We start from the raw sequence: 62,105 nt of genomic DNA on the forward strand, positions 1-62,105 counted from the left end.
TCGTGACAATGTAAAGTTGTGTAGATCATGGCCATTGGATAGCACATGGGGGTGTGGGGAAGTCTGGTCAGCAACAGGAGGGATGTCCTTCCTTTTGGAAATCTTTGGTGCTGCCGCTCCCCAAGAAAGGGCTAGAAAAACAGAAGCATGGCTGGTAGCCGTCTTATGCAACTCCTCTCTGCCCACAATTCTTACACCATGGGAAGATGGATCCTTCAGCTCAACTTCCCCGAGATTTGTGTCAGAGAATTGGCTTCAGGGATGAACAGAAGTTACATCAGTTTGTTGGAATGGAAGGACTTTTAACCCAAAATCTACCTAATTTCAGAGTTGAGACCTCCTCTGGAACAATAGCCTTTCCACCAAGAAAACGTCACATCAGAAATACATACTGATATAACAGCTTTTCAAAGTAGTTTCTGTGTGACCAATTTGGATAAACAAGGTTGTTACCATTTGTGAGCAAATACCCTTGTGAATTATCACTTATAGTGAGACTCCACGTGCCCATGAGGTCTTCTCAGTAGAACCAAGTTTTTTTCTAAGTGTTTATAACTGCATAAGGCTTCATAGTCAAAATCACCATTAGCACAGTACAAATTTTAAAATGCCAGCTCCAGAGACCATTAGTGAAATTCCCATTGATTTTTATACAGTCTGGATTTGACCCAAGATAAATGAACAATTCCATAGTTCTCAGAAAAGCCCTTCAGTACTTCCAGAACAAAAAACTTATGCAGTGCTGCTCTATGAAGTACTATAGAGACCTTTAATACTAATCAAAACAACATGCTGGTGTGGATCTGAATACTCTTACGCACATGGCTAGCTGCCAGAGATCACCAATCAGAGTATGAAATGAATTGTGAAAGGAATAGAAAAGGAGCTCTGTTTTCAGCAGTGGCCAATAAGTAGTTTCCAGATTTCTATTCCCAAGCACTTATGATTGCAACTTGTCCTGCTCATGACCACTCTCATATTCAAACTTCTCCAGAACACAAACATCCATGAAGTGAAGTGATCCAGGAACCTCCAAAAGAGGAAAAGACAAACCACCTGCTCTCCACAAACTCAAATGTCACTCTTTGATTCCAAATATCCAAATCCTAAACATCCAGCACCTTACAGGTATTTTTTTCTGGAGTCTTCAAATACCTAACTAATGAAGAAGACATTGATTATTTTTTTTAAATATAGGTTCAGATCTTTCTTTCAATAAAAGTTGCTTATCATGCATTTTACCCCTTAGTGAATGCAGCAACTAACTTGTAGTGAGGCAAACATTTCATCAGATTGATGCATATGGATCCCCACGTGTACGCTCATAAATTTTCTTACAAATTTGTTCAGTCTGTGCCTAGAAAGGTCTGTATTGACAATTTTACAATAATCTATATTTTTGGCACTCAGACCTGAGATTGCTGAGACAATTCAGAAAGCAGACTCAGTACGTAAATATACTGGTCTGGTTGGGGTGGGGTTGACTTTGTCCACAGCAGCCTCTATGGTGCTGACCTTTGCATTTGTGACCAAACCAGTGTTGACAGCACACCTGTGTTTTGGTTGTTGCTGGACGGTGCTCGCACAGAGTCAAGGCTCTCTCTCCTTCACACTCTGCCCCCCACCAAGAAGTAGGCCAGGGGTGGGCAGGAGGCTGGGAGGGGACCAGCCAGGACAGCCAACCCGAATTGGCCAAAGAGATACCCCATACCATATGACGTCAAGCTCAGTAATAAAAGCTGAGGGAAAATAAAAGGAAAGGGGACATTTGATATTGTTTGTCTTCTCAAGTAACTTGTTACGCTTGACAAAACCCTGCTCTCCAGGGAGCGGATAAACATCTGCCTTCTGTTGCGAAGTCGTGAGTGAATTCCTCTTTTGCTTTGCTTGCATGTGCAGCTTTTCCTGTCTCTATTAAGCTGTCTTTATCTCAACCCACAAGGCTCCTTGCCTTCCTTATACTTCCTCCCATGCTGCAGGAGAGGGGAGCGAGTGAGCAGCTCTGTAGGCATTCAGCTGTTAGCCAAGGCTGGCTTACCACGGTAAATGAGCAGGTGCTTATTGAGGTGGAATTCAACACAGGAAGCCAAACTAACTCTTTTTTTTTCATTTGCTCTTGTTCTCAGCTAACTGAAGAGAAGAGTAAAAAATTTGTTGGCGGCCCTGTCAACTAGCAGCTCAGAGGTGCTCCTAAGAAGCTGCTGCTGAAAAAAGTGTTCTGAGTGAAATGTCATTTGCTGGCAACATTTTTCATTTTCAGGCTTCTTTCTCTCTCAATCATTCTACACCAGTTTTCCAAGACTTCTGAGGAAATTCACAAGCTGAGCTTAATACATCAATGTGTAATCCTTTCTTTGGTGTGATTGATATATGGTTTGTGCAGTGTTGGGTTTTTTTTAATTCACATGACAGGGGGCCAGAGTACTGAATGAGCACATTAGCATTGACTTTTGAAAATTCAGTATTTGCCTACTTGTGGTATTGCAGCTGCAAGGTGTGCAGGCCAGGCTGGGAAGCACAGCCTTTTAAGCTTTCCCTAAAAGCAGACTCTAAATTAAAAGCAGAATTCCCAGCTCGGGTGTCTGCCCTTGATCCCAGCACCTCTCCTAAGCAGCTTGCTAGAAATGCAGATCATCTGGGTCGCAGCTCGCTGCACAGATCAGGAAGAGTTGGATCCCTGTGAGATAAAAGCTGGCCAGCCAGCTCCGGGGTATGAAGGCAAAGCACTTTCGAGCTACCCAGTCTGGAGCCCTGAGGTCGCTGGTGGTTTTTAAAGCCATTATCACCATGCAGTGTGAAGCCATCTTCCAAGCCAACTTTTTCACTTTGTTCTAGTGACACCTGGTGTTGTACGGGAGCTTTTTCAAGAGAGAAACGTGAGGACGTCAACACCAGAAAGCAGCACCAGAAAGGCTTGCATCTTTCCTCAGCCATTCGCCATAGGTCACTGGCAAGCAAATGTGCCAATTTTTGTACACAAGGGTTTTTTCAGCACTGTTTTCTTTGTTCCACATTTATTAAGTGAAAAAAAAGAGCTAACTTCCTTTTTTTTTTTTAGATTCTTAGTCTACACGAGGTCATACCTCTCATTTGCATGCACATTGTGCATAGAAGTCACATGGTGGGCAGCAATATCAAATGGATAAAGCATCAGGGTAGGATGTAAGATTTTTGGGTTCTGCTGCTTGTCTCTTGCTGATCTTGTAGCTCCTGTGACCTCATGCACCTACCCTAACTGATTTATGCAGTATACTCTGGAACAGCAACTGCCACACAGGTTTGGGGCCCTTATCTATAATGGAGTAGCAAAGCAGTCCTGTAAATAAAAATAATGCATAAAAGACCCCCAACCCTCAGTGAAAATAAGTCAAACATGAAGCCCAGTGGACTATCTTGATGTTAAATCAGTTAGGGAGGATATATTTAACCACCAATATAGTTTACTCAAGATCAGTAAATCAAGCTCCTTTGTAATACTACTTACTTTTAGGAAGGAGCAAAGCAGTCCCAGCTGCAGAATAACACAACTCAGTGCTGATGGTGTTAAAGCAGTACCTTTGTGCAGAACAGAGCTATGCTCAATAGTGTAACTAATGGTAAACATAGCTTTAATATGAAAAAAAAAGTCATGAAAAAGCTCATCAAATTACAGAGGTAAAGTGGTGATGACCGTATTTTTTCACTGGGAAGGTCTAGCTTCAGTTCCAGGAACAGGCTTCTTAATCTGAATTATTCTTTTTAGGCATTTCCATTTAGGGCCCAGGAGAATAAGTACATTACAGCATAGCTACTGTCCATTACGAAGTTTTATTTAAGTTGCTTTCATTTTCACCTAAAATTAAGAGAACTCAAACAGCAACAAGGTATTTCTTTCCTTGGAGCCTGCTTGCAAATCTCATTTAACATGCTAGGGGGCAATAAACACTAACTTGTCGGGCTAATTATGGTAAAGCTGTAGGTTTATTATTTGGGTTAATTTCTATGCATGTTACAGTGACAGCTGGAGACTGTGAAGATGAAGAGAGGCAGTTGCAGGCTGTGAGAATCTCTGTATTACCATACTCACAAGCTTGGTGCTCTGTTTATTTCGGTTAGAAGCTTCCCCCCCCCCCCCCCCCAAATGGCAGTTTGGACAGACCTGGCTTGGGCACCCTGCCTGACACCCCCAGATATTTGGCAGAGACCCTCCTCTCCATTTAAAGACTAGAGGCATATACATTACCTTTCCTTTTGAGCCACACGCTGTGTTCTCATTAATGGCAAGCAAAACATCTCTGCTCAGTGCGGGAACAAGGCACACTTAATTCCAGCCTCTAGAGTAGAGAGAGGTCTGGACTGCCACACGCTCGGAGTGGCAGGGGACAAGAATGCCCAACAGCATGCATTTCTGAAGTGCGCTGGGTGAGTGCTACAGTCTTTTTTTTTTGTCACAGCCAGTCAGCAGCTAATGTGATTTTTTGAAGTAACATAGACAGCCATCATCTTTGTTTGGTCTCCACAGACCTCAGAGAGAAGTTCAGCTATGAGGATGTGAAAGGAGCAACTAGTTGAATGTGGTGATCCAAAATGTAATTCTTTCTTCATACAGAAAGATCATAATGTCAGTACTACTTATACCCAAATGCAACCCAAGCTAATAGAAAAACTGGAAAGAGTAGAAAACTTTCTGCTGAAACACAGTAAAAACAATAGCTCTGAAGTTCCAGTCACTGCATAGTTTTGAGATAGCTTAACCCTTCATGTAACACTTTCCTAAAATAGGAAGATTTTGGCGTAACAGCATCAGTCTTGCTAGACATTTATGCCAAATTCCTTATGGTCTTTTCAGAGCATAGGATTACAGTTTTATAACATAAAGAATATATTATGTCTTTTCTCCAAATAATGCAGGTACAAGCTTGTTCCATTCTGGGAGGTTCCATCACTAACTTATTATAAGAAGACTGAGCCACTACTGAAGAGTTATTATCCTTTGAGCATGAGATATTAGCCATTCCCGGAGAAAGCCTTTTAACATCTTTGTCATATAAACAACAGTAAATTTGCCCTTGCTAAAAGAATAGATGTAGTCTGATTTCATGGGTTTTATTTTTCCTTGGAAATGGAAGGTTTGGGCTTATTCTGCATTTCTCTACTATAACAAAAAATATTGTAGGGCCCTTTTATCCCTTTCCCCAAGACCTGCAGCTTCATTTCATTTCACATACATATCGCTACTTCGAAGCAAGCAGGTTTTTTTATGGTTCTGGCATCAACTCTGTTGCTGCTACTGGGAATAACCCAGAGTAATCTATTGTTGCTGTCAGTCAGAGGCTCTATCAGCTGTCATTCAAGCTAGCAACTTCTACAGTTCCACAGTGCAGAACCACACTGTGGGACAAAGATAGAAAATAACCCTAAAAGGAACAAAATAGTCAGCAGACAGAGTAAGGTCTATGAGAAAAAAAAACAAAACTGTTACACATGTAGCTTGCAATTACTGATTTAATAAATGCTACAAGTTTCACTGCTGCTACATGTACTAATATGTAAACTATGGATACTCTTTTACAGATTCTTTTTACACATTATGTCCACTTGCTCACATAAGATTTAGGAAACGGCAAGCCAAGTGCAAGGAGCATAGCTGTGCCAAACTTGAGACTCAGAAATGCAAGCAATCCTAAAAAGAAAGGTTTCAAGTGAGTGCTGCCATTCAGGAACATGCATAATCCATGTATTTTTTGTTCAAACACATGGTCTTCTGTGTTGCAGTTTTAGGAAAAATATTAAAATATTTGGTATTGCTTTCAAATCACTTTTAGTTATGAGACTACACCAGACTTGGGTTTCTCAACCTATATCAAAGGCAAATGAAAGTATAGAGCTACACATAGCTGAAATTCAGGTCAAATCTTAATGTGCTGGATGACGTCTTCAGCCCCTGTTTTCACATCCTCAAATTAAAGCTTCTTATTGATGACTGAATTATGAGTTTTATCCCTATTATTACAAATAGTCATTTTCTCACTGACTTCAGTAGGAAAAAAGAGAACTCCTGTGTGATTTCAGCTTAACTATTTCAGAGGCTCCAACAGGAAAATTTGCTACCCAAAACACGCCAAGTATTTAATTTCTAGTCTGTTACAGGTGATTTGTCTGAGAACTAGACAGATCTACCTCACTTCAAATACTAGTGTATTTTCAACTGTTTTGAGATTTAGGAACCCTACTTTACACATTCACTGTATGCGAAGACAGCGTGTATGCAGAGCACATACTTTCTTTTTCACGTACAGTTTTGTCTTTTAACAGCTTTCAGATCAAAGGTAGGCAGAAGAATGAAGTGAAACAGCTGCTGACAGTGTGCATGACCAGCTCCCTAAACATCTGATTATTAAGAATGTCTCTTCATGCTACTTACAAACCTTTCCTTATTAACTCTGTAAGTCAGCCTGATGCTTCCTATAAGCAGAGGTAGTTTTGCATTTTCTACCAGCATCCATTTACTTGTGAGAACTCCTGAACAAAGAAAACACATATAATTGTAGGGGTAAAGGGTTACAAGGTGGCTCACATTTGATTACCTGCTATATTTTCCTCTATTTTCCTTGCTAATGCTATGATTTGCATCTCAGCATCCAAGTACATGCCCATTATAGGGAGAAAACAAGCCATCCTTTTCCTAATTAACCAGTAGACCTATAAAACTTCAGAGGCTGGTATTATTTTAGTACTTTAGAGGAATACAGATTAATCAGTAGCCAAGACAAGAAGAGAAGAGCCCAGCCCATGCAAAACTAGAAGTAAATCATTGGGCAATGCTTTTTGTATCGCCCGATACTTCAAAACATTTGATGATAGGATGTCTCAGAGATGCCTGCAAACTTTGACAGAGAAGATTGTTACAGAATTATGCTAGGAGGCAGCACTGTGTCAATACTGGACTCTCCTCATACTGCAACGAATGCAGATTGTCCTAAGAAATCCTTATATATGGGAACTTGGTTTTCCAGAAACCTGTACAAGTCCACAATGACAAGTTCTGACAGCTCAAGCCTATGATAAGCATTTCCCCTTGTGACGTGAGAATCATCTTGCATGCCTGCGAAGGGTCCATTATCTAATTAATTGCTATCAGTGTTGAGTCACACTAAATGAGAACTGGTAACACTCCTAAGGACAATCAGTTAACAGAAATACAACTGTGTCAGCAGCATCACTGCATCTCCTTTATTCTTCAGATGACTAATTATTAACATCTATCATTCCCTTCTTCAGTAATGTATTTGATAGGGACCCACAAGGTTCAGTTAAATTCCTGAAACCCCCGATCAGTCATCCTAGGCAGATCATTTAAACTGCATCTCAATATCCTGCAGGCATGGTGGTTATTATTAATTCCCCTCTTTTGAAGTTTGCAAACAGAAATTCATTATTCTTTGTGAAAGAAGACGTAGAAACCTTTCAAAATCTCAATTAAAAACACTAAATATGCAACTACTCTAAAGATTGTCCCAGAAATCTCTTTGATTACTTTTGATCTCCTTCCTTTTTATTTTCTCATCTATACATGATTTTACTGAAGATCAGGGTTTAAAGGGGTTCTGCCTCTGCATAATCCTCTGTTCAACAAGTTCTTCACAAACAACTCCCCTGAAATTCAGAACTATTACGTAAATTCTTAGAAAAATAATCTTACTGTAATTCCAAGTATGTTCTAACTTCAGTCAAAATTAAACAAGAAAACTGGAATTGTTCCTTTTATTCCTTAGAGGTATCTTCAGTAAAATACAAATGCCTTTCTCCTATAATAGCAAATGGGCCCAAACTCAAAGTCAGCAATTTTGCAAGCTGACTCACAACCACCATCATAGACAGTTTGACTTGCAGCAATCATTTCCAGCAGTGTATCTTTTAACTGCAGTTACAACCAAAGACGGAATGCTTGCCAGAATCAAAAGCTGTCGTCAGAGAAGCTGGAGTAACACCAGCCAGCCACCACTGCAGCTGTGCTCACTCACAGCAGTGTTTCATCAACTGTAGTATCAACTGCCCACCTAAACTCCAGAGCATTAGTTGTGCAACATGAAGATGCTAACTTCAGAGGACTTTCCCCAACGTTTGTGTTTTGTTGCTACACATTGCTCGTCTGTGTGGCACTGCTCTTCCCCTGTACTGACAGGTTGTGGCACTGCTCTTCCCCAGTACTGACAGGTTGTGTCACCACTTTGAGAAGAGAGCCCTTCTCCTTGTTTTCTCATAATACAGCTCCTGCCAGTTCCATGACACGTTTTCCTATCATTTCAGGATTTCCTCTCACCTATGGGCAAAGAGCTAGGCCATTACCTAATTTTTCCAAGCGGAAGAACATTTCCCATACGTATGACACTTTCAAAAGCCAAGTTTACTTTTTATGACACTCACAGCTTCCCCTTCAGAGAGACCCTTTCTGAAGCTAACTCCACATTACTAATTAACTCCCCTTTACCCGCCTGCCCAGTCATAAGCAGCGTGTGGGGGGGATATTTCTTGCTCACTCTGACTTTAGCAATGTCAACTGGCAGGACAACAGCAGATGTCACACTAAGTCAGACGTCACTGTGGTCCTGTTGGGAGGACTTATCTGTCAATGCAACATGACCTTCTGACCAATTTCCAGTCACTTCTAAACACACCAGACAACCTCCTTTTCTGCCACTAAGCACCTCTTGGTGCTTTGCGGTTTCACGGACTCTTCCAAGGCAAACCATTGCCCTTCTACAAATTTTAAACTTCCAAATTTCTTGGTTTTTATTAGTTGCAGTTAAGTGAAGGAACCAGTATGTTTAATCACACAACTAGTGGTTTAGCTTGTAAACAACATGTTTATAGAGTGGGTGGAGAAAGGAGATGGGTTGTTTGGGTCATCAGACCTAGTCCTTTATGACTGCAAACAACTATGTAATAAGAAACCTCAGAAGGAAACAGAATACTTAGTAAACTTTAGACTTTGTCTCAGTGAAAAGCCACGATGCATCATGGAAACAGAGAAGACCAGTAGCATGTTTTTCAATAGTTTACTGCTAGTGGTTATCACAAAACACTTAGCAAAAATCTACCTATGCAGAAGATCTACATGGGACAGAAAAATTAAAATAATCTTGGGGAGTCAAATTCTTCAACAGTAGAATTAAGACCTTATGTGTAGTGACAAGCACCTACACAGTTAAGAAAAAACAGTAGGAACTCACTGTTCCATGACTGATTACAAGAATTTTGCTGTTGCCTATTCTTGTCAATACTAAAGTTGTCCTTTAAATCAGAACAGTTTCTAGGCTATTGACTGCTGAATGTCTTAGCACTCCACATCTTGGTAACTACATGTTCTTTAAAGTTAACGTTAATTACAGCAGCCACAGGGTGGCTACCTCTACCCAAAGAATAAAGTTTCAGTATTTCCCCTACTGGGAGGCAGGGGGGGGATAATCCCAGAGCTGAAGTCCCTCACAACTCATTTGAAGAAGGTAGTTTGGGAATCAATTTTTTCTGTGCCCACTACTGCAAATCAGGCAGAACACCAGAGCAGATGTGTAGCTGTTACGCGGTTAGTAAAACGGCACTGTATATTGTCATAGGTTAAACTATTTAATAACTAGGAAGTACTTCTTCAGCTTTATCTACAGACGTAGCAGACAATACAGAAGAAATCAAAGCATCCTGAATCCCATAAGAGATAGTTACTGCAAATTCAGTTAAGTTCTTCCTAGAGCTTTATCTACATTGAAATAACGCTTAGAAAGAACTGAAAATCAGGAAGAGAGTAACTATATAAGCATCACTACACTACACAAGTGTTTTCATATCAGAGCAAACTACATTAGATCTGCAGTCAAAGCAAAGGAAAGTGTGAGACCTGTTATGACAAATCCTAAAAAGTCTTTGGTTTTTTTATTTTCAAAACACTGGTAGTAACAAGGTCACAAACTTGTAATACATACTTATATATGGTAAATAAACATTAACTGCTCATGAACTGTACTGGTGATGGCATTTAGGCCCTCTTTTTTTGCACAGAAAAGAAACAACAGGCATAAGGATAATGACCACTTGATATTTTGACCCCGTTTGGAAACTCATTGACAGAAGTCACAAGTTCTTCCTTCAGCAAACTATTACACCTGGTTTAGCTCTTCCTTTTTATGACGAGACTCTGTATTTATTCTAGACTTTCATGTAGTTTTCCAAGTGGCAATACCACAGTTGCGTAATATTGAATTTCGAACAATTACACAGAGGCTTTATTCCAGAGAAACAGGAAGTTGTTACATGCATACAAGAAATAACTATGCTTAAAGGTTCAATTTCCGAATCTTTTCACAAGAAATTCTGCTCTTAAAACAAACAAAAACCAATTTATTTATACAAAACCCCCAACAAGCATCATAATACACAGTGCCAACATCTATATGCAAAGACCTTAGATGTCAAATCAGGTTTTCAGAGCAGTTTAAGGCAAACATTGGTTTACCACTTCTGATTGCATATAGTCTCTCATATGAACTCAACCTTTTAGATCTCTGTCCTTTCAAAATTCATACTTTTAAATCGTTCTTCAAGCACATCAGAATCTTCATCACTGTTTGTACTACTGAAGTTTGTATCAAAATCCAGCTCATCCTCCAATCCACTGCTCTCTTGGACATTTTTAGTAGTTACACTCTCAGTTCTGTCTTGTCCTTTATCAATCCTGCAGAAAGCAAGAGGATGTTATCACCACCCACTTTTGGAATTTATTTTTGTTTTAACCAAGAATGGGATGGAGGGTAGAATATTCTACTGGGGATGGAAGGGGGCAGGAGGTGGGGAGGAGGAGGAAAGGGACAATAACCTGAAGTTACTTTCACGTTGAATAGGAAAGATAGAAAAGACAGTAAAGGAAAAAGAGACTGTGAAGAAAAAAAATATATATATGAACAGTTTGACCAACAGCAACTGCTGGCCAGTTGTCACAAACTAGTAAATTAATACAGGATGCTCAATAGAAAGACCACTCTAGTAAAAGAACAAAAAAACCAAAAGCCTGCTAACTGTATTGTGGTAACTGTGCTCAGTATCAGCTCTTGTTTAGTTTTTCTGTTCACTAGAAACTGAATCATCAAATGACAGACAAAATGCAAAGAGTAAATTGGCTTATGCATATTTTCTAGTGCTCTATACTGATATTAATTTTGAAGTGCTTTGTTCCTAAGGAATATATGCAATTTACCCTTTGGTATTAAAATAAAGTGTCTTATCCAAGTAAGACTTATTTTGGCCCAGCCCCACTAACATCAATAGGTATTTCACCCCTAGTTTCAGCAGACGAAAGTGAGGGTAATTACTCCTACTGATTCCTGTCAGGATTATCCAGGATATGGCATAAAGTATAACAGCTTCTTGGCAGTTGCAAACAAGCTTTATTAAAACGGGAAGAAACAGTGCAGTGCTGAAACTATGTAACCTATGAGCTACTTACGGAATTACTATTTCTTCTTCTTTTCCGCATTTAGCACAAACTTCTAGTTTACCAGCACATGGTCGACAAATAATATGGTAAGGATCTTTTACAGTCTTCTGGAGGCACTTCACACTGTGAAAAGAAACAAAACATGATTAAAAAAAATATTTGTGGACACTTAATAAACATTCTGTGTTCAAAGACAATATAGACACATTCTTCAAAAGAGGAACAACATGTTATAGGCCAGTTTCATATGAAACAATTGGTATTTTAACAAGCAGCACTATCAAAATCATTGCCTGTCTTCCCCCTCCTTTAATTTTTTCAGGAAAAATTATTAAAACAAGAACTGAAGAAGAAACATAAAATCAAGAATTTTTATATTTAAAGTGACAAAAAAACCCCTTTCCATTCATTTCAGTAGGCAGTTTTACTTTAAAAGCTACATAACTTCTTCTGCTTTAACAATAAAAGAAGATAAGAATATGGTATAAAAAGGTGCATGCATTTTACAAATAAAAAGCTTTCAATTTAAACACTACGAAGTCTTCCTCTTGAACTTCTCAGAGTATAAACAAAGCCAGTGCTGGACTTCACTTTCTGTGAACACAAGCCTGCACAGAACTGTATTCTGAACAGACCCAACCTAATTATGTAGAGGTTTTTGGCTATTCTTTTTCATGAAATGATAAAGATCTACTCTGTAGATCTACCCTGAAGATTAAGTAATTTCTAAAATGCTATGGCTTAACATTCAGCTGACATTTCTAAAGCCTTGTATTTTTAGAGAACAGAACCCGCAACTATATATCCCATATAATGCAGCTGTCCTAAAAGTCACTCTTTCTTCGTTCCTCAGGCACTCAAAAGTCTGTCAGGAAATATTTACCATGCAGTTCTGAACAGTGGATTCGCAGACTAAAACAGGCTGAAGAAAAATATCAAGTGTTTTTGCATGCCTTGTAAGGAATGATGCACTAACTAGCATCCAGTGAAACAGAATATTTACTAGCTTTCTCAAATCCCATTCTTAAAGCACTATCGCCTTCTCCCTACTACCTTCACCTAGGCTGTGCTGAGCTTTCATTATAAGATGTGCATATCCAATTCCTTAAGAAGCTGTAAAATCACAAGAATTGCTGTAGGACACATTTGACAAAAGCGAAGTCTGAACTGCCTAGTGTTTCTGATCTTCCCTCTCCCCCAGGAAAAGCCTACAGTTAGATGTCACTGGAAATACCTACTTACTTTGTTGGGGTTTTTTTTCTTTCTTTCTTCTATGTTCAGTTGCATTAGTATTAAAAAAATGTTTACAGGTCTTCCCAGCCATGTCACACCAAACAGAGGCACTATCAATGCAAGGTAGATAGACTTTTTTTTTTTAAATTATTTAATTTGTAATAATTAAATACTTGCAATAAAAGTAAAGTAGGGATAACTTGTGGTTGTACTAACAATCATATTTTTGAAGAAGTTAAAAAACTAAAAATAAGTTGAAGTACAGAGAATTCCTCCATTCCCATCATCTGTGATGTGAAGAATTCATTTTTTTCTATATAGTCACATTTTTAATATCTATAATGTGTTTACTTCACCTAGAAGCTTCACCCATCAAAAATCTTCATAGTCTTGTCCTTTCAGAACAGCAGCCCACTCAGCTGTTGTACTGCTGTAGGCTGGGCTAGAAATCACCACCTGTAGAGCTAGAATGGTCTGCAGCCCAATTTACTTTTCAAAAATATGATGGAAAACATCACACATTCTGTCATAAGCAGCTGTCCCACAATGCCACTTTTTCTATTTCCAATGCTGCTCTGATTTACATGCTTTTTTGCCTGCTTTTTTTCCTTTGGGTGTAGGCAGAGAAGAGGCAAAAGAACCAGATCCACCACGACGTAATTTGTTACACCTCATTACTTGTAAATAGGATGCACATAGTCATTTCAGAAAGAGTTAAAAAAAGCCAAATCCCAACTTTATCAGTGGTGAATAGAACCCAGAAAGTTTACTTTGAGAATCAGTGAGACTTCTACCTAATGAATTTTTTTTTTTTTACATGAAAGGGTGAAATAGTTTACTAAAACCAAAATAGTTGTTGCATATGGTTTCATATTAAAAAGTAAAACTTCTCACAAGTGGGGGATATAGTATGAACAAACGTTACTTCCCTTTTAGCTCACCGAAAAACAAAATAAAATACAACATCATTTAGGGATCTGCACACATACATTTATAGAACCTCTTCAAGCAGTTCTTAAGTATTTCAGAAGTATGTAACTGAGATCAACACATAAACACAGAGTGAACTACTGTGACAAAGCTGGCTATATCATACACCACAGCCCAGCTGTAGTTTCTTTGAGTTCAATGTTTCATTGTTGAAACACCATCTGTGTCTGCAGCCACAGAGGTAAGGACCTATGCAGCTGAGCAAGTAAGGAGGAAGCAGAGAGTATCCACTTCAGAAAATTAATCTATCACAAACCTATAAATTATTTTAAGACATTTATCACCTTTATTATGTACTTATCAAAAAACAACTAATACAGAACTGTAAGCAAACAATGCTACACATTTAATATTTAGGATTATAGTTTCATATACAAAGAGAGAGAACATGCTAAGAGGTAATGAAATGCATGTATTGCAAACACTTTGTAGGAACTGAGGCCTCAGAAATGCTTGTAACAGTGTTGCTGATGAGTTTTGACATGACACAAAATTAAAGCCTTTCTCTCCTCATTTCTCTACCAGATAGTCTTCGTGAACTTCAAAAGTTAAGAGATGTGCAGATTCTTCTAGTATTGACTTGCAATGAGGCCTTGGAAAATTGTGTTACAATTGGATCTGGTTTGACTTTTTGTTCAGGAGGACACACTGACAGTTTTGGAAACTTACAGGTCCACAGTTCCAGCATTTCAACAGCGAAGAGGGAAGCACTTGCTTTTCCACTGTGTTTTCTTTTCAAAAGTTTAAGATAAAAGACTAATGAATTTAGAAAATTGACATGGCGTATATATTGTCACTGCAGACTCCAAATTTGAAGAATGTCATATAGTAGCAGCTACTACTTGTGAGTTTCCAAAACTAGAATATTTTCCAAAAAGTTCACAAACTATACTATCAGCGATTAACACAAAGTATATTAACTCACCATTTTTTAGGCTTTGATAGTAGTTTGTACTTGCTGAATTTTACCCGCCACTCCAAGATACCTTTGCAATGCTGACACACTCCATCATGAAGCTTAGCATTTATTTTCTGAATAAATAAATAAAAATTAAAATAAGAATACACTGAAGATTTCCTACTTTTATGAGTATAATCTTGCTTAGAAAGCATTTCCACCCATCATGTGATTAATAGAGTATTTAGAAAGATGTTTGTTTGATATTAACATAAGCATTTCATATTCATTTACTGCTAGTAATTTTCTTCAGTGGAAAGAGTGCTGAAGTAGTCTTTTACTTCGAGGTAGTCTTCATTATTATTATAATTTTAATATTGTTAATAGCAGTACTTATTTATGTTACTATATTTTTGATAATATATTATTACAGATATTTTATTATTATTTTTCCATCTCTAGAGATTTTACAAAACAGATTTCAGTAGAAATGAGCCCTGAGATATGCAGTTTTTATCCAAAGGAGACGATATGCAAGACTTAACATTTAACTTATTACTGCTCAAGCTACCATTATACTACGTACTTGCAGTAAGTAGTCTCAGGATTTTTTCTCAGATCACAACAAAGTAGAATCCACACATTATTTGCAGTCAAATGATTCAATGTCTCTTTCATCATAAACTTCCTTTATGAAAAAGTAATACATTTTTGCTCTCAAATATCTAAGATAAAATCCTCAAAATGGTCATTTAAACTACAGTATATTTTCAAGGCAATGCAAAGTTTACCTTAAGATCTGCTACAACATTTTTTGTTTAGTCTGCTCAGGAATACAAAAGGTCAACTGGCCAGTACTGCACAAGAGAAGTTATTCTGAGATGGGAAGTAGTACCAAACCACACTGTTACCTTAAATAACAAGTAACTTATACTTGTACATTCAAACTACTTTTATTTCTTCTCTATCTAAAAATGTCAGCAGTAACTTCATCTATCACACGGTTGTGTGTTCATTCAGGACTTTAAAAATAGAAATTTCACCACTAAAAAAATGCAAATAGCAAAAAAAAATCTATTGTGCCTTTTTAAAGACAGTTTAAAAATGGCTACCATACCAAAATTATATTAACATGGTCTAAAACACATCTATTTCTTAGAATACCTAACAGTTCATTGCAACAGATTCTGCATTAATTGGGATTAGAGTTTATGTTATTCTTCTACAAATAAACTGAAAAGTTATTCTATGCATACAATAGCTTCTGAAGTAATTTCCTGGGTTTATGACCCACAAGAGCTTCTTACTACTCCACAAAGTTCTACTTCAATACACGAGACAAAAGAACAAGCCTAGATTTAAAAATACAGTACCTTATTCTATTCCAAAAAATGTATGTGGCAGAGGAAATGCTACTTATGAGTGAGACTCTACTATGGGACTTGTTTTCCATTGTTTCCATTTTTACTAAACTTCAACCATTCAGTATGAGTTTTCCCATGGTGCGGTTAACTGAAGGTGTGGTGTTTTTTGGCTGGTTCAGTTAAAAGACAGTAAACTTTTTCAAATGATCAAATACAGACTTAGCATGTTAAAAAAAAAAGAAAGAAACAAACAAGGTTTTGCAGAATGCTTGAATATTGAATACAGAAAGCTGTGTTTCTCATGTCAGCCATACATTACGAATTAAATTTTCCAAGAAACACAAACATTTGGCAAATGTGGAAACTTTCTGAGAGAAGAAAATCATTGTTCTCAGCAGATATCTGTTAACGGGCTGGCAATTCAAACTGCTGTCAGCACAGCCTGTGTTCATTCTTTCAAAATTCATGCAATTTGAGGATAAGCCTTTTCAGTGCTTGACTAACACAAAGTGAGGCTCCAAGTAGTATAGCCTGAATAAGCTTCTAATAACCTGCAAATTAGCCTGAACTTCCTAGTTCTCCCTCTCACTCTCCTGATTTGCATTAACTAGTAATGCAGGAGGGGAAAAAGACATAAACACTATAATTTGTATTCCCAGGTGTTCTTTACTGTGATCAACAATTTTTAGTATTGCTAAGACAGGACCCAATAAACATCAAAAGTTTGCACTAGTTTAAGCTGAAGGCAGCTGGGTGTCTTTCCAAAGGGAGTTAGCTTCCTTGCTGAAAACTACCTCATTTCCAATAATACGGCCTGACATCACAGCTAGGAGCTGGGGACGGGAGCCCTGTTACTAAGTGATGCACGGACAGGCTCAGCAACGCGTCATGCACTTGGAATGCAAGAGGCCATGCTCAGGACTGCGTGTGGCATAAACAGTGCAGAAGAACAAAATAGTAACTACTTTCACCTCTCATCTGAAGGAAATCCAAAGTTTGTCAAACAAGCAGCCTATTACAAATTCTCCTAAACATTTGCTATGGAACAAGGAAATATCCATAATTATTATTAATGGAGCTTTATAAAGCTCTTCCCCCTCCCAATATGCTTATCGTCTGGCTCCAGAGTACACAACAATCATACAGTGATGTGTACAATTTCTTTTTTTTGTTTGTTTTTTATCAGACAAACTAAAATGCAGACCATCCCAAATTCCAAAGATGCCTTTTCATGTTACTCATAGTATAGATCTTTGCATGAAAATACCACCTCATTGCAAGGCCAAGAGACTAGTTCATGTGGCATAAAGACTGTATTATTGGGACTTCATCTTTGCTTTGAACAACAAAGCCCTGCATCTATCTTATCTGATGCCCTCATCCCAAAATTTGTCCTCCCTCTATATTAACACAGTGCTTCACCACTGAAAAAGGTCTTTAGAAGTTAAGTAACACAGAATAAGTTCCAAAGTAAAGTAAAGTAAAGTTTCAATTCAATGGCACAGCAACAGCTACATTATCCACATAAAGGCAATGAATCTCTATCAGAGCTGGTCTGTGTATTTAGATTACTTCTACACAGTCACATTTGAACTGTTCCATTTTCTTGGTATGCTCAGCGACACTTCAAATATCCAATGCAAAGATAAAGATTAAGAACTTTGACCAAAATGCTGCCTAAGAGTCTTTTGACACCAAATTAGATTGTAGCTATGAAGATCACATTTGTGTGTAACTTAAGATCCTGATCCAGGCAGAAAGATGCCTGGGCTTTTCAATGTAGTCACCTGTAGGACCTCAAATCTTACACAGCAACTCAAAGAAACCACATGGTATCTGCTCAGAAGGTAACAACTGGAAGAAGGACGACAGCTTTTAAGTTCTAATTTCCTCCTTCTAACAGGCACACGTACAGCACAGTCTCTTCCTCCCCTTCAGCAATTTCCTGTATTTGTTGCTCACTGTTGGCACTTCAAGCATGCCGTGGTGTAGTTAATCATTGGCTTACCACATCTGAATATGAGAGACTATGACTCTACATTCCTTCTACTAGGCTGCTGATTTAGAAAGTCAATAGAGAATGATGGATTGATGTAAAGCAAGCAAGCAGGGAGATTTACAGAGTTTAACCTTGACTTGTGTTTGCCTTCTAAGTTTATTTTGCTCAGAAAAAATGCCTGCTATTTAAATGTTACTATTACTAAAACAAGTTTATAATTTACTGTGGTTTTCTACACTAAATTCAACATTTCCTTTGACCAAAAAAAAAAGTATCACCACTTTCAAAAGCAACGCAGACTTGAAGAAGCAAAGCAAGCTGTCCCTAATTAAAGATTTGGATAAGCTGTTTTTTCAGATTTTTGAAATCACCAAAGAACATGTGAGAGTAAGTTCTCCTAACATACTGGAAGAGAAACTTTCCTGGTATCTCAGTTCCCAGTCAGAATGGGGAAGTTATTAGTTAAACCAAAGAAATTCCTCTGCTGCTTACTTTTCCTATTAATATTCACTTTTAAATATATTTTGTACATTGTTTAAACTTTCATATATTTGTATTTTCTTCCTTTCCCCCATTTAATAGCTTGTTTTCCTTTAAGGGTACAAAAAAAAAAAAACGACCCACACAAAGACCTGAACGAGGTTTGTCAACTCATTATTCCCTTCCAACTTTTCTACCCAGCTTTTACGCAGGTAGTTAGCTCTCATACACAAAGAAGTGGTAGCACTTATGGTCTGAAATGGATTTCTTGGTGTGAGAACTATTCTGACAGGTTAGATTCTGCTTCTGTCACAGCAGTTTCTCTATTTTTTTTTTACACTCATTTCCCTGTTTTAGTCAATACCTATTTCCTCTTTTCTTTTGTCACGCTTCCCTCCAAGGACAAGTGCAACTCATCCAGTGCTTACTGTATGTTTATATATTCTCCAAAGAAATTACAGTTATGCAATACAGACATACATAAACAGTCTTAAAGTATACAGTCACAAAATATTCCATGTGCATATTATATAGACACTGTCAGGTCAACTGCATTAACGAAACAGCATCCTCTGTACGCTCACATAACCCAGTATTAAATCATTTAACAACCTGCCAAAAGCAGTTCAGAATGTACTAAAGTAAACACATGCACCTACACCTACTAACTTGGCACACAAAATAATCCCCAGCTTAAACTAGCTCTCAAAAGCACTCACAAGCAAGATGTAATGATGGGGTTTCAAAGAAGTCTCACTGTCTGTTTGGAAGTTTCTAATTATATGTGAACGGATGGGTATTTTGATTTACTCTATTGAAAGCAGACTCCTACTACTGAGCACACATCGGTGGTCTATTCTGCTGTAAATGAATGCAATGTCAATGCTATCCATAAAGTTCCTTGTCAGAAGCACAGGTGACACTGCTTCAATCAACAAGGCTGAATGCAGCATTTCTGAATAACGACACTTCTCAGAAAAACAAAACTCCACAGGATCTTCAGAGCACAACTACAAAGCAGTTAGAGTAGATCAGTGCAGACTAACAAATGTGAAACTGATACGAGACACCAGCTTTTCAGGGTTCTAATACACATTTCACAGGGTGAAATTAAGTCCCCCAAAGAGCTTCACTTGCTCACATATTGCATCAGTATTACTTTAAAGTCCATTTTCTACACAGATATTTTCTCATCTCTTTCTAAAGAGAAGTGTATCTAACATTTTAATCAAAGCCTTACAGTCTTCCTTACATCCATACTGGTTACATATGGATGGCTATATAGCTAGCATTTAAGGCCCTTTCATGTTTTATTGCTATGGACTTTAAAACATATGAAATCAGAAGCTTTCTCTAAGCCCAATTCCAAATGGCCATCTTGGAGATCAAGATGTTTAGCTTTTTTCCAGATAATTGACCATGGACCTGAAAACATGCAAGTAACTGGCAAGAGAATGTACACACTTGGAAGGACCGACAGTCAGCTCCCATCCTCTTCCCCCCAAAGAAATGAACACACACACGCTCTCGTGCTCGCGCTCTGTCTCTCTCTCTCTCTCCCCCCGCCCCGGCCTGTCCCCCCCGAGTTAGGTTAGAGTCCAGAACAGATGTTATGCTTGCTCCTCTTCTCCCTACATAAAAAGCTATAACCCAGGCCTGAATGCACTTCCGAACCCAGAATAACAGGGGTGGCTAGAGAGTAGACTTTAGCCTACCAAGCCACTCTTTGCTGCAGCAAGAACAGAAACTAACCAAACTCCAATACTGTTAATCTGTCAATTCCAGTTGGCTACTGATTTATCTATATCTCCCCTCTGACCTTCAAGTCACAATCACTGACTCAGCATTTAAGCTCTGCATTCATCTGTTCTGTTCCTACTGCCTTCCCACAGTCTTGACCAGCGTCTCTGCCGAAACAAGTTATTTATCCATACAGCCAGCTGAAGAAGTAGCTGACATCAACACTATAGTAAAGCTGAGGTTCAGAGTTAATAACTTCTGAAATTTAGGGAATTGCGGATTATCATCTGGGGTGTTACTTAATGAGAGGAAAGAAATGGAGAAACAGATCAGTCATTTGGGTGTAAATATGAATCACTTCGTGGTTTACCATCTCATTACAATGGAGTTCTAAATGTTCCCATTGAATGCTGTTTGCTTTCATCTCTAGAACTACTCCAACTTCCATGTTGACTTATGTAATGTACTCTACATAAAATGTATATTCATATAACATAATGTGTATTCCTCAGCTCAGTGCCGCAAACAGCTGTTCTGGAATATACTATTTAAAGCAAGCACCCATAAACAAATTCCAAGATTCAATAACTAACAACACAGTGTGTCTTACCCTGTCCTGGCTCTTCCTTCTTCAGTTCATCCTAGGATGCAAGCTGTTGTAAGCAGTTACCCAAATACAGTAGAGAGGCAGTGTACTTTGCTGCAAGCGTGTTTCACCTCAACTAGCCTATCCCAGAGTAACGCTGTAGTAAAGATTGATCATTAGAGGAAAGACAGATGGATCTTTCAGCATGTTCAGCAAGTAATCAGATCTATGGTCTTTAAGATTAGAAAATGGATGCCAAGGTCAGTGTCAGACAGAGAGCACAAAACCTTCCAAAAAACCACAAAACAACTGGATAATGACTGCCAGCAGTGAAAAGTCAAAAGACTATTAGATCAATTTCCTCTGCAGATACTGCTTCACTGAGAGAAGCAGCAATAACACTGCAAATAAGTACCTCAACTCCACCCACAGTACAACCTGAAGCTACTGTAGTAAATATTCAACATTGCTAATGCAGTGCACAAATGCAGCTGGATAAAAATTTTAAGCTAAAAAGCATTCTTCAGCCTTTCAAGATACTATTGCATTGGACAGTGTATAACAGTAGTCAAAGATAGGCCCAATACCTTAAAAAAACCCCAAAATTTAGCAGGGATTTACAGGAGATCCACCCTCTTCCAGCAGCTCTGAGCATTCTTCTGAACTACTCAGCTAGTGAGAGGGGGAAAGGAAGAATGCCCCACTCCTGTATCAGTCCCTGTCATCAAAATGCTACTATTTCTTCCTTTCCCTCCTCACACTTTGAACGTCTGTGGTGCATCTGATCATTCAGGACTGCACAAGACAGAGATGCAAAACTCATCATTCAGCATCTCTGGAATATTTTTGTGTGTATATGTGTGTAGAAGCCAGACAGGAAAATACACTCCTATCGGGGATCATGCAGTGACTCACACAATAAATAACACTGGCACTGCTTAGAGCCCCAGGAAAGCAGCCTGTTCAACTTGCAGAACCAGTCCTACAACATCTGGGAAAAAAAAACCACCACAACACAAAAACCCCCAAACCTCCCTCTTTGGTGCCATTGCTTTAACTTACTGCTTTCTTCCCCTCCTCTCAGTTCTTTTTGACAACCCAGTCAGGTTCAGTTAAAGGGATATTGACAAAACAGCAATAGCACCAGATAAGCCTCTTTTAGAATGCTCATCTTGTGTTTTGTTTTATCCACCTCTTTCAGTTTAGCTTGTAAGACAAAACATCCCACTTCCATGTTGTTACTGCTCAGGCACGCTGCTCAGTCTTCTTCCTCTCCCGCACTGCTATTATGTTACCACAACTACAAGCACAGAGCATGTTCCAAGGATATATGGTAAACCATTACCTTTTCCTTGCTTAGAAACAAAAAAAACCAACAATGGTCTTTTGTAACGATACTGTAAAAATATCAAACCATGATAAGGCATGTACCAAAAGCACTGATAAAACAGCTAAAGACACCTTTTTCTGTAACCATTCAGAAAAGTCCCTTAAGAATTTTTTAAAGCCTTAAAGCAAACATGAGTCTTTTTTAAGTTGTCTCAAAAGTATGCAAAGTGAAACTTGATATTTATATGGATGATGGGGGGAGTTGTTCAAAATAAGATCTCAAAATGTTAAGATCCCTAAAGTAAGACACGTAGTCACGTACTTTGAGAAGACCAAACACCTTTCAAGAAGTCACAAGGGTAAGACTACAGGGGATGTTTACTTACTGCACTCACTGCACAAAAGTAAATGCTTTATTTCCATCTTCCGCTTAATAATTCTTTGGCTTAACGAGAGCCTTTCATGTCATAAATATGACTCAAGTATCACACAATGTATTTGCTTATGCAACAGCCTAAGACACGGGGCCAGGTGACAGCTGACTGAAATGGCTCGTTACGGATTCATCCCTTAACACCGCAGTGACCCTTTTGGACAGACCTGGGTCAAAGGCTTCTCCAGCGCTAAAGTGAAACGGTTTCTCGGCTTCCACTGCTGTAGGACTTCGTTTGCGATCCTGAAGCTCTTCCAGACCTTCCGGCAGAAGGCCGCAGAGGGACAGGCCACCGCTTCAAAGGCATCCGTGGACTCAGCAGGCCGCGGACGCTCCCATTTACGCCTTCGGAACGAAACGCCACCAAACCCCTTCCGCCGCTCCGCCCCCCAACCGCTCCGCCGCCTCAGGAGGGCTCGCCCCAGCCGCCGCGTCTCCCCGCCCGCCCGCGACGCACCCGCGCCCACCGGTCAGCGAGCTGCGCCGCGCGGCCCGGCCCAGCGCCGTGCCGGGAGGGGAGGGGAGAGGAGGGGTCGGGTCGGGCCGGGCCGGTCCCGGGGCCGCCCGCCGCCTACCTTGCGCCGGGCGCTGGTGTCGTACTTGTCGTTCCTGAAGGCGTGCGCGTTCTGGTAGCGCTGGGGCCGCGTGCGCGACACGTTCCCCTTCTCCGAGCTCATCCCCCGGGCAACCGCCGCTGCCGGCGACGCCTGGCCCCGGAACCGCTCCGCGCTCCCCTCCCGCTCCTGCTCCCGCCCCCGGCCCCGGCCCCGCCACCCCGCCATTGGCCCGGAGCCGGTGTCTGTATAACCCCTCCGCCCACGACAGTTCGCTGCCTCTTCGCTGCTTCCCGCCCACCCGCGCCCAGGCGGAGCCTCAGTGGCCGGAGCGGCGCTGCGGGCTGCGCCCCCATTGGCGCGCTGCAGCCGGCGGCCCGGCCCGGCCCGCCCCGCCGCCCCCTTGGCCGCCCAGGCAGCCGCTGGGTCCGATGCAGTCGCTGGGCGAGGCGAGGCCGGCGCCGCTCCCCTAGGCCGCGCGGAGAGCAGCGCTCCAGGGGCCGCACGTTCTCTGCTGCGGAGCGCGGCTGCGGAGCTGCGGGCGCCGGCCGGGGCCGGGGCGCTGACAGCCGCCCGCCGCCGCGCCGTTACTCAGCACAACCGGCACCCCTCCCCCGCCGGCCCGGCGTTCGAGCGGCGGCGGTTGGGAAAGTGCGGGGCCGCGCACGCGCCGCCGCCGCCGAGCGGAGCGCCAGGCGCAGGTACGGGCTCTCCTGCCCCCGGCAGCGGCGGGCGAGTTGCGGTGAGCGGGCGGTGGGGAGCAGCCAGTGCGGCCCCGGCTCGGCGCTGGCGGCGGGGTCGCCGCTCGAGGCTCCGCTTCCGAGGTGTGGCGGCGAGTTGGCCCCTCGGCAGGTCCGGCCGTTCCTCTCCCCCCCTCACCTGCCCGCGGCCCTTCTCCTCCGCCTGGGGCAGGCGTGCGGCGGCCCCCCTCCCGGGCTGTGGCGTGGGGCGGGAGGAAGGGCCGCGGCAGGCACGGGCTCTTCCGCGGTGAGGGAGGCGGCGGTTCGGCTCTCCGACCCGAACCGGGCAAGGGGGTGGCGGCCCCGGCGACCTTCCCCCGCCCGCGTCCCGGCTGTGTGGGCTCGGGGGCCTCTGCCCCGCCGCCCTCGGTGCCCCCAGCGCCGCGGGAGGCTGTCGCCTGCCTCGGAGGGCCCGCGGTGCTGCGGGCGGTCTGTCCCGGGGCTGCCGTCTCCCTGGTCCTGCCCCGGGCGCCTTTGTTCGGGGAAGGGGCGCGCTGACTTTTGAAACACTTGTTAAATTCTGGCTTTTAGCGGGTCCGAACAGTGCCTCCGCGTCAGTGTTGTTGACTTCTTCGAAGTCCTCTTTAGATACAGACGCCTGAAGAGTTCATTTAATTCTCGCGAGCCTGGTTTAACGTATTTCTTCAGCTTCTGCTGTTGATGGCGGGAGTGACGCTGGCTTTAAAATTGCTCTCAGGTATTATTAATTTAAAAGTTTGAAGTATTTGGTGAGAAGGTAGCCAGAAAAACACATGGCTGCAGAAACCGAAATAGTACCATCTGAACGCAGACCGGTTTTAAAAGCGTAGCTTCTCATCAGCGACTGACCGGCTGGCGCACTGAAGCGCCAGGTTGTTGTGGCTGAAATACAACAGAGGGCTTCAGCGCCGGCCAGCCTGCAGCAGACGGCTTTAGCAGAGCAGTCCCGTGGTGCAGAGTCTTGCTTGGAGCGTGCAAAACATTATGCAATCCCACTTAAACCCACAGTTGTCTATATGGAGTTTCAGAGGGTTGGTTTGTTCTTTAGATGAGAAGGAAGGGCTAGATTTTTCACTTAGTGTTTCCTGTATTCCCTTTCTTTTTTCAACTGTGCTATTAGGTTTTGAGGTATGCAACGTAACCTGCAGGAGAAGAATAATGTCTCTATATACAAGTTAAGCTTTATAATATTGCTAGAATTTGTGAGGATACTAAAGCTGTTTAATTGTTTGAAATCACACTAACCAAAATGAAGTTTTGGTCCTATCAGGCTTCTCTATTTTTATGTAGGTTGTTTTGCTCTTTGAAAATTAGCTTAAAGAGTTACTTCACAGTAATTCTTGGTAAGGCTTTTTCATTATTGAATAGACTTTCTTTGTGCTGTTTTGCAGACCTACTGTGTATTCTTTCTTAATAATTCTATTAGTTTAATCCTTTTATATAATACTTAATCGGACACTGATTTTTTTTTTCACTAGTTTGTTGATTTATCTGTTGGAGGATTTTATAGCCTTCTGTTCCATTTTTAATATAATGCAGAAATTGAAATAAATATGAGTGCTTCAGTAGTGGCTTGAACTCAAGTTTTCATTGCATTGTGTTCAGTGAAAGGGTGAGGATAACTACTTTAGAGTTTCTTATTTCAGCAGTATATAATGAAAAATTATGACTTAAAAAAACCCCCAGCCAAACAACAAACAAAAATCCCCCAAAATTTGAATATCTTGCCCGTTACAGTTAGAGAACCACTAAAATTTACAAACCAGCAGCTGTATTTATGAGTTTGACTTTGTTCTTGTGAATAGTTCCTATGAAATAGGTAATTTAATTTAAATATACAATTAGAATAATTTAATGTAAATGTAAGATTTCTAGATAAGTGTTTGCAAGGGTTGGGCATTTGAGGCTAGTACATACTGAAGTACTCAAAGATATGAATAATAGGAGCCACTCTCTTGTTATGATTTGCAGAGGGAGGAGGACAGGAATAATTGCTTATGTGAAAGAACTATATTCGTGTTATCCTAGGGATCCTAGGGATAAATATTCGAAGTGTTCTTTCAGATTAGATGGACTTTCCCCCCCTTCTTCTGTCAGCCTTAATGAAAAGGTTAATTGCCGAAGAATTGATTGAAATTACTGCCTGTGGGCAGTTTTATGTTTGTCATTTCTATGTTACTTTTTTATTCATGAGAGAGTTAAAGAGATAGATTTGATAAAATGATCTCGCCTTCCTTTTAAAAGCTATCCCAGAAGGGGTAGGTGTTGCCGCTTGGGTCTGTTTTATTTCTTAGCCTTTCTTAGTGCAATAGTAGAAGTTGATCAGTTTTCCACAGTTTCTTCCACAGAATTTTCCCACTTAATTTATATGAAAAATGCAGTATAATTTTAAAGGATATATGTATTTCTCTTATTATATTCTTTTTATTGTTAGTAATTTTACCAGCATTAGGAACTCTGTTTGCAGAACAGCACTGACTTCTTTATTAGTACTGAAATGACAGATAGAAGGTAAAATAGTTATGTTGTTAGGATGTGTTGATCTCTGTGTCTGACAATGCTACCGTAATGAGCACAGAGATTTATGTCATACATGCTCAGAAGGTGTTAGGCTATAACTTAGGTATTCACAGTGTGTCTTAGGCAAATGAGTCCCATTAAAGTTATTCATCTGTACTTGTGGAACTGTATGCTTAAGGTAATTTGTGGTGAGTGTTGTTTTTGCCCCAGTTTCAATAAGAGTCTAGGTAAAGCATACATCAAACCCATTTGTTATTAGAGTGATTTGTAATGGGACTTCACTTGTGATACCTTGTTCACATTCCATAAATTATATTTTAGATTTAATAAAATAACTGGTCTCTTAAGACTGTTGATCTCCAAAGCTTTTACCAAGGCTGGGTAATGCCAAATGAACGGGGTTTTGTGACTTCTCTTTTACTTTTTATCGTGATAATTTCTGGCTGGATGAATCATTAGGAAATCATGTTACATGTTTTCTAACATTAAGAACATTAAAAAAACACTATTGGGGGGTAACATTAAATTTAATCCCTCATTGAAGTATCTGAGCAGTATACCTTTTGAGGAAAGATGATGCCTGCTTAGTTGAAGTTAAATTATGACACCTGGTGGATAACTACTAGGCTGAAATGCTGATTCAGTTGAACTTTTAAACAGTGATATCAGAATTACTCTATACACCCTGGGGACTCTCTCTCATCCTGGTTCCATTCTAGATCGGAGGTTAAGAACACACTTGTGTGAATACAATGAATGACGAACCAGTTCCAATATAATGGGAACATTGTTTGCATTTAGTTGAAGGTATCCTCCTGAGGAAGTTCAGTAGGTGTTTTGTATCAGATTTGTTCAGTTAGTGATGCTAGGGATCTGCTGTTTTTCTTGGGTCTTCTGAGTGAAGAAAGTAGCAAGTATTTCTTTTAAAGAAGAGAGTTGTTGCTAGCCATGATTTAGATGGAGAACAACTCTGGAATCAGAATCTTTAGTTTCAGTAGACAGAGTTTCCATTGGATTAAATAGACATTGTATAAAGTCTACATTACAGTCTAGTGTAGGGGAGAAATAATACTTTAGCCATGGTCTTCAGCATAAGTAATTTGCCGTATGTGGCAACAGCCCATTTTTAGCACATTTAAGCTATCCTGGGGCACGGTACCGTCTCAGCTGATTAACTGTGGTTACTGCAGTACTGCCCTGTGTGTAAATTCCACAGGCCAGCTTCCAGTCTTCTGAAATTACTTTGACAAATAGCAAATATTTTCTGAGTGTGATCATATTTGTAGTGTTGCTGGGCTGTTTATAGTTATAAATAATGTAAACTCCTATTTTAATTCTTTCTGACAAGTGAATTGGGAAGCAAGTAAGAAATTCTGTAGCTTTCGTTGTATGCTGGAGTAGAGTGCAATCTGCTGGTCCTGGGCAGAACAGGCTATTTATACCTCACTTTTGGATATACATATTCTTCTAAATTTTTCACATAAAATAACATTTCCACTCCCCCCCCCCCCCCCCCAAATAAATTGTAGTCCCTAGCTTTGGCCTTCAGCTTTTCTGAAAAGGTGGGAAAACTTACTCGGAACAGATTGGTTTAATAGTTTCTGATAGAAACAGAAGTGTGGTTGAATACTGGGTCTTAAGCACTTCTTGCAAAAAAAGCCTGTTGAGGCATCACAGCAGTTTCACTGGGCTGTGAACATGAACTTTCTAAGTAGAGGTGAAAGAAGTGGCTCCTTTGGTGCTCACAGCATTAAGAGAAGTAAAGAAGGAACAAAAGTATTGAGTTTTTCCTGTGTGTAAGACAGCCCAAGCCTCTTGCCAATCCCTAGACCTCTTCCACAGACCTCTTCCACTTCTTGTCCTGACTTGCAGGTTAAAATTAAATTTAATGTCCAGATAATCTCCCCTGACAGGGAACAGATGAGCTATTCCAAATTTGAGTGACTACTTGTGCTGATTACATGAATACATGAGGTGGTTGTTTCTGTAGCTGGCAGAAATATGGTCATTTATTCAGGATCTTCATTTAAAAGACAATCTACCTTTTTATGGTAGGTGATCAGTACACCCTTCCTGCCGTCTGCTCTAAACTGGTAGTGTTGGTCACCCATATCTAAGAATCTGTGATTTCCCTCTATTTTGAAGAAAACTAGAGACTCATGGTGAAAGCACTGGCTGTAGCAGCCTTGGCAGAAAAACGGGGTTTTGTGCCATACAAAGAGGAGTAGTATTCCAAGAATACTCATGCTGTTTATCGGGCTGTCTTGCTGTGTCTGTGTTTACTACTCTACAAGTATACTCTGTGTAACATTGTATGCAGTATGCATTCATATTCTACCACAGGGAAGAGACCATTCATACATCCAAAATATGGGTAGTTGTTCAGTGGTCTATGTTCAACAGTTCTTACAAGCAGTGTCCTCGAAGCTTTTCTAAAGAGAAATTTATACAGGCGTGGAACTATGCTTGTATACAAGTTAGAGGACAAACTTTGAAATACGATCTAAATATCACCAAGTATTACAGTTAGCAGTAACATTTTTATTGTTGGATTACCCAAGTATTTCTGAAATGACATGGGACTGTGGACATCAGAAATCAGCTGTTTTTTCCCATTTGTAAACTTGGATCTAGCAGTCAAAGCTGGTACATGAAACCATAAGATTGTTTCTGTTCACAGTGACCTGGCAGGAACTGAGCTTGAAACCTGTAGATAGATTTGGGATGGAAAAGTTATTTAAGGAGAGCTGAAATGTCAGATGCCTTAACACAAGAAAAGTAGTGTAAATGCTTATCTTAGGTGTGCTGGTTTCCAGCATGGCTCTTGGCAGATTTCATTGCTCTTCCTACCTCTGAGAAAAAGTATTGTCACAACAAAGGATTTTTTCCCCCCTCCCTTCTCCCTGCTGTAAATTAAGAGGACGCAATGCCTGCTTTTCAGGGCAACTGTATCTTTACCTAGCTTGCTTTAGGTGTATGTCTGTTTACTTTTTTTTCTCCCCCCACTCTGTTAATCAATGCTTTGAATTGGTAGTATAGATTATATTGATTTGCCAAACATCTGTGATAGAGCATTTGGTTTGGGATGTTTTTGTTAAAGCGCGGAATAAAAATAGTTTTCTCATTAATATAATCCCAATTCCTATGTGCAATACAGGGAACCTTAGCTAATAATTTCTTTGAAGGGTTTGGAAACATTTATGTCAGCCAGTATATGGAGCAAGGAGGAGTTTATGGCTGGATTTTAGTGTACTGAAGGTCTACAGTGTTTGCTAAGCCAGCAGAAGCATCTTGTTTTGCCTTCTAAGTTTTGACCTTTGTGCACTTTTCATACTGCTGATACTGCGTGCAGGAGCCCGTAACTCATGATTGCAATACGTATTCTCTGTATTTAGGACACAGTGTAGTGATTTTTGGCTGCAGAGATCTGCATAGCCGTAGTATCCTGCAAACACTGCAACATATTTTAGTTGTTCTTTATAACATGTATTTGTCAATGGGATGAACATGTCTCTTAGTGGCTTAAGATGAGGGACTTCATTTCCTCCAAAGAAAATCTAAAACTCATGCTTGTTCTTTCCCTGGGTAGTGATATTTTAGTTTTAATATCTGGCAGGGCTTTAGAGTTATCACTCTTCTTTAATAATGTACTCATTCTAAAGTAGCTAATAATATCAAATAAGCTATTATATAGAAATTTACATACATACTTAAATCTATGTTTTGTTAAATGTTTCCACTAAAATTATGTATTATTTTCTAGAGAGGTTAAGTTTACATTTTCCATGAGTTTTTCTTTTTTCTCTTTTTATATAGGATTGTAACTAGAAACTGATACTATTCTCTCTTCCTGTTTCAGACTAGAAGATGAATAATCTTTCCTTTAGTGAACTGTGTTGCCTGTTCTGTTGTCCGCCATGCCCAGGGAAAATTGCCTCCAAACTGGCATTCTTACCTCCTGATCCCACGTACACACTGATGTGTGATGACAGTGGTAGTCGCTGGACTTTACATCTCTCAGAACGAGCAGACTGGCAATATTCTTCTAGAGAAAAAGATGCCATTGAGTGCTTCATGACTAGAACAAGTAAAGGTAACAGGATTGCCTGTATGTTTGTGCGTTGCTCGCCTAACGCCAAGTATACTTTGCTCTTCTCACATGGAAATGCTGTTGACCTAGGTCAGATGAGCAGCTTTTACATAGGACTGGGGTCACGGATTAATTGCAACATATTCTCATATGATTATTCTGGATATGGTGCAAGTTCTGGGAAGCCAACAGAGAAGAATTTGTATGCTGACATTGATGCTGCTTGGGTGGCTCTTAGGACAAGGTAAGACATTAGTTGCCATTTTTCTTTTACAGCGTGCTTTTCAGATGGTTGTACTTCATCTGCATTGGTAGTTTAAACAGAAATGCTGTATTTTAGGACCAACGGATTCATATCGAAGCTGATTAGTGGTGCCTTATGGTGAAGGCATTGTCAATATTGAACAGGATCAGTTATAGTACTGATATACTAGAAAAATTGAAATGGGATGAAATTTAATAAGGTATGTTTCAGTCTTGAATGATTAGAAGATAATCCTTATTGTCACAGTTTGGGATCTTCTCAGTTGGAAATCTCAGAAGATACGAAAAACCTATAATAATTGATTCTGCCATAACTGAGCCACTGATGTGATGTGGGTGAGAGAAAATGCAGGCTGTTTTTTCAGATAGTTCCATCACCTACTTTTTTGGTAGTGAGGGGCAGTAGAAAAGCTGTTATAAGAGAACCTGGTGAGGCTCTGTTTGGATTTCTGTATGGTGTTCAGACCATACAGAATTTGTTTCAGAATTCACACTAGCAGCTACAGCATTTCCAAAGATAGCTTTCCATGTAAAACAAAAAGATACTTTTATCTTAGCAAAATATGATGTGTGGGAGTGGTTGTAATTGATCTATGTAAATACATTATGGTGGGAACAAAAAACGGGAATTTGAATAAGTGGTGTTAGCTCAAATTAAAACTGGACATGGAAAAAAATGCAAATTGGAAGGATGTTGTTTCAGCAATTTCTGTGCTCTAAGCCTCTGAATTTAGGGAGATAAAATAGTAAGATGAAAGACTCTGGAGGCATTCCCTGATACAGGTAAGAATCCCAGGCACCAAGTAAATACAGCACTGAATACTCACTTCTTAAATTTGAGAGCGTTTTTCACCGTGGTTTGTTCCATTTAGAGCAATATTCTTCTTGTGTTACAAGTACCCAAACTACAAAAAGATTATTTTTTAAAACACTGTGCTGTCATAAGGATAGATGTTTGCCAAAAAACCTCCCATCATATTGTATATTTTGCACCAAAAAGCTGTGAAAACCTGAATTTAATGTAGAGCAGCATGTTATGGTTCGGTCATTGCAACTTGAGCATGCTGTTTAATAATATAATATTAGGATGTGACTTAGTGTAAGGGCATGTGTAAAGACTCTTTTAATCCTGGAGCCTGGTAATTGTTGCAGTGAATTTAGAACTTGATCAATGTAATATTAACTATTTTCCTATTACTTTGGAGCAGATTATCCCTTTTTAGTGTTTTAAATACACACGTTGTCTTGCATTTCTTTTACATTATAACAAAGGTGTGATACTTCTTTTTAAAGAAGCATATTTTGTTCATATATTGAAGTAGGGGGAATGCTTATTATCATAAACCTCATACAACCACAGGGGACAGGCATTCGGCCTCATATATTCAAAAACATGCATACTGTGTTGTTAGATTAGGTTTTCACATTTCTTTTGATTACAGTGGAAAGTTGAGATATAACTAGACATCCATTCTGTAAGCCAAGTGCTGCAGCAGGTGCACTGGTGACTGTGGTTTGTAGTTGGTAGGTGATCTGGAAGATAGCCACTTGGTGAAATACCCAGTAATATTGACCAAAAACATAATATGGTTTGTGAACAATGTGGAAGACAGTCTGAGTTGTTTAAATATACCAGAAAATGGAAGAGAACTAGATGGTGAAACTTAATTGTTTGTTTCTGTCCATTTCCAGGCTCTGTTTTATGAACTAATTTGTAATTGTCTCTTCCTCCCCCTGATGAATTTCTGATTGAAAACCTAAAAGAAAATGTGATTGCAACTTGAATTCTCACTTCTGTTCTTGAACAATGCATAGGGTACCTTCCCCAATCAAGTAAGATTGTTCATTTTAATATCGCAACTGAACATGCCCTTTGCTGAACGGACATTGTCGGGAGGAACTCTAAATACATACTCCATCTGTCTACTTTTTCCTCTTCCGTTCAGGAATGACCTCACTTCAGTCCCATTTGCTGTCTGCATTTATTTTTTGTGTCAAAACCTCCTTTAGAAATGTGTAATTCTGTAGAGTGTATAGAGCTTGGATTGGTCTGCCCAACTTCTGGATTTCGCAAACGTGAACTGAATTTTTTCCGTTGCTTAAAAAGTGTTTGGTATTGCTAGTTTCCACTGTAGTACTTTCAACAACTTTCCAGTTGGCAGACCTCGTCTTGTCCTTGTATCCGAATGCTGAATGTAGCAGGGAGAAGTTCAGCACATGACTCTGGATATACTGGCTCACACAGTTTGGTTACCAGTCCATGGTATTCTCTTGAGCCCTGAGACAGTGCTCAGCTGTTTTTAAATACTTGATGAATATCTGGACCAGAATGGAGCCTTTGAGCATTTGCTGCAGCATTGATTCAGTTTTCTAGCATAGCCTGTTCTGTCAGTGTTAAACTGGCACCATCGTTAACATTTTATAATGTAAGTGTTCTGCAAAAACAAATTAGCGAATTGTTTGCAGGATAGATGTTAGTATAGCTGGAATTCCTTTGAAATTCATGTTGATGGGATGAGAGAGGAAGGAGATCCTAGACTTTTAAACTGCCTTACAGATTGTGAGGGGATGGAGAAATTACCTTTGTTGGAGATTGATCACAGCCACCCACAGCTCCCTGCATTCCATGTTCTCAGAAATAGGATCACAGAACCCAGCATTAAAAGGTGTTTCTGGGGTAATTGAAATGCTGATGTGGACTTCATTCTACAGTCAACACAGCTGTTTGTGGTGGAGACGTGTTAGTGTGTTAAGTTTTATATTTTGGAAGGGCAATCCAGATGGTCATCTGTAAATTGGCACAACTCTCCAGTGGAGTCTGGACACCTAGGGTGAAATAGCCTGAAACTAGTATTGAGGGTGATGGTGAGGTTGGTCCAACACCACTTTCTTAAAAGTGGTTGCTGTAAGGGTATGTGAATATTGTCATGCATGTAAATGAATACAGAAAGCTAATTTGGCAGCAGATCGGATGAGGTAAACAGCAGATGCAGATTCTGAATTGTGTCCCTATTCTTCACCTGCTTTCAATATTTTAATAGGAAGCAGTAGCTATCCATGTGGATGCTGACTGTGGAAGAAGGCAAGGTGATTCACTGCCATCATGTTTGGGAAAGTTGTACTTTATTGCATATTCATGTGCATGGGACTATATGAAAGCTGCAAGTGAGGACATTCTTTTTCTGACTGTCATAGCTACAAAGTGTTGAAATGCCAGGAGTCATTTTGGGATACGCCTATTTTCTGCTGTCTCTGAAGGGCTTTGATGACAACCTAGAAAGGCTGGAAAGGTTTAACCAGCCCCAGGTGAACACAGGGCAGGTGGCGCTCATTCAGAAACCCGAAGACTTGCCGGAGTTGCCTCATGACCAGATTTACCTTTAAGAAGCCAAACATCTTTTTCATTGTGGCTTATCATGGACTGTATAATAACTGAAAAATTGAAAGGTAAATCTCACCATCAGATGGATGTGTCAAAGTGGACAGAATGTCCATAATCTGAACAGCCAAATATAGGAATAATAGCAAATCTATTTGGATGTTGGCTGAAAGTGTTCTTTTGAGAATTCACAAATTACATTTTTTTTTTTCATTCAAAAGTAGGGGGGGGTTGCTAAAAGATGAGGTGCCTTAACTTCAATTATTTGGAGACAAACTGAGCTTTTGTTTAAATTGATAGGGAAAAGTAGCTCAATTTATCATGAACAGAAATCTTGCCAATAAAACAAATGTACCAGTAGCATTGTAAGGTTTAGAAAAGGCCAAACCGTCATGAGAGAGGCAGAGGAGGTGCAGTTTATTGATACTACATGCGTGGTCAGTGGGCTTGCCTCTCATAAAACACAGTTCCCTTTTTCTTCTAGCAATGTTGCATGTTGTATACACAAGAAGGGGAGTGTGCATCTTCAGTTGAGGAAGAGCTGTATGCTCATGAATTTTTATTCATGGCCTGGAATGTTGATAAAGGTGTGGAGGATGTTCATGCCCTTCATGTTCTGCAACTTGCAGCTGTAATTTCATGTGTTATGTGCATAATGACAAAAGATTCTGAAATGCGCGTTGAAAATTCCCTCAGGATGTTCCCCCTTGTTCCTTGTGCCCTAAGCGCTGCTGTCAGTTGGTTAAATGTGTGTGTTGCAATAGCTTCACAAACAGTAGCCTCTCTTGAGCATCCATTGCACCTCTTCATTAGTGTGAGCCTGAGAGGTACTACTGAAAAATGTACCCTTCTAAGGCTGACTTTACTGGTATTTTATTTTATTATTGTAAAGTGAGCAAGTCTTCTAGATCAACAGCAGTAGTTCAGAAGTAAAAAGATAAATTGCTTTCTGTCTCCCCTAGGTATATCAAGGGCAAAATGGTAGGTAGTCTAAGAGCCTGCAAGTATAGTATGGTAACTTCAGCTGGTATTTTGTTGTTAAAGGTAACTGAAATTTAAAAAAAACGAAAACCAAAAACCACTCGTTACAGCCAGACGTGTATTTTGTAGTTTGCCTATTGCACATCATGGTAATGTGATGTATATCCAATGAACATATATAATATGATGAATATCTAACGTAAGTGATGTATGATGTGTATCCAGTTAAAGTGTTCAAGGTAAGGTCGGACGGGGCTTTGGGCAACCTGATTTAGTGAAAGATGTCCCTGCCTATGGCAAGGGGCTGGACTAGATCATCTTCCAACCCAAACTGTTCTAGGATTCTATCTATGAAAAGAAAAAAAGGAGGAGGGAGGGGTGGAAAAGAGGTGTACTGCCACTAAGATAACTGTTTAGTAAAGCGCAGAAAAGGTCTTGTTACAGAAATACAAAGGAAACGGTGAAAGAGTTTCTGCTACAGCACATTGTGAAGTTTGTCACAAAGGGAAAAAAAGAATATTTCATTGCTGTTTAACAGTTCTTCTTTTCCTGCCAGAAGCTGAAAAGATCAGGAGTGTTCAGGTTGCCTCTTTTACAAGAGACCGTCTATATCTGATCAGCGTATCTGGGCTTGCAGAAGAGGATACTGGTTTCATTAGTCACCCTGTGTTAGCTTGGGCCCTGATTTTAGGGAGTGGTCTGATGGTACAGTTACAACAATTTGTGGCTTGCTCTTTCTTTTAACCCACCAGTGGCATGTCATTTCTTGCCTGGCCCTGAAGACAGCCAGCACAAAAGAGCAGAAAAGTAGTTGCTCCCCTGCTCCCAGAAGAGATAAATTTAGTTTCCTAAACTAGTTAGTGAAGCCCAATGAGGGGCAACATGTGGCTGAAGATGCAAATAGGAAAGTGGTTCTCTTCTGTTCGGCGATAGCTTAGCTTCGTAATGACATTAACCTCTACCTTTAGTGTGATGATAGGGCAGAAGTTTGTGAGTGCTCAGACACTGTATGTGGATGCTAGCAAGCTTATGTCAACAGAGGTACATTTAGTTCTATGTAAAAACTGCTCTTCAAGTCCCATGTGCTTTCCAGGCAGGTAGCCCTTAGGTGCATGAACATAGAGGATGTTCAGGTGTTGAAAGCAATTGAAATCTCCGTTGCTGTGGGAAAGAGCAGCAGTTGTAGGCAGCCTTTAAACTGTGGAAAATATCTATCTAAATCTTATGCCAGATTCAGTCCAGAATAACTTGTCCCTGAAGAAGAGTGCTTTCTCTAAGAAGGTACATCCGTTCACAGCTACTTTAAAGATTTTGTTCCGAGGTCCTTTCTGGTGATTACAGTTTAAAAAAAAAAAAAAAATTAAAAAACCCCAAACAAATAAAACCCCCACCATTACCACCACTGACAAACTGAAGGCCTGTCTATTCTGACATGTTACCTAAGATTACTTGGGTAGACAAGAGTGTTTACATTACCCCTATGATCAACATTCATGACCTTTCAAAGATATCAACAGTTTTTACAGCATATCTTTGAGCTCTTGTCACCAGAACAGCTACTTCCAGCATATGGCTCTGTAACTGTCACGTTCCCCTTCCTCAGGATGGCCTGTAATTCCAAGGCACTGATTAAGAGAACATTATTACTCCCCCTTTTTCTCTTGGTCTAACACTTCCTCATTTGGGAGACCAGGTGTGTAGTCAACGAGTAATTTTATACCAAACTTCTTGGGCTTTACCTGGAGTTTAGAGGACTGTCAAAAGGAGGAGTACATGCATTTTATGACTAGGGTACTTACCAACAGTTATCTTTTCAAGAATTCTTCCATTTTAGATTGGAAAGTGATACTTTTGGGAGAGAGGAACTGAAGGACAGTTGGGCTCTTCCTTTTTCCCTGAACATTTCAGAATCCTGTTCAAGAGAAGAGGGAAGACTGGAGACAGACATAGCAGATGTTGTTCTCTGGTTTCCAAGCTTCTTGTTCTGGTTTGGTGGGTTTTTTTGGTTTTTTTCCCAGCCAGAATATTCAAAAGTCTGACTACTTTGAACCACTACTTCTGGTGACTGGCCTTACTATTTTAGTTTCCAGACTGCGAAACAAATAGTTTCTGGTGGGTGCTGTGAAGGCAGTCTGTTTGGCTGTGATGGAGAAAGACTTACTTTAATCCAAATATACTAAATGCTTTTCTTGGGTTACTTTTTGTAGCTAATATTTAGCTATCTTTAGGCTGAAGGATTTGGATCAAAAAATAGGGGGAAGAATGAGAATGAGGAGAATATATGCTCAAAAATATACTTTTAAGCTTTAAATTTCTGTGCAAATGCCTGCATATTGTAAAACTCAATACCTGAGGAAATGTGAGTGATAATTTGCAAGGTTTTTTATTTGAGAACTATGTTATGTCATAACATGCTGTGCAAACTCCATGCCATACTAATGATGCAAAATGTCATGTATTAATGTGAGTTTTGTTCAGATTATATGAAAGAGATAGAAGGCCATACTGTACTTTCAGAATGGACAAATGTATTTGAGTTATTTTGAATTGGGAGATTAATTGTAAAAGAGTAGGTGCTAGGCTGTTCTCAGGTGTTTCAGAAGAGATACAGAAATAGTGAAGACCTTACATTTGTTCTGGTTTCAAAGCTTTAATTTGTTGTATTTTTGTGTTTTGGAATTTTGGGGAAAATCTTTCTTAATCAGAATGTTTGAATTTTTTTATTCTCTGAGAACTCTTGTGAGGTCAAGGGCTTGCCTGTAGTTCCAGGCTGATGATTGAGTCTTAGTGTTTTAGAACTCTTAATTTGATTATGATCCTAGAAACTCTTTCTAGGAAAGGCTGATAGTAATTAAGTAGTCATGATACAGATAGATTCTATGAATGTATGTGTGCTAATAGTTTTAAAGCTTTTATGTTTCACTCTAGCAGAACAGAATTTAAATAAGTAGATGAATAGTTAAATAGACAATGTTAGCTGTGAACAGTGGATTTTAGCCCCAGTTTAGAAAGCTTATTGGGGTGCCTAATGAGTTCTGCCAGTGGTATTTACATTTTAGTAATACTTCAATGTGATTTTGTTTTTCTTGATCTTCCTAGATTTTTTTTTATTAACTGTTTATTACATACTGATGTAACACACAGGACATGTTTTCTGGCTTATTGAAAAGTACTTGTGGTTTTTTGGTTTTTGTTGGTTGGTAACTTGAATGTCTTGGTACACATGAACCATCTTTTTTCCTAATGTCCTGATTTTGAGGCTTTTAGACTTCACTAATTTTAGTGTTTGCTGACCTATACAGTTACCATACAGTTATTTAGCCATATTTATAAGATATTGGACAATTTTTCGTTACCTCTGTTCCCTGGGTTTACTGGAGGCATGTGAAATGTACTAATTTGATAAGTCCTTTGTGGGTACGGGTGTTGTTATCTAGCTTTAACAGAAAAGATGCATGCATTTATTGTAGAAGAGGTAGTGGTTGCGCTTCCCTTCACTTCAACTGAAAACAGTTGATTGTCACTCCGTTTAGGATTATAGTCAGTTGGCAAACATCAAACTTACCTCATGCTGATCCACGGTGCTGTTAGGCTAGTCTGCTCTAACTTAGAAAGCTGAACAAGCTTCTGATAATACATGAGAACAATGTTTGTGAGTTTTTTGTTGTTGTTTGTTTTTTGGGGGTTTCTTTGTAATGCTGTGCAGTATCTCTTCCTATTTAAGGTACTTCCTTTCCCAAATAAGTTAAATGAAGGTGCCCAGATAAATACACTTTTGCAGTCTGAACCTGTACTGAGTACTTCGTTAGTATAGATTGATGTATCAGCAGCTCACTTATGCTGGCAAGAACAGTGCCAACAGCAGAACATTCTGCTTAGAGGCTTTTCCAGTGTTACTCGGGAACCAGCTGCTCTTTGTATCCACACTAATGAAGAAAAATATATTAGATCTGACTTGTATAAGTGTTAACTAGATGTTTCATGACTCTTTTGTTTACCTCAGTTAATTACAGAAAAAAATAGTGTTTTCATCTTACTAGGAGGGAGGCTTTGACTTTAATTTTGTAGTGCTTATTGGGCTGTTTTAATTGTGGCCTAGATTGGGTATTCCTCTTGCTAGCTTGTATGTCAAATCAACTGTGATAAGAAAAAACATCTCAGCTACTACACAGAATGCATAATATTCTGACCACTGTCTGTATAGGCATGCTTTAGGTCCCGCTAAATTGCTGAACAATGTTACCAGCTTGCAGTTTTCATCACGTATCAGAAGAGTGAAGCTGACCAAATTTTTGCAATTTGACTATGCTCCACTTGATGGTAACCATAGAGCTAATAAGGCTCTGATCAGTTTTCTAAGGACCATTGCAGGTCCACTAGAGTTACCAGTAAAGGCTTTTAACTAGTATACGAGTCACAATTGCATTCACAAATCCGTATTTAAAAAAATAAACCCATATTTCAGTATCATTCAGGCATAAGGCAAAAAAAATTACTGCAAATACAGAGTAAATAATTGTCCCTTTAAGTCACAAATGTTACGGAATATACTTGCTTGTTCTTCTACCAGCTCCTGTTTCATCACTTACCCTCTTCAGGAAATTTTCATCTTCAGAAATGCTTTTTTTGCCTTGCTGTATAGTTGTGGTTTTGGCTGTTTCACTTTATATGCCACTTTTGTTAACATTTTTAATTTTCTAGGTACGGAATTCGCCCTGAAAATGTGATTATTTATGGCCAGAGCATAGGAACAGTACCATCTGTGGATCTTGCTGCTAGGTATGAAAGTGCTGCTGTAATTCTTCATTCTCCACTGACCTCAGGAATGCGAGTAGCTTTTCCTGATACGAAGAAGACCTATTGCTTTGATGCATTCCCAAAGTAAGTTGTAGGATTTTTTTTATTCTGCATGCATTTTTTCTCTAGTACAGAAGTTTTAGACTAGGAAACAAGTAATATGGCAAATTCCCTAAAATTTCTTTCAAAGGTTTAAAAAAAACAGTTGGAGAAAAATTAGAGTGCCTAACAACGAGGAACATTTGATTTGAAGGAGTTTACAGAAATTTGTAAATCTTCTAGGTTTTTCACACCTCTAATCATTTCAGTGCGTATGTGTTAAAGTGATTAGTTTTCCTATATGTGACCCCTAATATCACTAATTCTAACAAGCAGTTCTAGTCCAGTGAATTGTTAATCTGTTGACTGTGAACAAAGTCTTTTGCATATGTTTCTGTAAGTTGCAAAGACCAGAAAACTAAGTAGACCTTAACTGAAGAAAATTCCTGTGATACATTTTAGAAATAGGCCACTAGTTGGCCATTACAAACTGGTACACTTGTCTCAAAGAATTACTTGTACTTTCAGTGTTTAACTTCAAAGATTCCCTCCCCCCCCCCCCCCCCATATATGGTCAAACTTTAAGTGCTAAAATTCTTTCACTTCTGACAAGCACTTTTTTACTGAAGAACTCTGAAGGAATAGTTTCATCAGTCCAGTGACTTCAATTTTTTTTTTAAGTGAGCATGGTTGTGAATACCACTTTTAGATGGATTGTTCTGTTATTTGATCTTTATAGTTTCCAGTAGTGCTTTTCCTTTCTGTGTGGCTTTACATGTGCTACTGTAATGGCTTCCAGGGTGTTGATAAGATCTAATTTTCTAATGGTTTAAAGAACTTCAGAATTAAATGGTTAAAAATACAATGTGTAATTAAAATGTGAAACTAAGTCTAGTCCTTCAAAAAGATTTAATAAAGCTCACTGTGCTCATAGATACAATCTTTTTCTTGCAGCATTGACAAAATTTCTAAAATAACATCTCCTGTGTTAATAATCCATGGGACTGAAGATGAAGTAATTGACTTTTCACATGGCCTAGCGTTATTTGAGCGTTGCCAGAGACCTGTAGAACCACTGTGGGTAGAAGGAGCGGGCCATAATGATGTGGAACTCTATGGACAGTACCTTGAAAGATTGAAACAGTTTGTGTCACAGGAACTGGTGAACTTGTAATTTTCTTTGTACATTTACGTGCTTTTTCATTTCACTGCAGAACTGCACGCCTTGATAAATACATAATATAAAACCTGAAGGTTGTGTTTTCAAATCATCTTGGTTGCCTTCATTAAATGTACAGGTAATGATTTGTCAACATAATTAATGAAGGGTTTAGTGCCAGTATTATAAACTGGAATTACATGATCATGCAGTCAAGCTTGGCAGTTCATATTACTTTGTGTGAGGTTTTTTCTTAGATGTAAAAAAAAAAAATCACAAGGAGTACTGTATGAAATTTTAATTATATAAAATCAAATGCTGTGAAAGTGTTGCCAAATGCTTTAGCATATCAAAAACAAGTTTATAAATATTTTTTAAACATCTCAATGTACTGTGACTTACTCTGTTGCACAGGTGTAAATTAAACCCAGACTTCTAAGCAGTTGTTCTGTAAAAGTATAATAGCCATGAAATTTGAGAAAATACTAATGTTTGTAATAAGAATAGACAGTCACTGGAAGTGACCCATACCCTGTTATAGGGGGAGGGGGTGAAAATAGATCTTTCTTTCCATATTTTTCATAACTTTTGTGCTTAGTTTCACTTTAGTTGTTTTGTTCTTGTGTTGCCCCTTACCTTTCAGGTTAAACAAATTTATCCACTTATCTTCTCAGCAGTCCTAATCTTGCCAAAATAATGCCGCAAGTTATCGTTCTTGTAATGTAAATATCATTAACATGATTGTTACTGAAGCTACTAAGTACTTTATTGAAACCAGTAAGACTTTTAGAACCTAGAAGGCTTTGTGGACAAAGTAGTTTTATACATCAATTGCATAGAGATGCAATATTTCATTAGAAAGAACCTGGAAGTTTATCCAACTTTGTAATAAAAAATTTGCAAGTTTGCAGTTGTCTGATCAGGCTTACTTTTGGATGTTTAGTGTAAAAGCTTATTGTTTTTTGAGTATTGTAGGGAAATTTTACTAATCGTGCCTGGGTGGGGGGAGGGGCAAGAAGAGAATGTTCACATTTTTCTATTAACTCATAGTAAAATAAACTTTGTAAGTTGCCTTTCCCTTGAATGCATTTTGCTTGAATAAAACTATGAAAAATAAACTTAATTATATGTAGCCTATTTGTAAACAAAGTAATATTCCAACAATACACACTGTGCTTCTAATTTTAAGGCCTTATGGAGTTTAATTGTTCTGCTTGTTTTTTGTGATTGAGACTATTGTATACTTAAATGTAGCTTCAAGTATTGCGAAAACTTTGGTTAAAAGATGTGTTGATTAACAGTAAATAATATTCCACACACTTGCTGTTCTTCCTTTCGTTTTTTTTTAAACGAATTAGCAACAGTTGCTTGTGATATCAAAATAATAAGCAACTACCCATTTACTCTAGGAAATCTGAGAACTAAAGCAGTAACCCACTGTTATGAATTGTCAGCACATTTCTTTATCAGCAGCTATTTTTCTGATCATACTCCCACCCCTATGCCTCATCTTGCTTCTTTCTGCTGTTCAGCATACAGGTTTTCTGCTGCAGAGCTACTTAAAACATTCTTCTGTAATGAATTCAAATTTAGCCTTCTTTGAAATCATCAGTGACTTCTTGTCTTGGGCTCTTTGGTTTGTTAATTGAATAGAAAGAAATTTGAATTTGTTCTCAAGCAACTGGGTTCTTGTTTGTGTTTTTGATCAAGCATGCTTCAATGTGTTCTGAACTTCACATTAGTATTCAGGCACAATAATATTAGATTTAAAGATTTTCATCCTAATCCAAGATTTTGCAATTGGAAGTGTGCTTAAATAGTAACTCAGCTTTATTACATCATACTGTATACACATTTTGATTTTGTTTTCTTACTACCTTCCAGCCACTATCTCAGATTTAGATAGAAATCGTTACCATTAAGTGTTTAAGTGCTTTCTTTGTGATGAATGAAGTCTGTTTTGAGAGTCCTCTTCAGAAACTCACAAATAAAGAATGTAGAACTGCAATGCTAAGTGATACAGATTGGCTGATAGTACTGCAAATTGCATGCAAATGATCAAGTGTCATCAGAATAATTATCTGATTGTGCAAGGCAATATTATGGCACCCTGTAAATGAAAAGACAGAAAAGGTGGCATAGCAGTTTTGCTGCTTTTGTTTCTGTGTTTTGTTGAAGCAGAACAAAAGGCCTGACTAACAGTGTTTTGTCTTCAGTAGATGCAGCTGTGCTGGATTACACTGGTGAGTAAAGGTTCTGGTTTCTTTGGGACCACTTATGCATGGTTAATTATTACCAGTTTGTTCTGATTTGTATTTTACACCTAGATTTTTCAGGCAAGTTGTTTACTGAATGAATTAAAATTGGTTTTAGGCACAGCCTAGCTTACATTGAGAATCGTCTTTAGCAACAAACTTGTTACCAGTATAAAGCAACTCTGAGCTATTGCAGCTAGGAGGAAAACATTTGACATGGTGGTTGTCTTGTCCTTAAACTATCGTTTTGGTGAAATTGACAATGGGCTGTTGTTTTACATTATAAATGCAATTGTCTCATGATAAATAATAGTTGATTCAGCATTCATTAACAAGACAATGTCTGTATTTTAGGGAAAAAGAAAAGAGTATTTTGTGAACCACGTGGTCTCATTCCTTTTTTTCTTTGAGACAAATATTTGACAGTAAACTGTCTTTTTCAGTTCTAGAAACCTTGACAAATCAGCTTTAAAAACAACTTCATTTGTGTAAAATATGACATTACCTTCTAAAGGTGGGGTCTTGTGGGACATGTTTTGCTGTGATGCATTCCTAGCTACACATTAAAAAAAATAAAAAACCTCTCCTCTCTTTACTGTCTGCTTGTGGTGGCAAAGAACTCTAGTTTATGTTCAGTTAGCTATTCTTATTGGCTGATATCAAACTTGCTTTCTCTTTTAAGCTTTTTTTAATGAAAAAAAAATTTGCATGTTTACTTTTGGGCTCTTTTAATTGGATGACATTGCGCAGCAGGGCTAGTTAATTGGTACCTCTCACTATGGAATATTCCAGGTCCTACAGATACAAATTTTTCTCACTATGTGGTAGGCATTGTTAATATCTTAAAGACAAAAATAAGGAAAATAGTGTTTGAGAACCAGGGGACAAAGCATCTTGTGTGTAGGGGGCTGATCGCTTGAAAGCAGCTTTGCAGAAAAGGATTTGGGGACCCTGGTGAGCCAGCAATGCACCTTTTACAGCAAAGACGACCAACAGTATCCTGGGCTGCATTAGGCAGAGACTTGCCAGCAGGTCAAGGGAGGTGATCCTTCCCCTCCACTCAGCACTGTGAGCAGAGACACCACTGGAGTGCTGGGTCCAGTTCTGGGCTCTCCAGTGCAAGGAAGATACTGATGCACTGGAGCAAGGCCAGTGCAGAGCCACTGATGTGTTTGAAGGACTGGAGTATCTGTCATAGGAAGAGAGGCTGAGAGAGCTAGGGCTGTTCAGCCTGGAGAAGAAAAGGTTTGGGAGGATTTTAACCGTGTGTGTGAATAGCTGATGGAGGGAGGGGGTGGAGAGGGCTAGATTCCCCAGTACTGCCCACTGAGAGGACAAGAGGCAATGAGCACACTGAAAAACAAGAAATCCAGTCTGAATGCCAGAAAACAACTTTTTTTTTTTTTCCTGTGAGGGTGGTCAAACACTGGAACTGACTGTGGAGGTCCCATCTTTACAGATACTCACAGCCCTGGGGAACCTGCTGTAGCTGACCCTGCTCTGTGCACAAGAGCTGGACTAGATCATCTCAAGGGGTCCCTTTCAACCTCATCCATTCTGTGGTTTTGTGAAGTATGGCATGCAAATTCTTTAGATGGTTGGCACTACACGTATGTGTGCCATCACCGTACACCAGCTCAGAAGTGGGGATTGTTGAGTTACAAGAATTATCTCATTTAGTGCTCCCTACTTTTGATGGTTTACTTTTCAGCAACAGAAAGTAATGAAAACACTGCTACAGAAAAAGCCCTTTATCTCTTAATCCTGAGACCATCACTGCTTGATGTGCTGTTGCTGAGACTGACTCGAATACCAAAATTTATACCACAGACAGTGTCATCAGAGATCCCATTACTACCCTACTACAAAAGGAAGATTGAAAATCTAGTTGCAAAGTACAGGCATGCTATCCTGAAAAGAGAAAAAGCACTTGAAAAATGTCTTAAACATTCTCAAAGGTGGGAATGTTGCATTCACAACTACTATTATCTTATGTGCTTGGCAAGTAGCAGAGGAGACTGAACAGACTTAGGGTTGTTTTGAGTTGTTTTAATAAAATTAGTTAATAAAGCTTGTTCTATTTCACTTGAATAGTGTTTGTAAAACAAAAAATGAAAACTTGTTTATATTCTCATTGGGGAAAAAGTTTTTCATGAGCTACTAACTGTGCATCAGGCTTGCTCCTGTTCCCTTAAACAGTTCAGATAGCATTTGACTCTTTCTGATCGTTAAAAGTTAGTGTGAAAACCTATTGAGCTTAAATAGCACCAGATTGAAATTGCAGCATGAAATAGCCTTAGAACTTTTAACATATGGAACTTCTTAAACAATTTGTGTTGAGACAATATTAATTGTAAAACAGCCATAGAAAGAAATGTTTCCCTGTGAAGAACTTCCATTGCATGATGATGAAAATTAAGTCTACACTATACCTTCTTCCCTTTTTTAAAAAATATTTATTTATTTATTTATTTATTTCTCAAGTAAGACCTCTTGCTCTTTCTTTCTGTGAAAGGAAGTAAAATTCTTGCATATTTCTAGTAAAATGGCAAGGAAAATGCTTTAAGAAAGAGGATAGTGTAAAACAAATGTTCTTAAAAACTGATTACTCTGCCACTGAACAAGGGGCCAACCTTAAAAAAAGTATCTCAGCATCACCTTTTCCCTAGAGGTATTAGTAAGGTCTTTTATTCTAATAATCTATTTCAAAATAATTAGAAAACCTCAAAAGGGTTTTGTTGCTTAGAAGAGGTTTTATGGCTGGTAAATGAGACATCATACAAATGGTTGTATTTTTAACGTTTCATTTTCAATTTTTTTTTACTTACAGAGGGCAAATAGTTTTCTAACCTTCAGCACTGAAGAGAAGACATGGAAGAGAGATTATTGAAGATGCGATAGTCAATTTACCTTCCTATTATGCTAGAAGCTATGCACATCTCAGGTAGCTGTGCCCTGTATCCTCCTAGAGCATGGGGTAAATCCATATGAATGGAATGAGGCTCTCATATTGCAATATTTTTTTTTCTTCCAAAACTACAAAGCCACAAACGTTTTTGCCCAAAGTTTTCTTCTGGAGTCAGGTAAATAGTGGGTTTACTATAGTATTCTAAACCAGAATTATACCAAAGATGCAAATGAGTCTTAAGCTAGAACAGCATTTTAAGTCATTTGATCAGTAACTCATCTAGTACCTCAAAGACGTATAACAGCAGTGCAAGTCTTTCTCAAGCATCTTAAGCATTGAAAAGGTCCTTGGTTGGGCAAGTCAGCTGCTTTTAAAGATCATACAGTCCAAGTACATTTTAAATGTAAAAGGGTTGTAAGCCATCCTAAGGAGAGCAAGGAGAGTGTGGGCTCAAAATCAGCAGCTTTGTCAGAGCATTACTGATTTGGAGGCACATATGACGCATTAGGATTATGCCCCAAATCTTGATTAAAATAAGTTTGCTAGGTCCATTTGCTAGATACTGCACACTATTCAGAACAGGAACAGAACTGTGCTGGTCACTGGTTTGAAATGGCCTCCCAGGATGGTGCTATTTTGTTAGGTTAATGGCGATGTTTTCACTAGCAGCACATTCACAAAAGATTTGGGTAATAAAACCTAAGTGCTGACAAGAGGCACCGTGGCTTTCAGACCTTTCTGCTACCCAAGATGGCATGTGATGGTGCTAAATATGTAGTTTATTTCTTTCTTTAGTATTTAGCCAACTCCCTTGTAGCGTGCTGTAGGGAAAAGGGCAAAGTATTGCATGGTTTACTTGCCAGAATTCTGTTTGTGTTCTAGTATCATTTATAGTTAGCAACAAGCTTGAATAAAAGCCACTACTTGTCAGAGGTTTTGTGGCCACTCAAGTGGCCAACACAGATCATATGCTTGGAGCCAAAACAGGAGCATAGACAAAGAATACAGTCTTGAAAAAGTGTATGAGTTCCTATTCTGCCGTAGTTGTAGAACTGCGTGCTCTCTCAGTTTGTCCGTCGTAACAGGTGTGTAATAGATAACATGTCATTCTGTCATTTATTATTCCTAAACAAAAATAATTGGAGTCATTCTAAAAGTATAATACATAGGCTGTGTTTTATGTGGTTCTCTGTAGTGACAAAGGCTAGAGGGTTCTGTTTTAAGGAAAAGTTGAGATTCACTTGTCAGTAGCTAGAGCTCTTCAGAGACATGAGATATCATAAGGCGTGATAAAACCATGAGGACTGGCAAATCTGAATGTGCAGTCCTGGAGGCACCTCCAGAATAATGCAGATAAGGTAAATGTTAAATCTAAGCCATGATCATTTCACACTGTGCCATTACAATGTGTTATTGTCATGCTAGATTTTCACTTAGTAATGGTAAGTAGATGCATTTTACGTAAGGCATTGTTCATTAATAACAAAATCACATTGTATTCGCCCATGACTCTCCGACCTGTGACATCTATGCTTGCTTTCTACAGAAACTTGCATAAACATGTTTGCTTACATGGATGTTTGGGGAACAGCTACTCTAAAAAGCAATCATATATGAACAAGAGTGTTCATGTGTGAACAAAGTATTGTGACTCATTTCTGATTATTGCTTCGTCGGTGTTCAACAGCTCTTCTGGGCCAAGTTGTCTCTCTTTTTCTGTGTGTGGTATGTGAGGACCTGGCCACCCCTGAGGATGTATGTGCTTAATAGTAATTTTGTTGTTCTTTTATTTAAACTTTATCACTTGTTCTGAATTGTAATTAGTACTGTATGACTTTGGGGAACAATTAGATTTTATAAGAAACCAGGAATCACTAAGGTATGGGTGTGTGTTTGTTTAAGTATTTGATTAATATTTTTAAATATACACATTTCCATATATCGCTGTCAGTGCACAGAAGACTGTTAGATATGTAGCTGTTGTATAATTGTATAGTTTCACTGGAGTCAATCATGTGATCATTTATAATACCCAAGGATTTGATTCTTATTCATAGTGAATGATTTAACTGGCTGCAGTGCTTTTCTGTGCTTCCTTTTCATGATACATGGGGTTTTTTCCCCTGTTACATAGGTCTAATTAAACAAGCGATTTGGTTATGATGATGGGAGCTGATCCACTCTGTTAGGTTTCCATGAAACATACAGGCATTTGTTTCCACATCTACATTTTATATTATTGCAGCTTTCTGCATTATGTAGACTGAATGTAGAGCAACAGGATATGGGTGCACAATAAAGTTTTTACTTAAGCAAATGTATGAATTTCTTATATATCAGTTTTTCTGCAATAACCCCGTGACCTTACCTACGATAAATGCAGGATTACTTACACTTCTTCCCTTTAATTGTACCACACTTACACATGGGTCAGAACATGCAAACAGATTAGCAACTAATGCACAGTAAATGCTTTCCTCGCAGTAAATTATCTTAAAAAGTGCTCTAGTGTGTCAGATAAGTTGTCCATCTGTCCCAGTATTCTGTCTGCAGCAATGATAGTCAGAGATGCTATTTAGGAAGAGCTTGCAGAGCTGGGTACTCTGTTGTCAGATCTTCTCATACTACACTGGCATCCTAAATTTACAGAACTAGAAATGTTAAAGGCTACATCCAAACCTATGCCCTTTGATATCTGTTTATCTTTTGTATGCAACTTTGTTTATCCCCTTTTTGAACTTCTTGATACTGTTGTTCCATGGCTACAGATCCAAGAATTTCATTACTCACTCTAAAAGAAGTACTTTCTTTTCTCTGTTTTAAATCCATCTCCTAAAAATTTCACTCCTAAATGAGTGTCCTCCATTTCATGTTTGCAGATTTGGTGAACAGTTCTGCCGTCATCTTACCCATCTTACCCCTAGCAGATTTCACTCCATTTCTGTTTATAAAGCAAGTTCTCCCTCTATTTAATCATTTTAGTTGTCCTCTGCTATGTGCTGTTTGAGAAGCAGTAATTAGAGTGCACAAAGAAACTGCATTACTGAAAATATGTGCACATGCCTTCAAATAATCTGATAAAAAGAGAAGACACAAAATGTATAAATATAGAATTTAGCACTTGTTATACACTATGGATCAATATTTTTATACACACATTTTTGTTGACTTTTGAGACCATTAGCGTGGAAAAGGAGATGACATTTATGGAACGTGAGCGCTGATACTGTTTCTGCAATAGAATCATTCCGAAAAAACATTGGTAGAGGGAATTATGTCAAAAAAGGAAAACATTCTCTCCAAAGCACTTAGATTTTTTTTTTAACACAGTTAAAGCAGTAAACCCATGTATCAGCATATATTTTGAGGACTAATTTAAATATTCATCTTTAACTTGTTAGTAAAGTTATCTGATATGTACTATAATACTTTGATATGGTATTTTTGACCACAGGTGTGTGTATACGTTGATAATTCCTATAGTCACCCTTTCTTTTAACTCTATGAATTTTTCTAAGAAAAAAGAATATTAAGTGCTTTAGTATCTACATTAATATCCTTTGTCTTACACTTCACTTTAACTGATAATTTCTTATGCCATTGTGTATGTTGAAACACCTAGGTGACTTTGAAAATTGCAGTGGCAGGGAAACAACTAAATAAATAACCTCAGACTTCAAAGGCTTTTGACCATGAAGTCGCATGTTGCCAGGCTGCTTATTGTGTTGATTGCTGCTGTAATAATACTCAAATTAATGTGCTCTGGCATGTAATTGCCACCTGCAAATATAAGCCTTCCCTTGAGGTTAGATTGTCTTGTTCTTCAGCTACAGCTCTCAGATGCGCACATGCTTGCCCGTTTCTCGCTGCAGATACTTACCTGCTCCCTTTTTTCACCCTTGCACTCTGTTTACCTGTCCCTGTGCTAGTCTCCGTGCTTCACAAGCCAGTACATCCTCTCCTCCCAGAAATCTTCCAACCTGCTGCCAGAAGTGGATGAGGCTCCACTGGCTGCATGCCGTGTTCTGCATTTCAGTGGCATAGAGGACCTCAGACAGGAAGGGACTTGTTGCAGCAAATGGTCAGCTATTCCTGCTTTCATAAGGGGAGATTTGTTGCCAAGGGAAAAGCTAGCCGGAAGGCTAGAGGAAACAGAACACTACAAAGGCATGTCTCTACTCCCAAGTATTTCTCTTCTATCTTGTTATGGGAAAAGAAAATAACAGGAAAGAGAGGATGTGGGAAATATAAAGTCCCACTGGGGAAAAGAAAAAAGGTTGGGGGGTGGGGAGGGGGAGGAAATAGGTAATGGGAAGGCCCAAAGATGGGTCGGGTCTGCAAATCAGATAAAAGGGGCTTGTGGTTAGGTAGAGGAGAGCAAAAAAAGTAGAATGAGGCAGAAAAAAGGGAGATGCTGGGAATATGGAGAGATTATGACAGAACTCGGCAAAATGAGAAAAAGGAAAAATGAGAAGAAAAAGGCAAAAGGAGCATTTGGCTTTATAAAAGAAAACATTTTTGAGAGAAAATGTAACTAATCCAAATGGGAGGGAAGAAATTAATAGATGGAGAAGTGCCAAATATAATGAAAAACAGAGGGGAAGAAGGAAAATGGAAAAATAAAAGCAATTGGAAAGGGGGGGAGGAACACCCTACAAATTTACTTCTTTTTTCCAGTTCCTGTGTTTTATTGTATGTCCTTGGGGAATCAGTTTATTCTGATAAAAGAATTTAAGTGTAACAATGGCACATCCTCTACTTTTATTCTTTGATATCATTAATGTACTAGGGCTAGACCAGTGATCTCCAAACGTTTTTGATCATGCACCTCTATCAGTAAAACATTTTTGAGCATGCACCTCGAATAGATGTATATTTATTTATTTATAAATTATATACATGTACTATTGTACTAATATACTATGTACATTATAAAACATATATAAAAATAGAAACTTAAAAAAGGATGAGATAAAGATGAAACAAACACTATTTTTAAAATATTTTATTTATTAATGGTAAAAAATATATATTCTTGCACCTCAGTGGACTGTCTTGTGCACACCCAGGGGTGTACTCCCCCCCGCCACACACACACACACACACACGTTGGAGACCACTGGGCTAGACCCTAATGCAATGTCTAAAGCTTCATGATGAGCTCTCTCCAAAGCTATCGCTGACATTTCTGATGGCCCTGGTGATACCACAAGGTGCGAAGCTGTCTCACTCTTCGTGGCAGTGGAATCTAGTGTGCAGGAACAGATCCTGATATAGCCAGTTAGGACAGTCAAAATCAAATATATGATCATTCAGTCTGACCACACTTGAGTTTTCTAGGTTCTTGTTGTCTTATTTTTACCAGCTACAAGGACGAAAATTACAGTTTTCAAAAAATATGCATGTCTTACTGAAGGCAGTGGCCATGACTTTAGAAGTTTCTAGTCCTGCTACAACCAAATTAGGACTAAAAGTGTTTGCTAAAGACATTGAGAATTTTGTTCTATTTAAGGTCTTTTATATTTTTCTAAAATTCTTCACAAAGTAGGATCAGTAAATTAAAGTGAGTTGCGTAAGTCCTTTGAATTAGACCTGCAATCATGCTTTCAGTTGCACAGATAAGATTAGACTAACTGCTTCAGGGATAACTTTATTTACATGTGTTGGCTCTTAATTTTCAAATGTATTTAATGTAACACATTAATGTGACATTCAGAACTTCAGTAATAAATCATACTGGGCTTTCTTGAGAAGGGTATGTCTGCAAACACCTGCCTTCATTTTGTCTTCTTCCCACGTGGTTTCCTGTGGAAATTCATATAACAAAGGTTATGGGAAGGTAACAGCTGTAAGAAGATAAGCATAGACTTCTATTTAAAGAATATTTCTTTATTTCTGTTTAAAAACATTTACATTTCATGTTTATAAAATTCATTTTCATATGCCTACAAGCAGCAATTTCAAGTAGTAACAAAAGGCAAATACTGATAGTGAAACAAAAGTATGCTAAAACAATGGATTATTTAAAGATATTTTTAGATTAGCTTACAACTGAAAGCTTTCTAACTTTCTGTATGCCCTCTGCTGACATATACCTGAATTACCAGACATTAACACATTTAACGTGCTAGGCTGAAGAATCTTTGTTACAGGCAGAGTAGCTGATACCGTCTTCAGTTCAATGGAAAGGCTCTGGGTTTGAGTGCTGTAGGAATGTAGGAATGTATGTCAGCACAAAAATTAGCAAATGATATTACCCCGTTTAGATGCATTTATACTTATGTTTCAAATATGTACTTGCAGTTTAGTGTTTTTTTCTGACTTCCTTGTCATTTTACATGTTTTCTTGAAGAGTCCATCGATGGTATTGACTATCCTTGTTAATGACATAAGGACCAGAATGGGCAGATCCCAAAAAGATGTGTTTAATCTTCCTGGGCTTGACCTTTCTGCTGAGAATATCAAATAAGACAGTAATTGTTACAGAACAGACATCAGCTTGGATAGAATTGGACTGAGAAGATTGCTTGTCTTCAGTATGCTTCCCCACAGTGGCATAAGGCAATTCCTCTGCGCTTTGTTTTTAACTCACTTTATAAACACAAATCCATCATTCTTTTCATCTACTGGAGTACTGGTTGAAGTTGACTCAAAGATAAAAGGGTCTGTATCCTGTTAGCTGTCTGCTACCCTTTAAGTGGTATTTAATGACTGTACTGTTTGTGAGACAATACTGGCAGAATGATAGGAAGACAATACTGCATTGTGAAATAGACATGATATTATCAATGAGATAATTAAAAAAAAAAAAAGTTTCCTATAGAGCTGCATGTAGATAGTGTGTCTGGAATTTAGTTCCAAATAGAATGTATTCTGTAAAGTTTTATAAGAGATCTGTTTCCCTGAGGATGTTTATGAGTCTTTTCAACACGGAGGAACTAGTGAACTCAAGCCCAGCCCAATCCGGTATATTAAAAACATATGTTGGACCACAAAAAGTCCTGAGTTTATCCCTCTCCCTCAAGACAAACCAACCCAAGCCTGGTCCTTGCGATTTACCTCTTGTGTTTTGAACCTGCAAAGGACACACAAGTTATATTGCCAAGCTCCGGCTTCAAAACAGAAGCTAAAAAGACTTCATTTTTAAAAGGAAGCTTAGATTCTGATGTAACCATAGCATTCTAGAGAGAATAGAGAGTCCAGAGACTGTAAGGCAAATATTTAATTAAACTTCAAGCTAATGAAAGAGGCATGAGAGCTGACAACATCAAATGTACTTGAGTTTGCACTTTTCTTTATGTGGTGCTACCTGCAGGACCAATTCTGAGATGCTGCATACTGGGGCTTGAGGGGTCAAGGACAGGTGCCTGTGGTTGTAACTGATGGGTACCTTGGGTTATGTGACAGGGGAGATCACAGCTTTGGCCTCTGTAATTCCACAACTTCTCTGAGTTTAGGACATTTGTAATCCAGAGGAGATTTCAGTGCTGCAACTGGAAGATGAAATATGTTGCTAAGTGTCAGACAGATATCAAAGGTAGCGGTCTCATGCTTTAGATTTTCCTGGTCCATAGTAAGATGCAGCTTTTCTGTTGCTAGCGTTATCTGAATGTTTAGAAGAGCATTAAGCCATAAGGAACTTCGTCCTAAGCTTCTGTTCCTTCCAGTTCTTGTGGAAAGTCTAGGAATCATAATCTTCTTTTCCAGGGCTCTCTTATTTCTTGGTCATGTTCAAGTCCAAGGGAAACAAAAATGATCTTCACCTGACAGTTCTGTTTAGATCTTAAATACTTCTCTAACTTAAGTTCTAGCTCAAGAGTAATCCAAAGAAAGGAACAGGCCTCCTGTGAAGTTTCAGTTGTTGTCAACTGCATATGAAAAAGTCAGTATTTTATTGACAAAGTAAGAAAGAGAAAGCTTGTAGCTGTCTGCCTTCCTCATTGAGGAAACATTTGAAAATTTGGCTAGTGAAAGGGACATTGTGTATACCAGGATAGAAGTGAAATTCTTTTAAAGGGAGGAAGAAACCTCATTCTCCAGGCAAACAATTCCAGATAGCAAGTATCTGTTTCACTCCAGGTTTGGACTGGAATATGACTCTAACCAACAGTGATGGGGAGTTATCAGCCATACGAACGTTTTTTTTTCCAATCAGCAGTATAGTAATTACTAATATTTCCCTTTAAAATGTGATTACGGAGCTTCAGGATTAGCACCCATGAGACATACAGGAGCCATTCACATCTCATGCCTTTTGTTGTACCAGTCAGCAATCTCTGTCATTAAGTTGACATGCAGTCCATATTTTGAAACTTAATTGTAGAGCTGCAGGCTTTCCAAGGCAGATATTAAGACTGCCTGAATATATTTGTATAGTATCTAACAAGAAACTTAGACACTGAATTCTAAATACATCAAATAAAATAGGATCCCTTTTTTGAGGGATGAGAGGAGTGATAAACCAAAGCTTAAACTTTGGTGACCAAATAAAGCCATACATTTAAAAAAGAGAGGCCATTACTAGTGAATAATCCTTTAGACTTGTATCTAGCAACATGTCACTGAGTATTTGCTGTACAAGATAGATGGATCAGGTAATACTGCTTCAAATTTAATGATATTCTATGAGAAGAGATCTGAAATAACAGTATGCAAAGACATTTGTATCCATTATCTCATTTTAATTCATTATCTCTACATCAAGTTAACGCTTTGCATTGAGGAGGGTTTTTTAAAAGTGCAAGTGATTTCTGTACTGTCTGACTTTCAGACAATTCATGATTTATTGTCACATTTCTCTGATTCTGAAAAAGTGTTTTCTTTCCCTGCTTATTTGTGACAGACAATACAAAGTGTGAAGCTGACTAGAGGTAAGCTGTTATTAAAAATGCAAAATAAACAGGGAAAAGCCTTTTAAAAATTCTTTCAATTAAAATGACATGCCACAAAGATGAAGCTTGTGGTGGGTTGATCTTGGCTGGCTGCCAGGTGCCCACCCAGCCACTCACTCTCCCTCCTTAACAGGACAGGGGGAGAAAATAAGATGAAAGGCTTGCGGGTCAAGGTAAGGACAGGGAGATCACTCAGCAATTACCATCATGGGCAAAACAGACTCAGCTTGGGGAAATTAATTTGATTTATTACCAATCAAATCAGAGTAGAATAATGAGTAATAAAACCAAATCTTAAACAACCTTCCCAATTTTAAACAACCCCCCACCCCTCCCTTCTTCCCGGGCTCAACTTCACTCCTGGCTTCTCTACCTCCTCCCCCCAAGCGGCAGAGAGGGACAGGGAATGGGGGTTGCGATCAGTTCATTGCACATTGTCGCTGGTGCTCCTTCGTCCTCATGCTCTTCCCCTTCTCCAGCATGGGGTCCCTCCCATGGGAGACAGTCCTCCATGAACTTCTCCAATGTGGGTTCTTCCCACAGGCAGCAGTTCTTCATGAACTGCTCCGGTGTGGGTCTTTCCCACGGGCTGCAGTTCTTCACGAACTGCTCCAGTGTGGGTCCTTTCCACAGGGTGCAGTCCTTCAGCAACAGACTGCTCCAGCGTGGGTCCCCCACGGGGTCACAAGTCCTGCCAGCAAACCTGCTCCAGCATGGGCTTCTCTCCATGGGGTCACAGCTTCCTTCAGGGCACATCCACCTGCTCTGGTGTGGGGTCCTCCACGGGCTGCAGGTGGATATCTGCTTCACCGTGGACCTCCATGGGCTGCAGGGGGACAACTTGCTTCACCATGGTCTTCACCATGGGCTGCAGGGGAACCTCTGCTCCCGCGCCTGGAGCACCTCCTCCCCCTCTGACCTTGGTGTCTGCAGGGCTGTTTCTCTCACATATTCCCACTCCTCTCTCCCAGCTGCTGTTGTGCAGCGTTTTTTTCCCCTTCTCAAATATGTTATCACAGAGGCACTTCCACCAATGCTGATGGGCTCAGCCTTGGCCAGCAGTGGGTCCGTCTTGGAGCCGGCTGGCATTGGCTCTGTCCAACATGGGGGAAGCTTCTGGCATCTTCTCACAGAAGCCACCCCTGCAGCCCCCCCGCTACCAAAAACTTGCCATGCAAACCCAATAAAATAATTTCTATGTAGGATTTGTTTTTTATCTCCTGAAAGGTGTATGAGTTGAAACAGTAATGTCAAAAGTGTTAGACATCAGATAACTAAAATGAAGTAAAATAACAAACGTCCTGAGAATCTCTGTAACTGTGTAATAAACAAGCCTTTGTGCATAGCAAGAGATTTGACCTAAAAGCATCTGTAGCTTTGGGAAACAACAGTATCCCACTCTTTGCCTTTTTGGTTAGCAGGACTGTGAATGTCCAAGGATTTATGTTCCAACTGCTGAGCACTTCAAAGAGAGGACACAAATTTTCCCAGTCTCAGATAGCTTCTTGTTCTGACCGGTCCTGCTCAATAACACCTCCTTTTCTGAAAGTATAAGTAGCTCTCAGCATACGCATTTAAGTATTTGTTTACCAAGTCCAACTCTTGACTCCTTTGTTCTTAATTCCTTAGGATTAGAGTGTGAATCTGGTTCATGTACAGGTGGAAGTTTAGTTCAAAGCCTGCATGAAGCTCATCCCTGCAGCAGAGGCCCATGAGAAGCTGCTGCATTGCTTAGGCCTCGCCTGAGTTTTAGTCTGAATGCATGGAAAGGTCTAATCATTGTATTCCCCTAGCACCATTGATGATTCCTTATGCTTGTAAACATTGTAAATGTATGGTAGGAAACACCATGCTTAGTGGAAAACCTTGGCCAAACGAGTCTTGTAGACAGGCTGTGTGATACGTATAGCCAGCAAGACCTTTTCAGTTCTGTTCCTGTGCAGTCATTACCTCTGATTCCCTAAAGGCTTGGTTGTGTGGGGTTTTTTGTAGCATTGTTTTTCCCAGGGCTTGGCTTAAATTACAGCTAAGTTATTCATTTCCATGAAGTCTGTGCTCTGTGTAATTCAGACATGGAGAAAATTGCTTTGACAGATACTATGCTATCTGTATACTCAGCTTGAAGTTTCATCTGAGAAATCATTGTCTAAGAAATCTTTGCCGTCTGAGTTTTGGACTAATTATGTAGAAACATGAAGTATGTTCCCAGCTGTAGTCTTTTTTTTAGTCTTTTTTTTTTTTTTTTTTTTTTGTCCTCTTGCTCCATGCAGCTTGCTCCATGGAATTTTGTGGAGGTAGGACTTAACTATAAAATGTTGGTGTCAGTCCAACATGTACATCTGGCTTGCTAAGCAAATGTGATTCTACAGCAATAAAATAGGCAACAGGGGAAGGGAGTGGAACCAAAAAGCAAGAAAGAAACAATAGGTTGGTGGCAAGAGAACTTGAAGGAAAATTAAGGGGTCAGCAGAAAATAACTTTCCTGATCTAGTGGTATCTAGCCTTAAGTGTATAAAGAATGGCAAGCTTGCACAGAGAACAGTGTCTTGCTTGGAGCATGTTATATACTTTATTAGGTATTTTTCCTGTTATTTTTCCCCTCATTGTTTATCTAAAATTAAATGACAGTGTTTGAGGAGACAACAGGGAAGTGATGTTCTATTTTCTTAAAAGAGCTGGTGTGTTGCAAAGGTTATCATATTTGCATTGTTCCTATTTTGTAACTGACACAGAATAGGAACATGCAATTAATGTGAAGGGCAGTTACTTCTTAAAAACTTCCTGATCTGATTGTGGTAGCATATGGTACTTACAAGTTGTTGGGAAATCTTAAGTAAAGTTGTTGCACACAATTACAGGCTCTAAACAGTTAGTGTTCAGAAATAAGGTCTTGTCATTACAATGAATACTACTAAGCAAATATCAGCTCAATATTTTGTGGTGACCAACAAAGCAAGAAGACTTTAGAGATTATTTGGGGAGGGAAGAGAATAAAAAGAAAGCAGATTTATTCATCCGAGTTACCCATATTCCAGAGCCTACTGCAAGTCTGGTTCTGTCATCTTTAAAAAAGGTGCAGCAAAATTAGCAGAAGAAAAATAAGGATGGCGAGATATGAAACAGCTTCCATGTAAGGGACAAAGAAATATATTTTGTTAATATGTTTAGACTGGAAAAGAGATGTGTATGGGAGAATGTGATGGCATGGCAGGGAGAAGGTGAATAAGGAATGACTCTTTCTTTCAACATAAGAACTATGGGGTATTACATGAAACGAGTAAGTGGAAGCTCCAAACCCAACAGAAAGAGGAATTTCTTCTTACAAGAAGTAGTTATGCTGCAGAACTCCTTGTCACAGGATGTCATGAATGCTAGGAACTTATGTGAGTTCAGAAAGCAACAGATTATTTTAACAGAAGCTGGTAAAAAGAAGTATATCAACAGTGACACAGAGCTGCAAATCGTTGCAAGATGGGGAAGTAGTCCATCAAGTGTTGATGTATGTTTACTACCTTTTTTTTTTATACTCTTGTCATCTCTTGTCATCAGCTGCTGTTGGAAACAGGCTACTTTGCTAGGTGAACCTCTGCTCTGGTATAGGGAGTCCTGTTTTAATATCATGTTATGTTTTTTAAAGAAACAGATCTGCAAAGCCAGTAACCGTCATTGTGCTTTCACCTCAAGCTCTTGTTTTAGGAGCTGACTTTGAAAAAGTGGCATGATTTTTAGGATTATTGAATATCTCAACCTGAACTTCTACTTGTTTAAGGTGATACATGTTCTGCAGCACTGCAAATGCACCTCTGAGAATCAAAGGAGTAATTTCTGATGGGTAAACAAATACTTCTTGTTTTTACATTTGGCTGTCATTCATATGAGACACTTCAATTCCTGTTTTTTGTAAAAAAAAAAAGGTCAGGATGATATCCTATGCAGGGAACCCAACAGATAACTTTTCCTGTAACAATGATTAGCCTTTGTATTTGTTCTTTCCCAAAAGGAAAAAGGTTCAGTCAGCCATTTGGTGACACACTGTGTTGACAGAAAACTGAAAATTTACTGGAAACAAACACCTTCAGTTTTACGTATGCATATGATTGCTTTGATACAAAACAAGGTAAGCAACATGACTGCCTTATTCTACAATATTACTTAAAAGTGTGTCAAATGTGTTTCCACTGAATTTTAGAGAAGTTTTTATAAAAGAGTATAATTTTGAGGACTATGGTCTGAATGCGTATCAGAGTTGAGAGCCCAAAGCTTTGTACAAAGATCTGCATTAGCAAATCATCTTGCGCAAGAAATGTGTCTTGCAGTGTTTGATGGAAAGTTCTGTTTCAAACTTCGGTTTAATGCCACGGAAATGAACATTACCTTGGAGTCCTAAGGTTGCAATTTACCTTTTACATTTTCAAAGACACAAAAAGTATTCCTACGTGCATATGTTTCTTCTTGGAGGAAATGAGTTACCAGCAAACACAGCTTTTCAGCACTTTTCACATCTGTTTTTGGCAACAATCTAGAAGCACTATAGCTTTGTTCTTTTTCCAGAGGTATTTATTAATGCTTTTTAATTATGTAATATTCCTGAGCATTTGTACTTGTGAAAATATTTATGTTGTCTCTTCAAGCAGATATGGAATAAATAACCATAAAAGCAAAGCACTTAAAATGCATTTCTCTACAGTGGAAGTTAGACTCTCCGACTTTCTCCAAGATTAAAACAACACAATTTTCTCATGTGTCTGCCTTACTTGTATATTTCTGCTAATGTGAATGCAGATCAGAAATCTGTTGTTTAAGCTCTGGTCTTCTTCTTGTGAATTTCACAGAGTCTTAACCAAAATCATTCTGTGTTAAGATAAAAATAAAGAGCAAAAAATTCAGGACATGAAGTTATTACATAGAAATATGATGTGCATAATTTTAAAGCGATTACACCAAGCACATGAGATGAAACACAAATGATCATAGATATTCCAAATAGTCTCAGGTAAAGTCTGGCAAGCAATTTGTAGGAAATTATGTATTTAACAATTTTCAGTCTGCCTTATGGATTGTGGAATGTCTCATAATCTGCCGTATATCAAAAATTTCTGACAGATGTGTAAAGGTCTGTAGACTGTGGCTTTTGACTTAGGAGCACAGTGCTCCAAACTTAACTCTCATGGGATTGACTAGCCTAACAGTATATGTGGTTACATATTGTTTATATTTCTTGACCGAACAAGCAAGTAGGACCAATAGTCCTTATGGTTATGTTTCAGGTAACTCATTTAGCAATCAGTTTCCATCAATATTTCCATTAAATGCAAGCCAAATTCACTATTACAGTTTGCTAGTAAAATTGGCATGAATGTCAACCCAATTCATATTAAAATAAATATTAAAGTGACTTGGAAGGTGGACACCTTTCAAGGGAAGCCTTCCCAAGGAAAAAGTGTTTAAATACAGAAGACAATCACAATCACCTGTTTTTAATAGCATTGAACTAAAATGTAAACACAATGAGAAAATACTGTCTGTGTTTCCTAATATGAGTGGATGGATTGGTTTGGTAGGGAATTGTGACTTTTATTCAGATTATATTAAAAATTAATGCAATATGAATTTGTTGCACTTTGTCTTTCATCAAACTGCACTCTAGGAGAAGTATATAAGGCAAAATACAGCTTCCTTGTACCCATATTTACATCGTGGGTTTTTTTTCTTTTTTCTTTTTCCTTTTGTCTCAGTTATCTGCTCCTGCTCCCCTTCATGTTTTCCATCTATGTATATCTGGTTCCTCACAGTTACCCCACTCTCATTTGCACTTTATATTTATTTTTAACTATTCTTTTAAAAAACGAATTTATGAATCCTCCGTTCAACCTTCAGTGCAGCCTATACTCCCTACATTAACAGGAATTTTGAAATTATTTTGCAGATTCACTGTCAGTGTCTGATTACAGAGGAGAAAATCTAAAAGACACTAAAAATTTATCAGTTTTTGTTGTTGGGTTTCAATGTTTTCTCATCTTTATAAGACCCAGAATCTTGAAATTCTGACGTGTTTCTCCACTGTAAAATTTTTGGTAACAGCAAAGTGAGGGGGGAGCACGAAAGGTAGGATTTAGGCAGAACTCAGTAATGGGTCATTAGGGGAAGCTTTAGGGAAGTTGGTGAAATCCTTGAAGCACCCAAAGCAGATACTGCAGTCCTGAGACCACATCTCCTGTCAGCATCACTGCTACGGGGGAGAGTCATTGTCACTGATTTAAAAGACTTTTTGTGTAAGATAGGTAAGGACTGAACCCAGACTTCTGAACTCCTGAGTGAATGCGTTAGCCACATAACACAGGTTTTTGTTGTTTGCTTTCAATGTTATTAATTTCAGTAATAATAAATGAATTATCTAATAACTTTACTCACACTTTATCATAGACCTGCAAAAAGCAAATGAGTTGTATATGGCTTTGTTTTGACACGCATAAAGAAAAAGGCATGATCCTTCTAACAGGCAAGGGACAATGGTACACTGAAACTGTTCCCTACTAAAACCTGGTTACAAATTATCTCTACGTTCCCCCAATATGCATTTTAAACTCTTGTCTTCTCCCTTAAACTGTTACATTTTGTTAACTGCTGTTAACTTTGGTTGAAGCACAGTATGCCAAAGTAGGAACAGGCTTTTACCAAGAGCAAACCTTCCCCTCAGCCTAGGCAGCCTTTGTATTATTTCAGGAATTTAACTTTTTTTTGCCACCCGATCTGTTAGACTCCCAGAGATGTGATTAGAAATCCATGTGTTTAGTATGATAATTTAAAACAAAGCTACTATATGGAAAAGGTGTTACCACAGAGTACCTGGGACATATGTCAGAAAGGCTTAAATAAGGAAAGAAATATGTATGTTTGCTCTCTTATCTCAATAGACCAACAGTAAGATTCTCTAAATCGCAAGGATCTGGGTGGGCATTCAGGGAATAGGACATAATTTTAAGTAGTAACTGGATATACTTACCGCTGTCCCCCCTGTCTCCTAGTACGT

At 39.0% G+C, this 62,105-nt stretch overlaps 2 protein-coding genes across 5 annotated transcripts; one reads left to right on the forward strand and one right to left on the reverse strand.

Moving 5' to 3' along the window:
- Positions 1 to 9,130: 9,130 nt before the first annotated feature.
- Positions 9,131 to 23,261, reverse strand: C4H9orf85 (chromosome 4 C9orf85 homolog). Of its 2 annotated transcripts, XM_072860155.1 has the most exons (5): positions 23,095 to 23,261; positions 22,687 to 22,779; positions 14,616 to 14,722; positions 11,477 to 11,590; positions 9,131 to 10,708 (listed from the first exon to the last, which is right to left on the reverse strand). In XM_072860155.1, exons 1-5 carry the CDS (start codon positions 23,194 to 23,196, stop codon positions 10,531 to 10,533), a joined length of 594 nt encoding a protein of 197 aa, XP_072716256.1. In that variant the 5' UTR covers positions 23,197 to 23,261; the 3' UTR covers positions 9,131 to 10,530. The 2 variants fall into 2 exon arrangements, with proteins under 2 accessions (XP_072716256.1, XP_072716257.1); XM_072860156.1 differs by lacking the exon at positions 22,687 to 22,779 and having other exon boundaries at positions 9,135 to 10,708; positions 23,095 to 23,259.
- Positions 23,262 to 23,455: 194 nt separating this feature from the next.
- On the forward strand, positions 23,456 to 42,347 carry ABHD17B (abhydrolase domain containing 17B, depalmitoylase). Of its 3 annotated transcripts, XM_072860283.1 has the most exons (5): positions 23,456 to 23,774; positions 30,172 to 30,405; positions 30,493 to 30,646; positions 39,728 to 39,907; positions 40,817 to 42,346. In XM_072860283.1, exons 2-5 carry the CDS (start codon positions 30,180 to 30,182, stop codon positions 41,034 to 41,036), a joined length of 780 nt encoding a protein of 259 aa, XP_072716384.1. In that variant the 5' UTR covers positions 23,456 to 23,774; positions 30,172 to 30,179; the 3' UTR covers positions 41,037 to 42,346. The 3 variants fall into 3 exon arrangements, with proteins under 3 accessions (XP_072716384.1, XP_072716381.1, XP_072716382.1); XM_072860280.1 differs by having other exon boundaries at positions 30,172 to 30,646; positions 40,817 to 42,347; XM_072860281.1 differs by lacking the exon at positions 23,456 to 23,774 and adding an exon at positions 24,026 to 24,510 and having other exon boundaries at positions 30,172 to 30,646; positions 40,817 to 42,347.
- Positions 42,348 to 62,105: the final 19,758 nt, after the last annotated feature.

Source organism: Ciconia boyciana, chromosome 4, assembly GCF_034638445.1.
Source record: "Ciconia boyciana chromosome 4, ASM3463844v1, whole genome shotgun sequence".
Lineage (NCBI taxonomy): Eukaryota > Metazoa > Chordata > Aves > Ciconiiformes > Ciconiidae > Ciconia > Ciconia boyciana.

Coding starts and splice junctions, on each gene's coding strand:
- ABHD17B (XM_072860280.1), top strand. CDS start 30,180: ATGAATAATCTTTCCTTTAGTGAACTGTGTTGCCTGTTCTGTTGTCCG. Junction 30,647..39,727: donor TGGGTGGCTCTTAGGACAAG/GTAAGACATTAG, acceptor TTAATTTTCTAG/GTACGGAATTCGCCCTGAAA. Junction 39,908..40,816: donor TGCTTTGATGCATTCCCAAA/GTAAGTTGTAGG, acceptor TTTTTCTTGCAG/CATTGACAAAATTTCTAAAA.
- C4H9orf85 (XM_072860155.1), bottom strand. CDS start 23,196: ATGAGCTCGGAGAAGGGGAACGTGTCGCGCACGCGGCCCCAGCGCTAC. Junction 14,723..22,686: donor TGGAGAAGCCTTTGACCCAG/GTCTGTCCAAAA, acceptor TTATTTATTCAG/AAAATAAATGCTAAGCTTCA. Junction 10,709..11,476: donor GAAGAAGAAATAGTAATTCC/GTAAGTAGCTCA, acceptor TGCTTTCTGCAG/GATTGATAAAGGACAAGACA.